General features: G+C 36.4%; 1 protein-coding gene, 1 long non-coding RNA gene and 3 pseudogenes across 3 annotated transcripts; 3 read left to right on the top strand and 2 right to left on the bottom strand.

Annotated features, from left to right (window-relative positions):
• Nucleotides 1-17,202: 17,202 nt before the first annotated feature.
• LOC132271662 (protein phosphatase 2C 51-like) lies at nt 17,203-21,408 on the bottom strand. The gene is made up of 4 exons (XM_059773096.1): nt 20,549-21,408; nt 19,692-19,797; nt 17,923-18,259; nt 17,203-17,708 (listed from the first exon to the last, which is right to left on the bottom strand). The coding sequence occupies exons 1-4, from the start codon at nt 21,296-21,298 to the stop codon at nt 17,696-17,698; spliced, it is 1,206 nt and encodes a 401-aa protein (XP_059629079.1). The 5' UTR covers nt 21,299-21,408; the 3' UTR covers nt 17,203-17,695.
• A 2,111-nt stretch (nt 21,409-23,519) lies between these two features.
• Nucleotides 23,520-33,725, bottom strand: LOC132271661 (pentatricopeptide repeat-containing protein At3g49170, chloroplastic-like; annotated as a pseudogene).
• A 6,268-nt stretch (nt 33,726-39,993) lies between these two features.
• Nucleotides 39,994-42,831, top strand: LOC132271657 (rust resistance kinase Lr10-like; annotated as a pseudogene).
• A 2,063-nt stretch (nt 42,832-44,894) lies between these two features.
• On the top strand, nt 44,895-49,097 carry LOC132271660 (uncharacterized). Of its 2 annotated transcripts, none has more exons than XR_009469763.1 (3): nt 44,895-45,265; nt 45,969-46,288; nt 47,553-49,097. It is a non-coding gene; the product is annotated as an uncharacterized LOC132271660 (long non-coding RNA). The 2 variants fall into 2 exon arrangements; XR_009469762.1 differs by having other exon boundaries at nt 45,969-46,046; nt 47,553-47,965.
• Nucleotides 49,098-56,991: 7,894 nt separating this feature from the next.
• Nucleotides 56,992-58,523, top strand: LOC132271659 (rust resistance kinase Lr10-like; annotated as a pseudogene).
• The last annotated feature ends 13,566 nt before the right edge of the window (nt 58,524-72,089 follow it).

Below are 72,089 nucleotides of genomic sequence, written 5' to 3'. Positions count from 1 at the left end.
AAAACGGATTCGAACAAATATTATAACAAGTCTTTTATGTATATATGAATTTTTAGTTTGATCTCGTTGAATTAACTGGTTTGCATAAATCTGTGATGTACTGTTTTTTTTAGTTGCTCTCGTTGTTTACGTATAAGCTTTGTTTAATAGAGATTAATAATGGATTATATGCCTTGAACCTAATCTAAAACTGAGTTTGAACCCTATATAAATCTGTTGTAAGTTGCTTAAACTTTCTAACAGAGGTTCTGTAATCATGGCTTTAAAACTTGTGTTCCTTTACATCTTAGGATTGGATTTTAGTGGTTTAAATTTATCTAGGACTAAGATTGAACCTAGAATAAGAATTAGAACACATTATAAAAGTTCTGGAAATCACTGGGAATGGAGAAGACGATGCAGGAACAGACTACGGCATCTAAAGAGAGAAGAGCAGGTTTCAAATGAGGAGGAGCCACCTCTTCCTACCCTTAGAGCCGGCTCCCTAAGGTGTGGAGCCGGCTTTACCTTGCTAGGAGCAGGCTCCTAAGGTATTGGAGTCAGCTCTTGTTGAAAAAGAGCAGGCTCTTCATTTTGGAAGAGCCTACTCTCACCCGGAAGCTTACAGTTGGGTTGTTTAGGGGCTGTTTGGGCTGTACAGTGTTTACTAGAACTGTTTAAAGGCTACTACATGGTGTAATTAAGTGTTATGGACTTATATAAATATTGGAAACACTTATTACAATAATGGATTAAGGAAAGGAGCAACGAATAGCTCAAGGAATGACTATACGTTGCACTGTTTTGCTAAGAAATTTAAATACCGGAAGATAGCAAATTGTTGATATATGAATTAATTATGTTTAATCATATTTTTCACCATGTCATAAACATAACGGATTATTTGTATATTCAACTGTGATTGGTTTGGAATGAATTGATGCCTTATGGATGATAATTGTGTCGGTTTATGGACTATATGGAGAATTTAAATGCCATGTCTTATTCCAGCTATTTAAATTGTTGGAGCATGATATTTAGGTTCTGTAGTGAATACCTAATATTGATATATATGTATGAATTTATACTGATGCATATACTGGAGGATGGTTGTTGCTTATATAGTGTTGTTTTACTAACTATACTATATAGAGGATTGTATGCACCGGTATGGGACGGTGACATACTAGGTATGGACTAGTTCAAACACTAAGTCCTACCTAATTTGGTTTAAGGTATGGATTAACCATATAGGTTAAGTCCATCACCTACTTGTGTCATGTCAACAAAATAGTTGAACGACTTAATATGATTTCAGGACGGATGATTATATAAATATCAGACCACTACACAGATGGATGGTATTTTGTATTAGGAGGAGTACGGACTTTATATATTTATTATATGGTGTCATGGTATGAGCTTGAGTCTCACGACCATGGTTAGGGCGCATATATCGCCTAGGATGGATAGCTGGACAATAATTGTTGTTCCCTGGTAGGTCTAGGTACACATGACCACGTAATGTGCAATTTGCATGGTATTTCTACTTAGGCTGAGACAGACCTATTGGACTAGTGAGCGTTATATAGTGTGTAATATATACATATATGGACTACTCTAGATATTAGGGGTCTACTAGAAGGATTCCCGAATTGTTAAACTTATGGAGTTTTGGATTATCAGATTTGAATAATTTTATTTTAAGGATTTTCAATTAGCATTCCTTCAGTTTATTATTTTATTTCTTATTTCATTCTATATTCTGTGTTCATTAAAGTATTAATAGTTTGATATTTCTCTCGGGTTTGGGCTTAGGCCTGATCAACCCGTGTCTCGAATCCGAGGGGTATCACATGATGCATATCTGCGAAATTCGATCGATCACAAAAATGTGAGATCGATGCAAGTTCAATCGATCGAGAATAAGTGAGATTGGTCTGTTACAAATCGATCGGAGAAAAAGTTCGATCGATCGAACTATGAGGTGAAACTCGAAAAATCACAGATTTGTGACGTGGATGGCACGGGGGCTTCATAAACATGGTCGTGGGCCCATCTACACAACAAAACATCAACATTGGTCACTTGATTCGGCCTGTGACCCCAGAAATCAAATCAAATTTGGCCTGTGACCCCCGAAATCAAATCAAAAACATATAAAACCATATATATATATATATATATACATGTATTCAAAGAGATTCGAAGCTTCATCAATGGCGATATGCATCATCAAAACAACATAGATCTAACATTTAAAGCATGGATTCCTTAAATCGAAGCTTGAAACACAAGAAGGGTTCGGATCTCACCTATAAATCGAGAGGGAAGTTGAGATGCGAATGAGATCTATGATGGAAGAGAGAGAGGATCGACGCTTGGGATGGTCACCGAAGTCTCGTCGGAGATGAAGAAGATGGGTTGTGTCGCGGCAAAGGGAACGAGGGTTTGAGAAGGTGTAGATCGATCTTTGAATCGATCTACAAACCCTTGACTTTTTATTTTTTTAAAAAAAAACTTCCCGAACCAGTTCGATCGATCGAATTGCAACTTTAGATCGATCGAACTTAGATCGATCTTTCTTCTAAAATTTTTGAGTTTTTTGAAAATTTTTGAAAAATTAAAAATTGAAAATGTTTTTTGGTTTTTTTTTTTGGAAAAATAAAATAAAATAAAATAAAAGAGAATAAAATCTTCTTCTTTTTTTTCTTTTTTTTTTTTTTTTTTTTTGTAGTTTAAAATTTAAAAGTCAAAACAGAGTCAAAGCAATGAATTCCAGAATTGAGATCGATCTGAACTAAATGTTCGATCGATCTGACAGAGAGCAAAAATATGCAGGTTTTTGGGTCCAAATTTTTTTCTAAATGTTGGACACTGCAGATCGATCCAATGGTGAAGTTGGATCGATCGAAGAACTTCAGATCAATCTAGGAAAGTCTTCGATCGATGGGACAGAGAGCTGAAATATACAAGTTTTTCTCGATCGATGGGACAGAGGGTGATTTGGATGCAGGTTTGATGCAGGTAGGAAGTTCGATCGATCGAACTCATTTTGAGATCGATCGAACTTATGCAAAATGCTCAATTTTAACATAAAAGTGCATGCAATCCTAATCACAGTTCCTAGCAATGCATATGAATTCAAAGCCAATATCTAGACTTTACAAGAAATGAAATTAAAGATATAAATGAGGGAGGAATAGGGTTTTGACACCCTACGAAATGCCTTGCTAGTTTTTAATGTCTCTAGCAAGACGTTGGGTTCTTTTAGCTCGGATCAAACATCTTATAATGCATCCCCTCCTTGACGGGGTAATAAGTGCTTTGAACTCCACCCAACAAATGGTTTCCTAGAGAACTTGTTGGATTAGGCTTAAAAGAAATTTTTGGTCCTTGGTCACAATGATCTTTGGCTTCCATGCCCTTTCAAAATAAGATTTTGAAATAACTTTCTTGGACTTCAGGGTTGAAGATGAACTTTTTGGAATGTTGGTTTCGCACAAAGACTCTATTCCTTCACATTCAAGGTTATGATATTTCTCTACAACATTCACTTCTTCATGCTTGTCAAATGAATTGGGGGTCGGATTGAAGATATTCAACTTCACCTTCATGTGGCCAAATGAGATCTTTATTATCCCCGTCTTACAATTAATGTTGACATTCGCGGTTGCCAAGAAAGGATGACCAAGGATAATGGGAATTTGGCTCTTAAGATTCGGGACCGGTTCTGTGTCAATGACAACAAAATCAGCGGGGAAGAATAATTTATCAATCTTAATCAATATGTCCTCAATGATACCCCTAGGCTTTTTAATGGATCGGTCAGCAAGTTGCAAAACCACCGACGTCGGTTTCAAGTCTCCTAAGCCTAATTTGACATATACCGAGTATGGAAGAAGATTAACACTTGCTCCTAAGTCAAGAAGAGCCCGATTAATGATATGATCTCCAATGATGTATGAAGTGGTAGGTAAACCGAGGTCCTTAAACTTTGGAAGAGTGTTATGCTGCAAAATTGAGCTTACTTGCTTGGTTAAGACCACTTTCCTATGTGCTTGACTTTTGTTCTTCCTCTTTTGGGTGCATAAGTCTTTCAGAAACTTGGCATAAGCCGGAATTTGTTTGATTGCATCCAAAAGTGGAATATTGACTTTCATTTGCCTAAACAGATCCATAATTTCATTTGTTTTGGCCTTTTGCTTGTCAATTGAAATGGATCCTTTTAAGGCATCCGGGAATGGAGCTCTTGGCTCAAAAAACTTTTCAGACATTTTCTTTGAAGTCTCTTCAACACAAGAATTTTTGAAATCGTGTTGCAAATTTTTCTTTTCAAAATCACTTTTCAAATCACTTTTCAAGATATTCTCATTTGAAATATCATGCATATGTAATGAAGGAGGAATAGGATGTGAAACGGGACGCGTGTTAACTTGTGGTTGCACCGGTTCACTCTCTTCGTTGGACATACCCACTTGGTTGTCCACAATCTTCCCACTTCTCAAGGTAGTCACCGCATTGACATGCTCTATTGTGTGACCTTCCGATGAGGAATGAGTCTCTACAACACATTGTTACTTTTGTGGGGCATTCAAAGGCATTTTCCCTTTCTCTCTAACATTTAAAGTACTAGTTATTTGCCCTACTTGGGTTTCTAGCTTAGCAATGGATTGAGAATGAAGCAATTGAGTGTTCGCCTCTAGAGTGCCTAGAGCTGTCAAAACTTTCTCTTCAAAAGCGGGACTCCTAGTATTTCCTTGAGAATATGATGTTTGATTAGGAAAATGAGAATTAGCAAATTGATTTACTTGTGATTGAAATGATGATCTAAAACCTTGGGAACCTTAACTTTGCATTGGAGGTGGAACATATTTCCCTTGGAAACCACCTTGGGGAGGGTTTGAGCCTTCCCCTTGGTTTCTCTAAGAGAAATTCGGGTGATTCCTCCAACTAGGATTATAATGATTACCATAAGGATTGTTCCATTGATTAACAAAAGCTGTATTGACTTGTTCATGATGCTCATTTTGCACATGTCCATGGGGACAGTTGGAAGTAGAATGTAAATTACTTGAACAGGTCATACATGTCTCATTGGATGCATGATGGGAATGGTTAGGGACGAAAGATACTTGATTTGCCGAGTTTTGGTTGATCAAGAATTGATCAAACCTTTGAGATAAGGATTTCGTCTTGACGGCTATTTCGTTGGAATGGTCAACTTGATGTAAGTCAACACTCTTCCTTCCACTTGAATTCCTACCATTCTTGGAAGATAAAGTTCGATGTAAGGAATTTTCACTCATGCTCTCATAAAGACGCCACACGTCATCCTCATGCCTATCAATATAAGAGCCACCCATGTAAGCATCAACCATGCCCTTATAATTGTCCGATAAGCTCTCAAAGAAATATTGAACTAATTGTCATTCGGGCATGTCATGATGTGGACACTTCCTAAGCAATTTATTGAATCTTTCCCATGCCTCATGGAACGTTTCCCCATCCCAGTGTGAAAACTCTCGAATTGAAGTTCTCATGACATTGGTCTTAGAAACCGGATAGTACTTCTTTAAGAACTCTTGTTGCATTTCTGCCCAAGAAGTTATTGAAAAAGGCCTAAGATTGTTAAACCAATATTTTACCTTGTCTTTAAGGGTGAATGGAAAAAGTTTAAGCCTTAAGACCTCTTCCGGCATGTCCGTGTATCTCACGGTGGAGCATACTTCAAGAAACTCATCCAAATGCTTGTAAGGTTCTTCACTTGGAAGTCCATGATAGTTAGGAAGCATTTGAATGGTTTGTGGTTTGATCTCATAGTGGTGTGCTCTAAATGGCGGCAATTGAATGCATGTGGGTGCATTGTATTCATTAGGCACATAGTGATCTCTTAAAGCAAGAAGAGGATTAGCAATTGGAGGTGCAACATGGGCACCTCGATTACCTTAAATGATGGGAGGTGGTGGAGCATAGATTGGCCTTGGCATTCCCAATGGAACTTGGCCTTGTTGTCGTGGTGGGTGAATGAATGGCCTCGGCGTGCTTAATGGTACTTGCATGTTATTATGATGCACATTTGGGTGGAGGATGCCTTGTTGGTCTATGTGACTAAGGTCCTCCACATGGTCCTCATTGTGTCCTTCCATTGATGAAATGGATTGACTATAACTTCCTCTTCCCTTAGGGTTTCGAACAACGGATTCAAGATGAAAATTAAGAGGGACAAGAGTAGGTTTCAATGATCTATGACCATGCATGCACAACAAAACACAACAAGCAACAAGTAATGAACAAACACTTTACCTTCGCAACAATTCAACAATCAACAAACTTCCTCCATATACAATGATCCCATACTCCCATGCTATCAACAATATGCAAAGAAAAGTAATTGCCACCACGTGAACTCACGTTTTATTTAAGAATTGAAATACAAGCCTCCACGCGGGCCGACGATTTAACTAGAGATTAAGTTAAGAAAGAGCTCACAAAGGGTCCTTTAGCACTTCAATTTATTTTTTAGTTTTTAGCCTTGCAAATTTTTAGAATTTTGCTTTTTTCCTTTGCTTTACTTAGCTCCTTGTTTGAAATATTCCTTTGCTCACCTTCTTTTCAATGCACCTAGTCAAACAAGAACCAACACAATAAGTAACCAAAATGAAAACAAAGTAAAGACACGATCAAAAGAGTACTAATTCCTAATTGATTCCACAAATACGACGTTGCCTTCAATCAATCATCGGCAACGGCGCCAAAAACTTGGTGGTTACTTAGGGTGTCACACCCCAAAATCCAAAGTTTGAGCACCAAAAGATAATGGTGTAGAGTTATGATGAATATGGCCAAGTTTTACATTTAGAAATTGCCACTACTACCTTTCACTAAAAATATAGTTAGGGCAAGTAGGGATCGTCCCAAGGGATTGGTGGGTCGTATTAAGTTGTGGAATTGAGATTAGGGTTAGTAGGTCGAGTGATCAAAAGATTGGTTGGTGGTTGAATTATACTAAGATGCAAGTGAAACTAAAGTAGGCAATTAAATGTAATTGAGAGAAAATAAGAGAGAGATCTTAGGGTTTAGAGATCACCACTAAGCATAACATTTCTACACCCTTAATGAATGATTAATGAAGGGAAAAAAAACATGTATTGCAACATAGTGTATGTGTGTGGTTGTTTCAACAAGCATGGATGACAAATTAAGCATATATTGTTTAAGCAACATGGTGGATAGCACAATATATCAAATTAAGCCATTAATCATTTCTTTAAGCTCACAATCCAAACACATCACAAGGTTAGAGACATATGTTACTTGTTTTCATAAGTATGGAATATCAAACAGCAAGTATGGATTGTCCTCCCATTTAGCACCTAAACTATAACTACATTACAATTAAGCTAATGACATGAAAATAAACTAATTAAACTAAGGGAGAGGCACAATCCATCAAGAAATGAGTATGAACCATTAAACAAACCACAAGAACATTCCATTAAGTACTAAGTCTTGACAATCTCTAGATCTATAACATTAATATACATAGACATGCATCAATAACACAAGAAATAGAGATAAACACATGAACATCTATTATAGCATACATAGACATATGGAAAGAATGAAATGATCAATTGGAAGCATTAAATCACACAAATCATTGAATAAACAGGATCTATATATATAAATGTGTCAAAACATGTATCACAATACAAATTCCCTCAAAAATACATAAATCAAGATGTAGAAAGCATGCTTAGGGCTAACTCCATGGTAGAGATAGCTCCTCTTCTTGGTTGATGGAAGAACTCCAAACTTGTGTCTCTAGCCTCCTCATTTATTTTCTTCTTCACTAAGAATATGGAAATTGTGTCTCTATCTACTCTCAAGTATATCCTCTCAAAAAGTGGCTCATATTCTTTATATAGGTAGGTTAAATATCACCCCAAATGAGTTGGGCTCGTACACCAATATTCTTTTTAATGATTGGATATGAGACAACTTTTAATGAGCTGGAAATTGGATTTTCTCGGGATTTGGGAAGTTCGATCGATCGAACTTGTGGTGAGATCTATTGAACATGGCTGAGATATATCGAATTTAAGCTGGATCGATCCTCTATGGCGGCGCCTTTTTGGATAAAAACAAATCTGAGATATTTTGAAAATATTTTTGGGAAAGAGACAAATGTGGTAGGTAGGGTGGTACAAGTGGATAAGATGAAATCTTTTCGATCGATCGGAATAAAGTTGGATCGATTGAACTTTGTGGGATCTTTGGATAAAGACAAAAGAGCTTGGATCCATCTTGGAATGTTGAGATCGATAAACTTTTGATCGATCGAATATTTGATAAGATCGATCGAACTTGCTGAATTTCCACCACTTGCTTCCTTTTGCTCCCACTTTGCTCATTTCTTTGATTCATCTCAAGATTGCTTCAATTATGCTCTTATTTAGCTGAGTTAGCTTATTTTGGGGATAAGTACCTGAAAATGAAAATAATACAAAATCAATCTAAAGCGGGAAAATAAGATAGATAAAGGTTCTAGAATACCTAAGCTTAAGGGGTTTAAATGCGAACTTTTCAGCGCTCATCACTAAGTATTGGTTTGTTTCCTTGAATAGTTCCATGATGATAGCCTTCGTGAGATTCTCTATAATTTGCTATGGTTGTTGATTTAGTTCCCTTAACAACACATACACGCAAAACACAATATTATGGTTCACCCAACTCTAGGGCTACGTTCATGGGGAGAGATTTCATTATCATGTATTAAGGAAGAGAATATATAACCAAATTTCAAAACCCCCTCACTTACTCATCATCTCTTTTGAGGCTAGCTACATCTCTACATTTGGGAATTACATATAGTCTCCCATCTCATCGTAACACTCAATCTTAAATTCCTTACATTTTTCCTGTCTCTCTCTCTCTCTTAACCAGCCAACTCCACCTCTATTTATAAAGTTTTCAAACCCAATTCCCCGTTGAGCAAGAACTTCACAGCTTACCTACAAGAAGTAACCATATCAATAACAACTCTAAAATAGCATCTTGATATGCCACAATTTCCTTCCCAAATCTTCTGTTTTGCTCCAAAAGTCATTGGGCCTCCAAAACAGAATTGGAAATTACGTTTTGCACAAATCAACAATGTGTGACTGATCCGCAATAATGTGGCCGACCGGTCTCACTTCTCAGAACTCCCTAGCTGAGAAAGTGTGACTAGTCCACAATAGTCGGACCAATCCAACTTCTTCAGAATACCAATCTTCAAAAATTTGAGTACAAATCTAGCCGTTTTATTACTCAAACTACCTTTGATATCGATACATACATATATACATATACATATATATACATAAACTACCTTTGATATATATAAAATAAACTTCGAATCTTGTTAAAGTCACGTTCTAGAAATTTTTTTGGTAATTGCACGCATTTTATGTGTTTAGCGATAAATTATGTGATATTCTAAAAGTCTCAATACCACTATCATCGCCAATACACACACACACACACACACATAAATAATGAACTTTTGAACTTGTTTATACATTATATATTTGACATTGAATCTCATTACCATCAAATATGGACGATGGGTAATCTTATCAATGAATTGAACTTTAATTAAAACCAATCCCATTACCAAAATATTATAGCAAGAGGGTTAAATAATCTCATAATGATATGAATGTTAGGAATTGTGTCTCAAACTCTATCGTAATCAGGTTTATATTTTGGAGTATATTTTATAAGGTAATAAATTGTAATCCTTATCCAACAAGGATTGCAATTTAGAATAGATACCTATATATATATATATATATATATATATATATATATATATATATGTATATGTATATATTTTTAAGAGGGATGAGTTGAGAAAGATGTAACCTCGTGAGGGTTGGAGTTGATGGACAAAGATGTAGTTACATGTTGAGTAGAGTGAACATTGATGGCGGGAGGGAGTCTCGTGGAGTACATGGAGAACTCAGTCGAGAGTTTGTGTGCATGGTTCGGTATTTTTACATATATAGTGACTCTTTTCTCATCCATGGATGTAGCTCTGATTTTGGATGAACCATGTTTGTTGTGTGATTGCTTTTTTTATTCTTTTTCTTCGCTATGCTCCAACAATGAACTCGATTGTCATTATATATATATTTTGTCCACAAAAGGTATTGTAAACCCTTATAAAGCATCTCATAATTCACTGCCAGTCACATGTAGTCTTTAAAATATATATATGTATATATCTCTCTCAGGGGATGGCCCTAAAGAAGGACTTTTCACAAGTTTTGAAGTGACAACGTTATTGTTAAGGGAACTAAATCAACAACCACTGAAGATTATGGAGAATCTCATGAAGGCTATGATCGTGGAACTATTTAAAGAAACAAATCAATACTTAGTCAACCATAGTTGTCACACGTTTTCTTATTCCTTTAATAATTCCTACAATCATGTAATTACAATTATAATTGATTACTACTATATGTGTATATAATAATTATATAAACACTCGGGTTACGTTTGGTGTACAGGAGTGCTATGGAATGCAACTTGGAATGGAATGAAATGAGTATTCTCTTTCCATGTTTGTTGTGACACAGTGAATCATTATGGAATGGAATGATTATTACTATTCTATTGTTTGGTTGACCATTATTAAGTCTGGAATGGAATGATTTTTGTCAAAAATACCCTTTTCATTGGCTTACATTATTTTTTTAATAAAATCAATCTAATTAGTATTCTGGAATGTTATAAGATGCCCAATACTGCCATAGAAAAAAAATAAAGAAAACCTTTAAAATAAAATAAAATAAAGGGATAATTTCACTGACACCCCCAGTAGTTTGGCCAAATATCAGTCTACAACATCTTTCGAAAATAACTATCACTCACATTACAAACGTTTGCTCTATTTTTCACTCACACCCCAAAAGTTAGTTTACAGATGTGTCAGACCACTTTTTACATGTAAAAAGACATTTTTACCCTTTGACTTTAGTTTGACCCTGACTTTGGTAAACCCTCATTTTTTTAATTTATTTTTTTACAAAATATCAGTATTAAAAGACAATATGGCCCCTCAAAAATTTGTAAATTTACAAATTATATTATATATACAGGCAGACATATATATACTCCTATATACACACACAGACATGTACACACACACACACACACACACACACACAAGCACAACACCACCACCAAATACAGCGGCGGAGTTGTCGTCGAATCCGACAACGACCGCTCATTCGCCGTCAAAGTCGACTCTCCCACCTTCCAAACCGATGTCTTCTTCGCCACGACCTCATCTGCAAGGTCGCTCGGATCCTCCAATCCTCATCATCGGACCCTTTCCTCGACCTCTCCGACTACCTCCAAGACCCGGATCTGTCTCGCTGGATCTCCAAGACCCAGTCATCTCCCTCTTCACAGAGCTCGTCTCCGCTGGATCTGCCGCCACCGGATCTGTCTCGCCGACGCCATCAACATTCTCACAGCCGTCTTTGCTCTCCATCTCCAAGCTCGCCGTTGCCGCTACTCCACCGCCGAGCCGAGCTCTTCACTGCCGAATTGGAGTTGTCAACTCTCCTGCTAATCCACTCGCTACCAAGTCCCGCGAATCGTCCTCCAGTTGCCCCTCGCCGGTTCTCTCAAACCCATATAATTAGTATATATATAGTTCTCACTGCCGATTCAATCCACCGAGCTCGGCTGTGGCCGACGAGCAAAGGTCTTCAGACGGCGGCCGGCGAGCAAAAGAAGCTTAGCTCGCTCTCTCTCTCTCGGCGACAAGCACTCGTCCTCGCCGTCGCCGCCTTAAACCATGTTGCCACTTCTGTCGCCTGAAGTTTCCCACAGTCGTCGGCGGCACCACCACCACCATCACCCTATCATCACTGACCACCAACCACCAATCTCTCTATACACTTTCTCTCTCTTCTGCAACACACCACCCACCACCAAAAAAGCCTTAACTTTTGGAACCACCACCCACCACCACTACCACGACGGCCAACAGTTCCATCTACCCAATTGTCGGGATATAATTGTCTTTTAACTAATCTGATATTTTGAAATAAATGTTATTAAAAAAATAGGGGCAAAGTAGTCTTTTCACATGTTTTTAATGGAGGCTGTAACGGAAAATAAAAAATGGACCTAAGTGATAGTTATTTTCGAAAGATGTTTTAGACTGATATTTGGTCAAATTACTGGGGGTGTCAGTGAAATTATTTCTAAAATAAAATATTATTTTTGACTCTAGACAATTGTTAATTTTTATTTTATATTATCATTGCTTCTTATATAAATGTTCGAAGAGAGAAAGATGGAGAAATCATACAAACGTTTCAACACAAAGATACGAAAAAAAAAAGAAGAAAAAAAAGAAAAGAAAAGAAAAAAGTGATATACTCAGAAGATAAAAGATTAATACTTGCAATTTGGTTGAATGTCCTGTAACTTTTTGTCAATGGTAGCCCTGTGTATATTCAGAAGAGAGGGAAGATGAAAGACCTTTACCACGTCTAATAAAGAAGCTCGAGAAACGTGAAAAATGGAATGTGAAAGATTTTTTTGTTTATGCGAAAGATTTCTACCGTATTGAAATATGATGAAGGGTTTAATGGAAATATTACAAAAATATTTAATTTTATTGTGGAATGGACTGATCATTCTATAGGTTTAGTAATGGAATGAATTTTCATTCCAATAGAATAGTCATTCCATTCCATTTCTGCACACCAAATATAGCATCAATAAAAAAATGTGCTTCCACAATATTCATTTTCTTCATTTCCCGGGCTTGTTTAGTTCACATGTTCAGTAAGACAAATAAATAATTATACAAATTATTACTTTGGATAGCATGAGAAGAGATAAGGAAGAAACTATGAGCTTCTTTTTATTTTTTTCCCTTTTTATTTTTTTTATTTTTCAATTTCCGATTATATTTGAAACTTTGTAGTTTCTTATCTCATTTAAATGAGATAGAAAATAAAACTAAAATTACTTTCACTTTTTGCCCTTTTCTTTTATTAATCCTAAATCATGTGAACCAAATGAAACCAAAGAAGGAAAAGAAGATATGGATTAAATAAACTTCTGTCAAAGAGTTTGGTGAAGACTGAAGACTTTCTTGAAATCACTTGTTTCATCTGTGGCAGTTAGTTGTTGAAATAAAATTGCACTTTGTAAGAATTCAATATAAGATTTTTTTGGTAGCAATTGAAGTCCCTCCAGCTGCGTCATTGACTCATATGTGGCCCCTTCAATCGAAAGACTATGCGTTCATTTTTTTTTCCTAGAATATGACTTTTCAATGTTGGGCATCTAGAGGAAAATGAACAAAGTGCTACTGTATTTGGTTTGCCACTGAATTTTACGGTTGAGAACATTAAAAAATTGTATAATTAATTTTTTTTTAAAAATAAAAAATCTGAGGCGTTGTATCTATGTTAGTATATACCTATTTAATTTTTCATCCAAATCTAATATAGTGCACTTGTAACATTCTCTCTCACCCCATCTTGCAACATTCTCATTGTGGTTGGGCCACCTGTCTAGTCAGGATAGGGATCCGGACGCCTCAGGGTTGTACGCTTAACATGACATCGGACATAAATTAGGTTTGATTTTGATACCAATTATAACGGATAGAGTGCTTGTAAAGGAATTTACAGTATTATTTTAGAGGATAGAAGGAAATATGGAGGGATGGTTGGAGTTCCCTACGTTCGGCAGAGGAAAGGAAAGAAAAAAAGGGGCATTTTTTTTTTGTAACAGTAATTGATCAATGAATTATATTAATGGGAAAATGGGGGCATCACATTCTCATCTTCTTCTTTTTGCTTTTTCTTCTTTCTTGCCTACAACTTTGTTCTGACAACATTATAATAATTGAAGAACATTATAATAATTAACGGTTTTAGCTAAGTCGGTAGGCGACTAGTGCAGAATTAATTTAAATCATGTAAAATAAGAGTGAGAACAAAAGCGCATACACGTAGCGTGAGAGTAACACCCTAACTTAGTTCTTTAAATAATAATGAAGTGTTTCTTGTAAAGTTAAAAAGTAAAACAACAAATAAAATATAAATGATACCTCTTCCATTTTTCATCCTTCTAATATATATATATTTAAAGTATTAATACTAGCAATTTTTCTTTTTTAAAATTATATACCTATGAAATTTTAATATTACCCCTTAAAAAAAAAAAAAAAAATCACTTTTGTTCCCCCTCCCAATATCGCGAGTCCCTCTTTGATTATATCAAACTAAATTTTTTTTTTAAATATTTATTTATTTATTATTATTATTATTTTCAAAAAAGAAAAAACCTTCATACAAGTCTCCATTCTTGTTTTGGGGTGGGAAATACTTTTGGATAAAAGAAAGAACAATAATGCATTGGGTAATTATGAACATTAAGCACCCACTTAACCAAAAAGTTATGGGAATACATGTAAAGAACAAAGTTGAGGAAAGATGTGCAAATTAAAAAGAGACCACACATTAAGCACATGAAGGTTTCTGTAGCATGACCTTGACTGCTAAGCAAGTTCTAAAAAGAGGCCACTAGTTCCATACAACTTAGCTTTTCAAGACAAAGTAGGTTTTGAAATTCAATTCAAGCTTGTGATATGTTTTGGAATAACATCAATTATAAATGTAGGGTTGGTAAGCTTTAGTTGGTACTGATCATTACCTTTAATCAAAGTAGATGCCAACTGATGTTGGCCTCACAATGTGTTGATATTGACCAATACATGCACAGTAGTTTTGTCCTTAAAAAGGAAATATCAAATCCCATACCAACAAGCCAAACCCTAGCACCGCCGCCACCACCACAAATTAGAGGTGGGTGGAGAGATAATTATATCAAAGTTGAACTAAATTCATCTACGATGAGTAGCAATGATAGACAGACCAGCATTTCGATTGAATTGACAACATTACAATCACATGCTGCAATCAAATAGGATGCATGTGATTCACGTTGCCGACCCAACATTTCGGCTGAAATGTCAGAACTAATTAACAATCATTTAACATTTACAATTTGACGGGTAATCATGTGATTGTTGCTTCCCAACAAAATCTAATAGTTGAGACGAGCATTACATAAATTAACCCTTTTCCCGTATGGGTATTTGATATTAATGGAGGAATCGAACTCCAACGACGAATCCGTGTGTCTAAATGTAGGCCCTTCAATTTGATCCATATATATTAGTAACTTATTTCCCATAGTAAGCTTAATATAATCTAAGATTACTATGTTTGAGAGTACCAAATTAATCAACACTTTGAATTAAGGGCCTAACATGCTCGTTGCCTCGTTGGTCATACTTCCGAGTGAGTTAAATTCTGATATCATTTGTAACGACACAATTCCACTAAATGGTATGAGGCTTTTTGGAATAAAATTCAAGAGCAAAATTGTAAAGGCTCAGACTTAAAAGTAGACAATTTTATACCATGTGGTGGAGTAACCGAGTCCAATCCAAAACATTGATTCGATGTTCTAAACGCAACAAAAGTGCTAACCATGATTCGCCGTATAAGTCGATATGCGACATATGGGTCGATTCGTAATTCTTTTTCAAGGTTCGGATACCGTTACATATCTTTATGAATCGATCGATTCGACCAGTTTACATCAATATTCGTCTGAATTCGTCACACTGCGACCACAGACTAACTAGATTCAACCAAATATCACCCTAACCCATTGCAATCCCACCACACATACAAAAGGATAAAAGAAAAAAATGGAAAAGGACCAAGTGCCAGAAATAAATGACACCATATATTCACATGGACAGATTAGAAACAGATATTTCAGGGCCAGTGTGACAGATTTGTCTCTTGGGTGATACCCAAAATACCTAATAATTTCTTGCATAATAGACCACTCACTGTCAGTGGTATGGCAAGTTCCTATCACCAGACATAAAAGACACACTGATCCGAAGCACAAAATTTTTTTTTTTTTTTTAATTTTTGTTTCTATTATAGGTGAGGCCTTTTACTAGTTAGTCGTTTGAAAAAAATTCATTTTGGATCTGGATTTCAAAAGACTAGTGACTAGTCCTTTGTCTGTGTGTCAGTTGATGCACACCACAATTGAAGGGACCTGCTTTTAGGTGTGTCACATTCAGGTGGAAGGTCCTAGTCGTTCTATTATAACACGTGTTACCAAGGGCATTTTTTTATTTGCATTTGGTATATTTGAATAATGCTATTTAGACCGACATTTCCGAGTCTATGTTTTCAGTCAGAAGGTTTTAATCGGTGCGAGTTCTATCTATCACATTAAAGAAATAAAATTTTTTTTCACTAAACACAAAAATTTGAGAAATCAGTTTTAATCAGTTTAATACTTAATAGTAAAATTAATGAAGTGCACAAGTAGTATTGCAACTCGAATGTGTTGGACAATGTACAATTCAGGATTAACTTAACAAGTAAAATGTTCAAATCCAACTTGTTCTTAAATGTTTAAATTCAAGTTTACAACTGGAGGTGAAATTCTGAATTAGAAAGTCGGTTAATTCAGATTGCCTATATAGTTAATCTGTATATTAAAAATTTAATTTGATCTTGATTTAATTTTAATTGATTACTCCTAAGTATAATTTTTTTAACAAAACTTAGTACAGATTTCTAAAAAATTAAAAACAAATTATTAGAAAATTAATTATTCATAGTGTTAACATACAAAAATATTAATTAAGATTTGAACAAAGAAAGTTAAAACAAAAAATGTGATCATATATATAATATTTAAAGTATAAATATGTATAAAAATTGAATTAGAATTCAGGTTGAGATCAGGCCCACTAACCCGGCCCAATCCTAAGATTTTCAACCCAAAACCAACCCAACTCTAATTGTAAAAATACTTGTCCAGAGGTCATGAAAATGAGTTGACCCACCCAAATTACACCCCTATTGCAAACAATCCGAGCTGTCTCGGGCTTTCTCAGCTCAAGCTTGAACTTGAATTTCAAACTTACTTGATAAACAAACCCAGCCCAACCCATTTGAATTGCACAGAATGCACCACAAAGCATAATGCTAGATTGAAAAATGTAAAACCACAACTTGAACTGTGACTACTTGAAACTAATAATGGCAGATTCGACAAAGAAACATTTGTGAAGCTCATACACACTACCACTCAAGAAAGACTTCCTGCACTATTAATACTTCGTTATCTGTGCCATCAACCATGTCATTACTACAACCGGCACAATTAAATTTTTCTCCTACTACACGTGCATATGCCTATCTTCTGCAGGTACAAATGTGCAGGTGTGTAAGCACAAGAATGCTTGATCAAGAAAAGCAAACAAAGAAACAGATACAGAATATGAAGGGTAAGGAAGTAGAGCCAAAGACCCCCAATTGAAGACTTTCAGACTCCGATACAAAGCCCTCAACCATGCTGTTGCAAGTTGCATACCAATTAAGGAAATTTCCGCTCGGCCTTCTAAAGCATATAACAGCATCATATGAGTTGGTGTCATGTAAACTCCATCGAGCTCGAGCACACGAGAAGTAGACAGTAGACTCCAAGTTTGTTTGATGGATCCGAGGTGTGGAACATACCCCATCATCTCTGTTTATGCAATGAACTCCCATCAGCTTTTGCCCATGACAGATGCCATTGCCTAGCCTTTTGGCCTATCAAAGATCCAACAAAAAGAAGCCACTAATGGTTAGATACAAGTAGTTCGAAAGCGCACGGTAGAATCAGATCAATCAACTCTTTTCGCTATCCAAATTTCAAAAAACATTTTCCATGCATTCCTTTTCTGAGAAAACAATATTGACAAAGAGGTAAAACCATCAGTTGCTAAGAGAAACCGAACGAATTTTATTTTTTTGACTCCATTACATTGTTGTGCATCTACCAGGTTTCTTCAATTCTACCACTATGACACTGATGTTGTCATTGCTACCACGAGACACAGCCAATTTAGCTAGTGCTTGTGCTCCTTCGGCAGAAGGGCTTTTCCTAACAGTCGCACTGGATTCCCTTCTGCTAACAGTTTCTTGGGTTCTCCTCTTCATTTGGCCATTGAGACACCTCCTCACGACCTGGCATGCAACGTCATTAGAAACAACATCCCATAGGCCGTCACTAGCGAGTATCAAGAATTCATCTGCATCAGTTCTCTTGCAAACTCTAACTTCTGGCTCCGATATCACAAATGGTTTGAGACAGTCATCCCCTGTAATAAAGTTTGAAAACTTTGTAAGGTAACATTATAAAAAAAAAAAAAGAAAAAGAAGATTACAACCATCAAGATTGTGTTTTCAATTTTATTATTATTTTTTTGTTAGGTAAGCAACAAATCCACACAATAATCCCTTTCGGGACTCGAACTCTCACCTTGCATGTAAAACTTGAGAAGTTATAGCACACGGCTTAATGGGCCACTGGTTAGATTTATTTCTCACATAAATTGCTAAGCTCCGTTCGGTAGGAAGGAAAAAAAATTGAATAGAAGGGAGAGAAGAAAGGATGATTGAGATATCCTAAAAATTTTGTTTAGTTGGATGGAAGAGTAAAAAAAATTGATTATGAAAGTTGATGTAGTAATTTAAAACTTCTATAATAGGCTCACTTGTTTCTTATCTTTCGTCCATATTTGAGCGGATGAAAATTTGTAAAGTAGGAAGGATGACTCATCCTTCTTATTAACCTTTCTTTTCATATATCAGCTCTACCAAACTAAAGAAATTTGTTCCTTCCTTTCTTTCTATTTTTCTTCCACCCCTCTTCTTTCCTTCCTAACGAACATAATAACATAAATAGTGGATGAGATCAATGTTGTTTGCCATGCACAGCTGCGGGATGACTTATCACAATCCAACTATCTCCAACCTCAACTACTCGTAGAGTAACTATGCTGAGATCTTCGGTAAGCACAATACAAGAAACAATTGAGGTTGATGAGTTTAGGTTCAATTCAAGCTTATTGGTGGGTCAAGCTTATTGGTGGATGATGGGTTGAATATAGGGGTTGTGTTCTTCATCGCTAGTAATAAACTCAAATTGTCAATCAATACTAAAGTAGCCGACTTAATTTTGTCTACAGGAAAAATGTTCTGTAACAGTATGTAACAAGGGCACAGGTTACACGGATGCAAAATGCTTGAAATGATGTCCTATAGAAAATTTGGATATTTAACACCTCAGGACTCTGACATAGGTTTGAATTTAATATTCAAGGAATCAAACAAAACCAATCAAAAAGCCAATTCAACTTCACTAGCACAGACCATTCTATTACAGTATTTGTTTATGTTTCATCAACAACCGATTTAGAGTAGTTAGCATATCCGGAGAAACCAATCCAGAGATAAGAATCAATTGTGCCTTGGATTTTAATATCTATGAGAGACTTATCTGCATGCTGAGAATCATGGAATTGCTCAGAGTATATATTTCGAGGAAAATTTACGAATAAACAGACTATACATCCCCATTAATACATAGTGTTAATCTTAATGGATCACAACAAAAGCCATTCTGAACAACAAATTAGAGCCAGACATTCACAATTTATTTGCTATCGAATTCTGCAGAGTACTGAGATCAATCAGAGCTTCATAATTGTTAGGAAATGATACGAAAGAATATCATAATTTTCTACATACCTATAGATCTGGAAGTAGCAAGAACTCCTGAAACCCGTTGGCCATACCAATTTATTACCCTTCCACCAGCGGCTTCAATTCTCTCCAATTCATCAGGTCTGTCAGGCTGTGAACATAGAGGACGTCCACACGATAATCAATATAAGATATTAACATAACAGCATAAAATAATACGGAAGTAAAACCCCTCACAACCTATACAATGATCTTCCGATCAACGAGAGATCAGAGCAGCAAGATAAAGCATTCAATTCAATTTTAATTATCTTAATTCAATTCGAATCATAACCTAAGAAGCAAACTATTAAAATTTTCTATCAAACAACAAATATTCAATTTTTCGCCAAAATTCCTTACAATTTTCCCATGCAATTTGGAAGATACGTGAATAGTCAATTTTAATTTTTATTTATTGCCAAAAATGATCAAGCAATAAAAGAAATAGTAAATCACACCCACATAGAAACAACAAATTAATGTGGTTCAGCACTAGAACCAGAGTTTTGAGTTTTCACTATAAGCGAAAATGAGATGTACAAGTCTCAAACCCCAACTCCAATACACCCCATTTCAGTCTCTCTAATTTGGATTTTCAGAGTTCTCTATCAAACAAGAGAAACTAAGATCTGGGTCAAAAATCGAGTTACAAACGGCCACAACTCAACATCATGCAGCATTCTAACTCCAGACTTCAACTTGGTCAATGGAGATGGTTAACTTATTCAGGAACTCTGTAAGTTAACTCATACTATCGCTCTATATATATATATATATATATATATTCTGCTTATTGTTGCGCAAGAGGTTATATACACACATGCATATTTATAGAAACATCAAAACGGTCCAAAAAATACCTTATGATCAGTAGACATGGGAAGCGCAACACCTCCTCGAGACAGCACAGCCCTAGAGTCGCCGCAATTCGCAACCACCAGCTCCTCCTCTCCCACCACCGCCACCACCGCCGTTGAGCCACTCTCCGACCCAAACACCTCCTCGTCCATCTTCCCGAAACTCGCAATCATCACCTTCTCCCAATCCACCTCCATCGCGGACACAGCTTCTCCTCCTTCTATCTCCGCTAACACCAACTGGTGCAACCGGTCACGGCAACCGCGCGCGACGCCTGACCCTCCGTGGCCGTCGTACACACCGTAAAAGTCGTAATTTCTCGAATCCATGGTTAGAAATCCTAGCTCCGATCGCACAGCGTCCTCCATTTCTCTTCTTCCGCCAATTATAGATACTGATCCATTGGATACGCACGTGACTCTCCGCGAACTCTCTCGGTCACTGGAACTCGAAGCCCCGCCGGGAATAGCGTCACTCTCCGGCGAGTGATCCGACGAAGACGCCGACGAGGACGAGAACGATAATGACATCACCAACGCTTGCATCTCCAAAGGATCTCCTCTTTTTACCTCATCTGACTCAACACCTTCGTCGTGAAACCGTCTCTTCTCGAAACACCGATCGTCGCCGGGAACATTTCCCGGATCGCCGGCGACGGCGAAGTCTGGATTTGTCGAAGATTTCAGTCGCCGGACTTTGAATCTTCTCCGGCGAGCATTCATCGCTCTTCTCACACCGAGTTGCTTCGTCATGCCGGAATGTGACAACACAATATTAATCGCCGGAGACAAACTAGTCGTTGTTAAGTAGTGAAAAGAAAGCTGAACAGACTGAAACACATGGCATGACGAAGCAGTAAATATCAGGCGTTTAATATATTTAATGTGGACACGTGGAGGTTGAGCACGCGAAACAGCAGATTGAGTTTTTTGAGGGGGAAAACGTGTACGGCTGAGATTAGTTAGAGTCGACGCGTGGCACTGAGATAGTTGAAAAAATTATTTTGGTTTGGCGGAAGATAGTTAGAGTCGACGCGTGGCACCGAATCGCTGGATCTCTGTACGTGGCGTTTCGTGTGGTGAAAAACTATGTTTTTTCTTTGGGCTTTTGGTGGACAAGATTGTTGACTCATCAGATTTGGAGCGAAGATCGATGCGTACGTGTCTAACCAGCCGGGTTTGCGTATCGGACTTGGGGCCTCGTGTTTTATTACTTTTGTGATTTTATATAAAAATAATAAGATATGTTTTTTAATTAGTTTTGTGAGATATTTTTGAGGAAGCCATATCCAACTTCAGTTTTGTAACATCGAGATAAATAAGGATAAGTGTCTCTCTCTCTCTTCTCTTTTTATTTTTTATTTTATTTTTTTACGAGTATAGGAATTGGGCACTTTTCAACTAAATTAAAGTGTAATACCGAAATGAGGACAAGTTTTACAATGGAATTGATTTGTAAATAGAGAACTTTTGAACGACATTAACGAATTTCAAAATAACATTAAAAATAAAAAGTAAAAAATATCTCTCTAAATATGGGCTTGCCTCCCGGACTTGAACATTCCTGAGATTTCCAGAAAATTTAACATTGCATCCCAACTTCTTTATAACATGCATTAACAATGAAAAATACGTTACATTTCATATATTTTTTCTTAACATATAACAAATATGAAAATTTTAAGATTTGAAAATAAGTAACTTTTTTATTTTTTATTTTTTTGTTTAATAATCAAGGTGTTTAGTACTTTGTCCCGACTAATCTACGAGACTAAAGTTTGAATTATATTCGCGATCTTAACTTCTAAAAAATTAATCAAATTTGAGAGAATAAAATAAGTAACTAGCTTGGATGACATTAACAAATTTCACGATAACGGGCCACATCTATCAATCGCCACATCTATCAATCATGGACTATATGCCACATGCCAAATATTTTTATTATGGTGGTAAATTTGATATTCTAAGAGTGAGAAGTTGGTTACTATATTGTGTTGGGAGGGTTGGACTAGGCCACTAGTAATACCCACTAAATCTGATATGTTAGTTACTATATTGGTTGAAATAACATAAAAGCCATGGTTGAATTTTTTTTCAAAACATTTCACCAAGTGATAATCAATTCAATACAAGATATTGCATTAGAAACAATCCAAGCAACCTTTACATCCACCTAAAAAATAAAACCATCTCGTTCTCACACCAAATCAAATATTGAACACAAAAGTTCTAAATTTTCATTTGAGATCAGAAACAAATTTCAAACAATTTTAACATCTCCTTGTGTTTAAACTACAAATTAAGACCCTCTATAAAGCCTAGTTTGGAATTGCGTTTTCAGCATTCAAATTGCGTTTTCAGCATTCAAAAGCACGTTGAATTTAAAAAATAATGTTTAGTGGTTTTTGGTGAAGAAAAAAAGGTAGAGGTTGGAGCTTTTGATGAAGCTAAAAATTGTAGCTTCTGAAATTACGTTATGCTAGAGGTTAGTATCTAACTTTTGTTGGACAATCTAATCCCTCTTTAAGTCTTATAATTACATGTTGATCTAAGTTAAAAACGTTGTTCGCCATTGACCATAGTTCTACACGTATGTCTCTATGATCTCGTTAAATATTATATGAGCTTGATCCTAAAGTTACTGGATTTATTTTATGTTATACATACATATATATATATTTATTTATTTATGAAGCATGCTACTTTTCACGAGTTTAATGCTGGTTTGAAGGTAACCATATACTTACCTTCTTGACACATTAACTATATTGTTTCACAGTATCATGTCCGTTGAACATTTGATTATTTCATTTTAAGTTTTTCTATAACTCATGAAAGCAAGATGGGAGTCAAATTTCAAATATACTCAAGTCGCACATGTTTATTAACCTTACATGTTTTTTTTAGTGACATCACTTCTATAATACTGATAAAAGAGCTTTTTACCATTACAACAACAACGCCAAACGCGGGCTCTAAGTGGATTCTTATCATTGAGATATGAAACAAAAGTTTACAAGGTATTATTTGTACACAGCTGCTCGGATTGCGGCATCTCGACAGAATTATTTTGCCCTGATTGAGTTTTTCTGGACCACAAAGGACTGGACTGATCTTGCTCAGAGGTTGAGTAAAAGAACTGTCTTTGGTTCACCAGTCAAAAAGCTTGAAAAGAACTTCAATGTCATCACTTCTTCTAGCAAAAAGCTCCTTCCTTGCAAAAGACCACAATACATTGGCAGGATCACATTAGGAAGTTTCACCGTTATACAACTATTACAACATTAGGAATCGAATATGTTTTAAAACTCGCTTTAGACTGTAAATTTTCTGATCAAATCCAATCAGGCATTTCATATCTAGAAACTATCAGTAATCTCTATCAGTTAATCACCCAATATCTAAACGCCATAGTTGAAACTGAGAATATCACAAAGGGCACATATAACACGTCCATTTTCTCTTCAAATTTAAACTCAGATTGCAAGTTGAGAAATTAACAAAAATAAAGGAAAAATTCTAAGAATTTAGCAAATCTGGTAGACGGGTGTAGCAAGAAGCCGAGAACAACAAAAATCTACAGGTAACAAGTATCCATCATTCCTAGCCAAAAAAAAGGAAAAAAAAAATCAATTTGGTTGTCATGATATAATCACTAAGAGAAGACTCGAGAATAAATTCAAGTGAGAACTGTATGCCACCATTCTTGTTTTGAAAAGGAAAGCTTCAAAATTCATGAATATCATGCTTAAAAAAGGAAACTAAGAAAGATTAAATGAGAGAGAGTGTGTGCTGAAGCTGGAGGGGAGTTGCCAAAGATATAAATTTTAAAAATAAAAAATGCATCAATATATCAATTACAAGTTTACAACTATTAACAAAAAATTACATGAAGCAAGAATAAAATAATTTTCAAAAAACTAGCTTCTAGAGCCACTAGAATTTAAGTAGAACAGATCATACGATATTAAGGAGAAAGTTGAAAAGCCAAAATGGATTCATGAAATTTGTGTCGTTTTCAAGAAGGAAAAAAAAAAAAATCTGCCGCTCTTTGAACCATAAATAATAGCTACTCAAAAAACTCCTTGTAAAGCTATATGTTACATCCTATGGAAGAAGCAAAGTTATCAACTAGGGTTAATATTTTATTTTCCTTTTTTTTTTTCCCACTATTTTTAAAATTTATTTTATCATCAGAGTGATACCTAGACACAGCTAATCTAAATTAATAGCCCTAGATAATCATAATCCTGCCAATAGTAATCATAACATCACTTGTTAAATTATCTCACCAAGTATGTACTTTCTTTAAGTAATGAATGAATTTCAATAACCATGTAATTGAATTATAAACAGACCTTGCAGTGGTTTTGTCTAGCAGATGAACAGCACATTCTGCACCAAGAAGCCAAACAAATTGAATCAGATATTCACTAGCTACTTGTAGTCATGGTATTGAAACCGATGTGCACAAGAGACAGCTTAAATTAGTCTCAATCATTTTGTTACAAGAAAAATTGGTCCTTTGATGATATATTAATGCACCGCATACCACATTGTAGGCAAACCCTAGACCATTAATGTTGACCTTAAGGATTTCATCCAAGGGCAATCTAGTAATTTTGATGATTACAAACTATTAATGGTGTTTGAGGACTAATGTTTACAATGAGTGTTATAGATGATTCATACTCAAAGAATGCCCTCAATGAAATAATAAAGATCATTCCAAGTATTCCATTATTCAAGACCACATCAATGGTAAGCAATGGATACAAAGAGACACGAAGTTGCAAGGAACCAAATGCAAGTCCACTCAAAGATAGCTTGGACTACAATGAACAAGCAAGCAACTCAAATGAAGAAAACAAGAATACCTTAAAGCCTAAATGACCATGGACAAAGCTTGAAGAAAGGGGTAGATAGGTTGGCGAGTGTTTAGGATTCAATGTTAAAATATTTACGAATCCATTTGAAGCTCATCTCTATTGGATCATGCATATCATTATATCATTCATGAGTTCTTATAACCATTAGCAATTTACTATGAACTTCATTACATATAAAATTCATATATGAAGTCGTTACTAAGAATGAGTCAGTTCAAGCTTTCATAAACATTGAAAGAACTCAACACTTGAGCTAGAAATACTAGGACCATGTACTTTAATCATATGATTTATATTGGTCTCCAGAAATTAGATTTTAAGGCTTTAAACTTATTATTCAATTCTAAGGCCTTTGTCACATTGAGTTGGTTTAAGACTCTAGAATCCAACACACTTGATGAACATCATTTTAAATGGTCCCTAGACCCTTAGAAATAGGACTTGAACTTAATTAAACCATTCATCAATGCACTAGGTGCTAGAGAGTTGGCTATCTCATAAGAAGCAATTTTCAGCACAAAAATTTCCTGACCAGGTTGCACTAAAACTGCCATAATTGTTTTTGTACTTGGAGTTTTTGAGTTAAGTAGGTGCCATTAGAAAGCCGACTTCAAGACGTTTAATTTGAACATGACCTAATTTGGACTTAAATTGACTGAGATATGGCCATTTGAATTTGGCACAGAGGGTCAGACGACTGCCAACCGGAGGTTCATGCGACATTAATTCCAAATGAAAAACATTATGAAGCAGGTTTGACTTTTTAGCTGTTAAACCGAAGCAATTCTGAAAAGCAATCTACCAAATAATTCCAAATGGGAATATATTAATGCAACATGACATCTGCCATACACATTGAGGGAGCACGTTCCCTGTTTAATCACTTCCTTGTGTTGCATGTGGGACGAGTTCGGTCAATATTGGAACTAGATATTATAATCTCATGACAAGTTATGTATTCATGTTGGATGATAGCAGAGTATTAGACATGAGTAGATAAATAATCGAAGGGTATGCACCAACATTAATCAACATTTTGAATCACAACAAGGTGGTTGATTATTGGACAGAAGTATTGCCATGAAACAGATACTCTAAAAGGATCTAGCAAAAAGGTTCAACACTTAAAGACACACATCTGTATCCGATACACTTACCCGAGTGACATAGATAGAATCACAATAAAAACACGAAAGACATTCTGCCAGATGGAGTGTGTTATGAATTAGGAGGTAGAAATGCGAAGAATTCGAGGATGACATGCTCATGTTCTTACCAAGGAAAAAGGATTACAAGGTCAAGTCAAATTTAAAAGATCATTTTGAGAGTTCTCACTCAACCTTCTTGCATGAATACATGACTCAACATGGCCTGCAATCATTGTGGCATTTACACACTTAGTTAAGGAAAAAAGAAAAGAAGGGTTTTGTTTCATTTCTCCTTTATTAGTCTAAAGAAGAAAAAGGAAGAAGGAAAAAAGAAAAAATAAAAAAGAAAAAGAAAGTAACATGAAATACCTGCAACCTCCATGATAAAACCAAGGCCAATGTCCTGTTTAGATGCACATCATCTGTCAAAGTCACGAGAAATTCAAGTATGTCACGTCAAACTCACGTCCTCTAGTTTAGATAATTAGCCAAGGAAACTAGGGAAGGAAAGGAAAGAAATTGATAATTTTAACCTCTTCATCTTGTTCATGAAAGATGGTGGAGAGAAAAAAAAAAGAAAAGAAAAGAAAAGAAAAGAAGAAGAAGATAAATGCTTTAGTAAAAATACAAAGCAATAATCATTAATTCCCTAATCCTTTCCCACCATTTCCCCCCACTTTTTGGAGGAGAGCAAAAAGATTGTTCAAGGGGTTACAAGCCCCTCCTTCTCCCTCCTCCTTTACTTCACCTCCACATTTTAAAACTAAACATGAGATGATTCCATCCTTTTTCTTTTCACTTCCTTTCCTACTAACTTCCTCAATCCAAAGTCCAAACACACTTTAGGATCAGTATTTAGGTGGAAAGTCTGATTCACCTAATCACCAAAATAGTTATCCTCCAATAAAGTATATATTGTGAGAAGAACACTGTTTGAATGTTCAAAATTTTTTTATTTTTATTTTCGTTGTGTCTTTCTTGCAGGCTACTAATTTTATTTTCTATATTCTTGTGATATTGAAGGGGTCTCTAGGTGAAATGGTAAAAATTCAAACCGACGATGGGGATTTAAGTGTCAGAGCAATTATCTAATAATAAAGGTTAGGTTTAACTTTAAACTTACCCTTTAATGGTCTTCAGAAAGTTTAAGGTAAGTTCGTTGTTAAGCCCATTTCAGACAACTTTTACAAATTCTAAAATTGTATAATTAAAACTAACATGTTAACCAAACTATGATCTCAGTCCATTTATTGATATTTGCAATTACATTTCATCTAGCATAGTACAGACACCTAAACTATATGAGAGTCAATATATAGAGAGTAGAATCACTTAAAAATTTCTAGAGCCCTAAATAGAGCAGTAAATGTGGAAATGTGTATTCATTTACTTAATTACAATATACAGGTAGAAAGGAATTTCCATAAGGGGAAGGTAAAACAATTAGATCAATCATGTAAAAATAATTTCACAATTTTTATTTTCTGTACAACATTATGGCCACAACACTAGCTGATAAAAATTTAACAGTTAGCCATGAGATTCCTATAAAGATTTCTCGGCACAAAACAACATGAAAATTACAGGTAAACAAGCTTCGTTGAATAAACAGATGGAATAAAATCACCTTAACCCAAAGTACAAGCAGTTGGATAAGGCTTAGCCAATACTGATGACAAGAAGTAAGCACACAATATAGCAAAACGCAGTTTCAAACCATACAAACAATACATTGATGCACATTCAGAAAGAAAAAAGAAATTGCTACACGAGATAAATCATATGATTCAATTCCCATTTAAAACCTAAATAAAACTAACAGAAAACACAAACTCAAACAAAACACCAAAAAAGGTCTCCATACTTTACCAAAATTGCAGAACAAGTCAGTTAAAAGGATCAAAACATCAAACTTTCTAAAAAAACAACAAATCCAACAATATAAAGCAACTAGAAAATGACGCAATAACATGCAAACATGTACCCAGTGCACAAACTCAAGCTCAAGAACCATAAAATCTCTAAATCAATAATAGAAACTAGAGTTCATAATTAAAAAATGAAAAGAATTAAAAAAAGCCCCAAATCAAGCTAGGGCTTTTAGGAGTTGAGTTACTATTCAGTCGCCAGAATCTGAACGGTCGAATCTCCGATCACTTCCTTCGTTTCTTCCTCAGACTCGGAAGCGTGAAAATCCACTCATCGGCTGATATAATCTCCACATCATCAAATGAGAATCACAACCCTGGCAAATGGGGACATAAACAGACTCCGCACAAAATTTTTCTTTTCTCTTTTCAGAAGAAACTTAAGTTGAAAAGATAGATAAATGTATATATATACATATGTATGTATAGCCCTCCTTTGGTATTTCTATGATAAGCTATTCTGGAAGGGATAAATATCCTCTCCACTTAGAAATTGCAAAAAGAAACCATTAGTGTATGTATGTACATATTTATGTATATAGAAATAACATTGGGTATGGCACCTCTGGAGTGCTTCTAGGGTAGCGAACGGACCTGGAAATAATAAGAATCCTTCTTTTTCCATTAATGAGGATGGCTCTGTCGTCATAAGACACAGAGAGGTAACCAAAGAACAAACCCATTATACCGACTCAGATTTTAGACAAAGATCTAAACAGAGATTGAAGAATAGAACCCTAAATCAGATGTTTGGTTATTTTTCTGTTCTACAAAACCCTAAATCAGAGCTTAGTTATGGGAAATCATAGATGGGTTATGATTGGCTCTGTATATGATAGTAATTAGATAAAACATAGCATAAATCCAAAACTTTGAAATACACAATATTTTGAATAGGTGGGATTTGGGGATATTTGGTTTTGGTGGTTTTTTGGAAGGGATCGAATTTGGGTTGGGGGAAATGGTATGTAACATTAATGAGTGATGGGACTGGTCTGGAACTTTTGGTGGGAGAAACAGGGCAAGAGTGTGTGGTCAAGGGGCATGATGGGCGATGGGTCATCATTTGGCAGGTTAACTTGGATACTTTTTTTTCCTGGTAACTCAGTATGGGAAAAGTTTATCTGAAATGAAAATGCAAGGTGGGATAAAACTGAATTTTAAGAACCCCAAATTTTGTGTACCTGAGCTCTCTAGCTGGGAAATTCAGCTCCTTATTTACAATCTTCTAGAAAACCTCTCCAGACCCACTTGCTTGGAATTCAAAATAGTTCTTTGTAGCAATCCGAAAACTAGTTGCCGAGATGTGGGCTATGAACCAGCTGATGGAGTTCTTCGAGCGTATATGTGCATCTGCTAGGGCCTTCTTGACACTTCCCAACTCTGCAACCTTACTCGCTGCCCCGTTCCCTGTGAGTATTCACCTATAGAGAGAGAATTTGAATCCATATGACCTAAATGCACGCTCAAAAGCTCAAGAATTGCAAGCTAAACAGACTCTTGTTAACTAGCCTACTCTCCACGAAGCTTGTACCGAATTGCCCTAGAGAAATAACCGTATGCTTCTAGTTGAGCTTTCAAGCTGGAGATGGATTTCTCCAGCTCCACTTCTTCAATCAAGTCAGCCTTTGATGAGTCCATTACAGAGGCTCCATTCCTTCAGGGAGGAACCTCACGAAATCATGGAAAAAAAAACACAGAGTTGGTCCAGTGGTAGTGGGATTGAACGGGTGGGTTGTTCTGGCATTTTGTGTAGGCTGAGGGTGACAGGAAGCTTTGGTGAGTTTTGAGGGGATAAGAATCAGGAGGAGGGGTGGTGAATTGATTGGTTAGCAAGGAAGGATGTGGTTCATAGTGACGGATTGCAGGAAGGTTGAAAGAAGGGGAGCTGGAAGAGAGGAGAGGGAGGAGAAGACTCATGATTTTTCTCTTATTCTTGTTGTTTAACCAAAAAAAATTCGAAGTTCACTGAAGCAGTGCTTTAATGACAGAAGAAGAAATGGTAAAATGGGAGCAGGATATTGAAGTTACTTATCTGAGATATATATATAGATATCCTTGTCTCAACAGCAATGCAGCAAAATGAACAGCACAGCTAACAATTCCTAATTTAGCCTGGGGATTTCAAACTACAAAAAAAAAAAAAAAAAAAAAATGACATCAGTTTTACTTGCCAATATAAAAATATATTGCAGCTTGTACATGTACATCTAACAATGACGGAAGCTTTCACCCTCTTCTGAGTCCTGAACTGTGCTGAGAGCAAGTTCATATCCTTCCACCCATTGAAGATGGATCCTGAAGGGTAAAATCAGATGCAAGTTGTCAGAACGAGTCAGTGGAGAACCCTTCTAATGCTTGCAACTTACATGGCAAGCAATCCATCATATTAATTCGGACTTACTGATTCCTTTGGATTTTTCCTTAACCAATCCCCACTACTGCAGATCAGAAAAATTGTAAGACAGGCACTAGAAGGTAAGCTTAAATAGATTTTTCCACTGAATACAGAACTCCCATCTCAATGTGATCATCACTTCCATTCATTTCAAAACAATATAACATAATCACCAGTAGTCGTTGCAGGAACACACACCATTTTTCATATGATGAAACCGGTTTGAATCCCTTACTATTATTTCTCTCCCTGTTGCCATCGATATGTATTTGATTGCGGTATGGCAATCTCCACAGACACGAAGATTCTTAAAAACCCTTATGGGTTTTGACTTGGATGTGCTTATAAGACCAAATGCCACTACTATTTTCTCACTGTGTTGAAACAAATACTGTTCCTTCTGTTCCTCCTCCACATCATGAAGAACATAATCTGTGTTAGGGACATAACCCATCTCCTTTATTCTGAGAGCCAAATTATCTAGTTCTTCATATATCTCCTGTGCTTGGGGATGAGAGGTGTCCCCCACGTAAAACTTGTGTACCTTGTTTTCTGTCTCTATCCAGCTACAGCCTGCTTCCTTAACCAAATTTCTCTCTTTCATGCCTTTTCTGATCGCCACTACATCTTCCCATTGACCAGTTGAAGCATACAGGTTTGATAATAAAATGTATGCTGCTGGATCATTTGGGTTTTGCTCAAGAATCATTTTTGCAGCATGTTTCCCAAGCTCTGTGTTACCATGAACTCGGCAAGCTCCAAGCAAGGTGCGCCAGACCAAAGCATCAGCCTTGAAAGGCATTGAGTCAATGAACTGAACAGCCTTTTCGAGGAAGCCACATCGTCCAAATAAATCAACCATGCATGCATAATGTTCCATCCTTGGGCTTATTCTATGTTCTTTGAACATTGAGTTAAAGAGTTTCCATCCCTCATTAATCATACCGACATGGCTACAAGCTGATAAAACAGCAAGATATGTAATCTCATTCGGCTTTACACCTGCCTCAAGCATTTGGTAGAACATTTCCAAAGCTCTTCTTGCAAATCCATGTTTTGCAAACCCAGTGATTATTGAAGTCCACGATATTACATTCCGATCTTCCATTTCATTAAAAACTTGAAAAGCAGCTTCTATGTTCCCACATCTAGAGTACATAGAGACCAAAGCATTACAAACGGATTGGTTTGACTCGAACGTGGCTTTAATTAAGCGAGCATGGATTTGCTCGCCCTTACTCACGGCACCTATACTTGCAGCTCCACTCAATAGACTGGCGAATGTGAAAGCATCAAACATGATTCCAGCATCCTTTATTTGATGGAAAAGCTCAAAGGCTTCATCAGCATTCAAATTCTTGGCATAGCCATCAAAAATAGTGTTGTAGGAAACCAAAATTTTCTCAAATAGAACATCAAAAGCTCTCCGTGCATCTTCCATCCTACCAGATCGAGCATACATGCTAGTAAGAGAATTTCCCACGCAATCAGCTGAAGCAAGACCCAGTTTAACTGCATGGGTATAAACTTGTTCACCCATACCTGAAACAGCAAGATTTCCACATGCCTTGAGAATGCTGGAAAATGTGAAATGATTGGGTAAAACTTGACCCTGAATCATCTTGCCGTATAGTTCAATAGCTTCCTTATCGCGACCTCCGCTTTGCACATACCCGGTGATAATTGCAGTCCAAGACATGACATTATGATCAGGCATCCGATCAAATACCTTCCTTGAATCATTCACAGATCCATCACCTACACACTTTGCATACATGTCCACCAAACTGCACCCAACACAAACATCCATAGCCAAGCCAGACTTAATCACCTGAGAATGCAATTGCTGCCCAATTGATAACAATTCTAATTCTGCACAACTGGAAATGACACTGCTATAAGTAAAGCGGTCCGGTTTAAATCCACTCAATACCATATCCAGAAACAAGTCAATGGCATATCTTGCATGACCCAGCTTGGGAATATCTAGTTAGCATCAAAGTCCACGTAACTTCATTCTTCTCAGGCATTTTATCAAACACCTTCTTTGCAGAGTTCAAGTCACTACAACCCTTTGCAAACATATCAATCAATGCACACCCCACACACACATCAGACTCAAAATACCCAGTTTTTATTACAGACCCAAAAATTACTTTCCCAATCGAAGCATTTTTAACGTCCGAACAAGCTTGTATCACAGCCGAAAAACAAAATTGATTTGGGTTCTCTCCAAATTCAAGCATTTCAAAGAATGTAGATATTGCTTTTGAATTCATACCATTATGTGCAAAGCATGAGATCATTGCACTCCATGAAACCAAGTCTCTACTCTCATCCATTATCTCAAAGATAGAATTAGCAGTTACCGAATCCCCACATTTAGAATACAAGCTGATCAGTGAATTAAGCACAACAGAGTCAAGTTCGAGTCCTGACTCGGACAATTTGCTGTGAACAAGCTTTCCAAGTTCAAAGTTTCGTGTTCTGATGCAGGATTTGAGGAGGACCGAGTAGGTGATGAGGTCTGGGGCGAGTTCATGTTGGGTCATGAGATCAAGGGTGGAGGTTGCTTGGTGGAGGTGCCCACATTGGCCAGACGAATCAGTCGGTTCTTGAGAGGTTCGAAGTTGGGGTTCTTCAAGGATTGGATGGACGATAATTTTTGGCGGGAAGGGTTTATGGGTTTGAGCGATGACGGGATCAATTTGGCGGAAGAGGGAAGAGAGAGACTGATCATCCTCTCAACGGCTATTTTGATGTGCAATCAAAATGTCTATTGAATAAGGGTTTGGTGGTTTTAATAAACTGAAATCTTTGATATTTCTATTTCTTTTTTATTGGAAAAATGCACTTGGCAAACCATACAACTCCTCAATCGTGGTACACAAGAAATTCATGCAACCATTAAGACTTGAATGCTTACTGCGAGGAAATGTTACTAAGCTATAATCGTTATTTTTTATTATTGTTATTTGAAAATGTTAATGTATTATTATGATAATCCCAACATAATATTAAATTTCTACGTTTTATTTGAAAATTTGAAAAAAAAATTATATGCATAAAAAAGAAATTATTATTATGGTTGAAAAATTATTTTACTAGTAAAGTCTTATGGCCTATTGGTATCTCCTCTACCTTCCGAAATGAATGATTGGAGTTCGAGTTTCTAAAGAAACAAAATGAGTGTGTAAATTTCTTATCAATAAAAAAAAAAAAAAATTTTTTTATTTCACTATTTATCTTCGTTATACTTTCAGTACGATTACAAAAATAGTTTTAGAGGGGTATTTATTCTAAACGGTTTCATATAAACACTACTCATTGGCTAAGTTGGTGTAGGGATCACAACACAATCGGGTGAGTTGGGGTCTGACATGTTTTTTTCTTTCATATATGCACACATGATTTTATTAATCTATATTAATAAGATCATTATTTTCATATGTTATAGTTCAGGACAGATCTTCGACTAAAGTTGGGGGAGGGCATGTTTCTTTGTCCCAATAACACTAAAATTTGTGTGCTAATACCGTATGCATAGAAGCAAAAAAGAAAAATTTAAGTACGCAAGGGGTATTCCCAGGATGGGGCGGATGGGCCATGTGCCCCTTTGTCAAAGCAAAAGCGAAAGAAAAGAAAATGAGTCCAAAGAAAGATAAAAAAAAAATAAAAAGCAGTCCAAGTTCATATTGTCCAAAATATTGGCCCAGTGTGAATACCATAAAACTCAAAGCCCAGTCCATAATCATGGGCGGGAATTCATTAACATGCTTCTCAAAATGTCTTTGTTCTGGGTGGGCGTTTGGCCATGGCAATGGCTGTGGTGGTTGCAGTTGGGGTGTGGGCAGGGTTTGTGGAAATGAGAAGAAGAGGTTCGAATGGGATGGTTCATAGAATGAGCTAGGAAGATTCCAATTCTTTGCAATTTCTCAGCATACGGGTATGAGCACTTTTTGATGGAGAATAACTTATACCTCACCGAATTGAAAATTACACTGAAGGTCTTTGATGATGGTATTGTTGGACTTAGAATATTCTATAATTCAATATTGGGCACATGCATGTACAGAACAATTACCGAAAACATTCGGTGTAGTCCGACATTTTATTTTATATTTTTTTTCCATTTCATATTAAGTGCATACAATTTTATTAATCTAAATTAATTAGTTTCATTTTTTCAATATTCAACTGAACTAAGGGGAGGGAATGTTTCACTTGTGTGCGTGTGTCAACGTTGGTGCTATTTGTCCTTGAGCATCTCATAATTTACTATCGGGCACATGAAATTGCCTAGTCTCTCATGCACACGACAATTACCTAAAAAATTCGGTGGGGTCTGGCATTTTATTTTTTTCCATTTCATATTATTTTATTAATCTAATTTAATTAGTTTCATTATTTCCATATATTATCGTTAGAAAAGATCTTCAACTGAAGTTGGGGAGGGGGTGTTTCTCCAACAACTCAATCCAATTTTGTGTGTGTCGAAGATGTGCTGTCGGGCCTCTTAAAGCATCCCATAATTCATTACCGGACATGCACATGTAGTCCACTAGTTCCATTCATCCCACATGCACCGGGCAACTATTGAAAAAATTCAGTAGGTCCTTGTCCCACGTTACTAAATTACCAAAAAAAATTTAGTGGAGGTGAGGAATTCGATAGACGACCTTTTTTTTCCCATTAGGCTCTCTAGTTAGTGTCGGCTATATGTCTCTCAGTTTTGAACTGCGCAATGACTACAACTTGGCCCAGCAGGTTGCTAATGTCTTTATAAATCACTCCCAAAACAGCTTCTATAACCATCATCTTCATCGCAATCTAGCAGTCACCCTCCACCATAACCTTTGCATATCCCAAAATGGAAGCAACTTCTAAGCTTCAAGTAAAACTAGTGCTTGAATGTTACATCCTGTTAATACTCCACCATTTTCATCCCTTAAGATAATTCTGCACCCAGTGTCGGATCCATTTTTTTTTTTTTGAGGGGCCTGTTGAAGAATGAAAAAAATTGAAGATTTTTTATTTTTATTTTTTTATATAAAAAAATAATAAATATAAGAATTTAATTTTTTATGACTTGTCCAACACGCCGAGCTGTGTCCAATATGTGTGGGTGTGTGAGACTTAGATTCTTTCACCTTTTAGTTCAATATGTGTCGGTGTGAAACTCATATTTGCCGTTTTAACGGTGACTATTCTTTCTAAATTAAATGGATGTGAGATAGTAGAAACCAAAAAGTGAAGAAATAAGAGTCTTAACTTTAATTTCTTTGGGACCAAAAAATAATGTGGGTATTTTCAAAAACTGAATGAAAATATGAACGTGGGTGAGAGAGAATTGATCACCATGAATGTGAAGGGACGGTAAAGAGTAAAAAAAGATGATTATCTTTTGGATTTAAAAAATCAACGGGGGCAAAAAAAGTGAAGTGAAATATTTTTACAAATTGAATGATGGCATTTTTCAAAATTTAACAAAAAAATTTAAGTAATAATATAAATTAAAAAAATTTCAGTAGAAGCATCCTGCCATTGGGTCTTAATCAGGTCCGTGCCTGTCTACACCCACACTCTTTAATCAAGGCATTGTAACAGCATCAAAATTCAACTTAACTATATCCCTAAGAGGGTTTAATCAGTAAGAGGGAACTATTTGCAAAATAATTCCTACACTCCTTGTTAGAGTTAACGTTGGTCAGTTCACTTAACTCAATATGTAAAAGTATCGTTTTACCCTTACTCAAAATCTTATTGGCTTATATGTATGTTGACATAACCCTTTTACCCTTATGAAAAATCTTATTGGCTTACATGTATGTTGACAGATATAATCTTATTGGCTTATGATCTTACTGAGAACCCTAGCTACTCTCTTTCTCTCTCTCTCTTACCTGAAACTTTACCAAATCACTACAAACCCTAACTCCCCTTACTCTCAAAGAGCACCACGAACCACAAAATTGATGTAAAAACCTTTTTTTTTTGGGTTTTATGCTTTTAGGACTTGTGATGTTGTGTCCTGAATTTGGATGTCGGGTCACGTTGCAACCTACTTTCGCATTGCTTGTCGTGGACTCTAATTAATACTCTCTTGTAATCCAATATATAAGAGCGTTTATAGTTTAGAGTGGGAAGGGATAAACACTAAAAAAAGTAAATAAAGATAGTGAGGGACTGAAACTTGTAATATATGATTTTATACATATTGAGGACTTTTGCCGGATCTTCACCATGAACGTAGAGTATTCTTTGTGTGTGGTATGTTTATTTTTCTGTCATGTTTCGTAATTGTTGCTTGAGTTTGTTGCGTTTATCGTAACAAGACTAAATATAAGATTGGAAAAAAAAAAAAATCTGTAAAAAAAAAAATCAATAGTGAAGGATATTAAAGAACAGTGGATCAAAAAATATAGACAAACAAAGTAAAGATTAAGTTCTAGAACAAGAGGAAGGTCAGGGTCTTCTTCTATGAAATCAAAAGATGCAAAGTTTGCACAAAAAAAGAAAAAAACAGAAATAGAGGTCGAATACTGCGGGTAACTTAATTGATACTGAGAAAATAGAGATTTTTTAAAAAAAAAATATGTGATGATAATCGGTTGGGAGATAGAAACAAGGAGAAGGGTCTAAGAGAAATAAGTTGATTAGACCGATAGATAATGTGTGTGAGAGAGAAAATATTTTATATAACCAGAATGAGAGATGGAAGGAAAAAATAGGGAGAGAGAAAGAAAAGGATAGTGTGAGAGTGATAAACTCATTAGGGTAATTTTGTGTGTGTAATGGACTTAATCTTGATTGAAGTCCGAGGTGATTAGAGTAATTTTGGACAAACCTAAAGGGAGGTTGACCATATTTTTCACGTGATTTCATTTACGGATAATTTGGAAATTTTTTAAAAGAAGTTAGAGTAATTTACCTATGGAAAATGATAAGGGGCCGAAGGATAACTTCCAAAAAAACGATCGAATCTAATGTGACCAAGCCACGTCAGATTCTCTAAAACTTCGTGTGAAGAGTAAAAGAGCCATCACGTGCTTAGCTTATCTCCAAAAATAAAAAATAAAAAATTGTTTGAGAAGAAGAGGAAGGTAATGGAGTCATAGACACTGTGAAGATGACCGGAAGAAGATGGGTATATTCTATACAAATAGAAATATATATATACACACACACACACACAATTACATATATGTTGGTAATAGATCATAAATATTAAAGATTTTTTTTTACAAATTTCTCAATAGATTTAGGTATTACTCAATGATTTGATTTTAAGAAATATATAATCATATTGTATTCGAATCACGCAAAAAAATTCGAAAGTATTCACAATGATTTGGGATTGGCTCTCTCTCTATCTAGGGTTTTGAATTAGTTTTCTTCTCCACCAGTAATTCAATAGGTACAGTGATTTAATTTGATGTATTTAATCCGTGTAAATTATAAAATATATCAATTATGAAAAAAAAAATTCTAAAATATACTACATAACAAGATAAAGATAAGTCAATTCCTGAAAAAAAGAATAAAGATAAGTCGATTCCTAAAAAAAGGATAGAGATAAGTTCTCTATAATTTTGGAGACTTTTGAGTTTTCTGGTATTTCTTTTCACGATATACAATCACCTTACCACCTTCCTTTTTTTTTATTTCTTTTACCTGCAAGTGATGGGCTCTTTTGCTAGGGGTGAGAATCTGACGTGGCCAAGCCACGTCAAGTTCGGTGATCAATTCGTGGGATACCTTTTGATTTCTGTATCACTACTTTGTACCTATATACACACACAAAAAATTATAGTTTAGTAATACTTTCTTATCTTTTAAAGGCAAATAGGTGAATCTGTATACTGTCAATGTTTAAAAAAAAAAAAAAAATTGTAAAATGATTTTTGAGATGTTAAGGCCAGGACTCGGAAACATGAGGCGTGGGCTAAACAAACCCATATTGTACCATATCTAACTAATGAATTAGGCCCATTAGGCCCAAGCCACTACTATTACATTTACATCCAATCTCTTGTGCTTATAATTCTATTTGTCCATTTATTATTACATCTAAAACTAGTAGCCCATGTTGTATCTCATGGAATAACCTTTCAATCTTTGCCTGTTGACTGATCTATCTTTCTAATTAGAAAGAAGTCAATTTGGCCTGTATCTGATCGAATTTTAAAGTTATTAAATGTCTTTTTAAATAGATGTTTTCAATTATAAGGTTATATGTCATTGTAAAATCTAACACTAACTTGTAAGACTTTGACAAAATATGAATGTAACACTAGTCTTTCATAAATCATACGAGTAATATTATAAAAAGAAAAAAAGAAAAGTTAGCGAAAATTGGTTTAACCTAGTTTTTTTGAAAATTGATAAAACTAAATTTCCTCTATTATGAAAAGAAGCATTTAGCCCAATGGTATAACCTCCTTATCTTCAAAGAAGAGGGAAGGGGTTCGAATCCCGGCGTAGGCAAAAAAAGTGTGTGTGTGTTTGCTTTACCATAAAAAAAAAAAAAAGGCCTAATTTTTATGAATATATATTTTTCTCTCTAATTGATATAACACATCCTCTTTCAAAAAATTATTTGCACTCAAGATTAATCGAATCTTATTTCTATATTTTTTGAGTCACAGGTCCAAATTCTCATATACCCGAACTTTTACGAAGAATTTAATACGCAGTATATAAACAATGGTGAACTAATATAAATAAGCCTCCTTTTTATGAATTTTGCTCCACCATTCGTAATCACTTTTACACATTGAATACTCTTTTCTTACAAATTTGGTTTTTCAATACAAACATTTTTAGTGCCCCTAGAATAAAAGAGAGTGTTTAATAAAGCGTGAAAGAAAAGATGGATGATGCATCCTGAGTTACAAATGTCAAACTTTATTATTATTATTTTTTTTGTCAAACAAGAAGAAAATTAAAAGGGAAAGAAAATAATGCTTGCGACTTTTCTATAGCTGCCAATTAACGAACCCCTCAATCTTTTTCCTTCTCTTTCTTCTCACATGTCATGAGTAGGCCCTCTATTAATTTTAAGTCGTCCCCTCATCTGTCGAATGAATGGTTTTGATTTTTCAGAAAACTTTATATTATTAGGCCTAAATGAATATCCAGTTATAGAGTATGCACAACAATAAAATAAATCCGTGTTTATGCTTCTCAAAATTTTCCACATTCCCTATATTTTTTCTTTTGCTTCTACCTCTCCTCCCTCTGTTTCTTCGCATCTTCAAATTAATCGAACTCGCTTGCAGTCTTTCAAATCTCTCTCTTTAATCCATACGCACAAATACTCGCAAGCAAGAATTTAGAAATGATGCCAAGAGCATTATTAAGATTTAGTAGTAGTAGTATAGTTGGGGTTATGGGTCTTGTTGTACTTACTCTGTTTCCTGAAGCTTATATTGCTCACAAGCAGTGCTCCCTTTCTTACGGAAACATCGGTAACATCAGCTACCCCTTTCACTTGAGAGGCCATCCTCGTAGCTGCGGCGACGGTCACCACCGACTGGATTGTGAGAACAATCGCACCACTGTGGAGTTGGCTGGAGTCAAATACTATGTACAAGAGATCTCTTATAGATACCAAATAATAACATTAGTGGATGTCAATATAAACGAAGATTACTGCTCCTTTCCTCGCAATTCCTTCCCATTCAATTACCCAGAAATGTATATGACATTGGGATCTCCTATGATATATCTTGTGAGTTGTGCAAGCCCAGTGAATTCTTCAAACTACGTAGATTTCTCTTCTTGCGTCAACAGAAGCAGCAATTCTTCCTCCTCCAAAACAAAGTCATCATATTTTGTCCTTAATGTTTCGAGTTCATTCGATTTCCATGACTCCTGTACCATCAACCTTGAGTATCCGTTCATTGAGGTACTCCAATTGGACCTCACTATTTCTCAAATTCATCAGGAGTTGCTTCGAGGGTTTGAGCTTTACTTTTACCTTCCTTCGGTTTCAAATTTACAGCAGAGGTATGTACTGTGGAGGTATCAAATGAACATAATCACACCAAAAAACAAATTCTATTTTAGGGAGCACCGAATTGATTTGGTGTTAAAAGGAAATTTAGTTAAAATTTTGAACTAAATTTTCTCTAATCTCAAACCCAACAAAAATGTATTCTTATTTCTTAGTGAGTTTTATGCCAGTGTTTGTGTATAGGCTTTTGCTTTTGCGGATAATACTAATTTCACCCCACTCCATTGGCTGAATGCAGGTTACAGCAATTTTGGTTTGATAATCAAAGTAAGGATATGCCATTCGGTCAATTTCTTTTCTATACTTAAATTTAATTTTCTTGTATACCTCATTTTGATATTGTCACTTTTTTTTCTTTCTTTCTGGATGATTCGTTTATCAGAGCAACTAATCATCACGATAAGTAACATAGGTGAGTTCATCTCTTGCTCTCTCGCATGTTAGCTTGACTAATTAAGTAAACATGCATGTACTAATATCTAATCTCTATCCATCCATCTGTCTTTTAGGAGCGTATATCATATTAAGGATTTCAATTGGGGGGTTGTGCTTAATTATATTGTTGTGCTTGATCATTCTCTTGTCTTATAATTGAACTACATGTACTAATATTTATATTCTCTCATTCTCTCAGGAGTGTACATCGTGTTGAAGGTTTCAATTGGCTTGTTATGCTTGATTATATTGCTGGCAAATAGATTTCGCCGAAGACACTTGTCCATCGATGATACCATTGAAAATTTTCTCCAGAGTCAAAATAACTTCATGCCAATTAGGTACTCCTATTCAGATATAAAGAAGATGACGAAAAGTTTCAGGGATAAGTTGGGTCAAGGTGGATATGGGTCGGTGTTCAAAGGCAAGCTCCGAAGTGGTGATCTTGTGGCAGTAAAAGTATTAAACATGTCGAAAGGTAAAGGGCAAGATTTCATCAGTGAAGTGGCCACAATCGGAAGGATTCATCATATTAATGTGGTGCGAATGATTGGATTTTGTGCAGAGAGATCTAAAAGAGCTCTCGTATATGACTTCATGCCTAACGGATCTCTTGATAAGTTTATTTTCTCAGGAGCAGAGAAGAATCTACCCCACATCAGTTGGGAGAATTGCAGTTGGAGTGGCTCGAGGGATTGAATATTTGCACCGAGGCTGTGACATGCAAATTTTACATTTTGATATCAAGCCTCATAACATTCTTCTTGACGAAGACTTCGTCCCAAAAGTTTCAGACTTTGGCCTTGCAAAATTGTACCCCACAGATGATAGTATCGTCTCTCTCACTGCAGCAAGGGGTACGCTTGGATATATTGCTCCAGAGTTGTTCTATAAGAACATTGGAGGTGTGTCATATAAGGCTGACGTGTATAGCTTTGGTATGCTGTTGATGGAAATGGTCGGGAAACGGAAAAATGTAAATCCACATGCAGAGCACACAAGTCAAATATACTTTCCATATTGGCTTTATGACCAAATCAATCAAGGTGAGGACTTGCAGTTGGGAGATGATGCCAATGAAGAAGAAAAAAGTTGTGCAAGGAAGATGATCATAGCTGCATTGTGGTGCATACAACTAAAGCCCGTGGATCGCCCCTCGATGAGTGAAGTCCTGCAAATGCTAGAAGGGGAGGAGGAGCTACTGCAAGTGCCTCCCAAACCTTTCCTTCATTCCAATGATATGTCAGTGGAGGATCAAGCCGACAACCACCCAACAGGCATACCAACTTCATCCCATGCTGTTATGAGCATAACCATGGATGACATGTTAAGATAGTATTGTTTCATATTTTTCGATATAATCACTTTGTTATGTTGAATTGGTAACCTTTTGGATTAAGCATGTCAAATTTTGTAGGTAAATTCTGTTCATCTTATGAATAATAAAAGGACAATACTTCTCTTCTAGTCACTCCTAATTTGGCTCAATTATACATAAACATGTCTTCTTTTATTGTAAATTAATAAAAAAAGTAAATACATAGAATGACTTTTGGGTAAAACAGTCCAGCGCCAACTGGCCTCCAAGCTTTTACGCCCTCTTAGCTTTCCTTCTCCCTTTGCCGCTCCAATGCACATCACCACCAACCACCATGGCTGCCATACCCTCCACACTCTTGCACTCTTTTTTGTTTTCTTTCCCTTTATAAAATGATAATTTGTTTCCCTTGAAAAAACAATAGTAGTCTTATTTATTGTAATATAATATACTATTATAATAAAGACATTATTGAATTTTTATACCAAAGTCACCTTCCAATACCTACCGAACAAATTTAGGGGATATTAAATTAGTATTTATAATGTATGGTGATTTGCTAACCCTCCAAAAATGTCACTGTAATTAACACTTTAATTTATCTTCCTTTGCTTGACTTTGATTTTTCAAAATACTTCCAACTTTTTTTTTATTTTTTTTTAATTTTTAGTTAGCACCAAGAACTCACCTAGGCAGGCCCCTTCGAGACCCACCTTAGGCTACAAACCAGGGTGTGGAGAGCCTCGTCCCAAAGATACATCAGGTAAAAATTGGAAAACTTGGTAGGAAAATACTTCCAACTTGCTATCATACTTTCCATACTATTTTTTTTTTTTTTTTTTGTTTTGGCTTATTTCTTTCCTTCGATTCTTCACATTCCCTAAATTGACCAAAAATAAATAAGGGGTGCATGACTGATTCTTTTCCTTTTTTTTTTTTTACTTGGCAAGTCCCGCGTTCAAAATTCCTCTTGACTTTTCCAAATTCAATAGACATTTTAGGTGAATATTAAACGGTTACAAGAAGCACACATTAGCTTTTCTTTCCTTATTGTTAAGATAATAACCTTTTTTTCTAAACTTTCTTTGGTCAAATCAAGTCTTACAATTGTTTATAGAAATAGTACAATGATATTTGTCAAAGTGGGAGACTTCAAATTTAAGCTCTTGAAACTTAAATAAATTAAAGTAGAATAATATATATCTATATAATGAAGAGGGTAAAAAAAAAAAAAAAAAAAAAAAAACAAAAAAAAAAAAGAAAAAAAGAAAAAAAGAAACAGACCAAATATACACACGAGATACACATCTTGTTTCAACACATGGTAGGTGTAAATTAATTTCAATTGGTAAGAGTTTTGGCCACTTTTAATATACAAAATTAAAATAATAAATTATTATATTAAAAATTTTAATTTTTTATATTAAATATCCATAACTCAAATATTGCAACCTAAGAGTAATTCTTTGAGAAGTAAGACCAATCTTAATTATTCTTGTCACCAAATAATTTGTTATTGAATCTCAATTGTACGGTTTGTTAGCTAATGAAGAGTATTAACCATTATATATATAATTTTTATTTTTTTACTAAAGGTACTATTTCGTAATTTAAACCAATCAATACACTTTAACAAGTCAGGATTCACCAGAAAATTAGGTAAGGAGAACAATAGTGAAGGAGGGACATTGCTTTTGCTCACATTTATATTAAATTGCTAACTCCGGCAGAACAAGGTCACAAAACAGCAATATTTGTTTTGCTTGAAGGCTCAGCCTTGGCCAATCTAAACACAAATTTAAGACTTTAAACCATAACATGTGAGTAGTTAAGAAGTTTGAATATTAGTAAATATATATATATATATATATATATATAATAATCACAGGTCTTTCTTCATCCACAGTAAGATAAACAGTTTTTTATTACATACTTTCTACCACAGTTATCTTTCTATTTCTACCACAGTTATCTTTCTATTACGGTTATTTTAAAACCGTGATAGAAAAGAATTACTATCACAGTTTTTCATTAAAATAATCGTGATAAAAAGTGAATTTATTTCATTCGAATTTAGGTGAGTTTTATTATCGCTCTTTTTACCATGGTTAGTGAAAAATTGTGATAAAAAGTGAATTATTTAAAATATATATATATATATATATATATATATATATACGAAAATATATATACTCACACACGCACAGACCACACACGTACAATTTTAGGGCAAATCATTTCAGCCTCCCCCAATCGCCTCAATCTCTGTTCTCGTTCTCAACTCTGGACTTGCCCTCTCTCTTTCTCTGCCACTGCAAACTACAAAATCTACAAGAATCAGAAGTTCAAAACCCATATAATTCAGTTTATCTATCTGTCTGCAAGAATCAAAATTTCAAAACCTATTACCTATATAAAAACCCATATCGGCATATCATTTCAGATTGTTCAAAAAATCAAAACCCATATCCTTCAGTTTCCATCGCCGGCCGCTGTTCTAGTTCGGGTTCGCCTTTCGCAAGCTTCAGCCGCTGGCCCGCTGTCTGTCAACTCTCAAGCCCCTCTCTCTGCAACTGCTTACTGGTAAGTCATTTCTTCAATTATTCAATATAAATATTTTTAAGGAAAATCATTTCAGCCTCCCCAATCGCCTCCATCTCTATTCTCGTTCTCGACTCTGAACATGCCCTCTCTCTCTCTTTCTCTGCAACTGCAAACTACAAAATCTACAAGAATCAGAAGTTCAAAACCCATGTATTTCAGTTTATCTATCTGTCTTCAAGAATCAAAATTTCAAAACCTATTACCTATATCAAAACCCATATCGGCATATCATTTCAGATTGTTCAAAAAATCAAACTCCCCAATCGCCTCCATCTTTTTTATTTATTTTTTTGTTGTCAATTATGTCTACAAGAAAATTTGAATCTGGGCATGAAAAAAGAAAAAAATGGTTACATGAATGAGGACATTTTCGTACTTCAGAAATGGAGATTAGATTATATGCTTACATGAATGTGGTTCCCAATTTTGTTGCTCAGCAAATGGAGGAAAACAAATTAAACAAAAATTCAGAATGTTATTTGGACAAATTAACTGAAAGAAAATTGAGTTGTTGTATTGGCCAGTGGACTAAGTTTGTGGAGTTCATTGTTCTATGAGGTCTTGAATGATTAACAAATTAAGTTCTAAAATTTTATTTTATTTTATTTTTTTGTCACTATATTTTCGGAGCTCGTTAATGGATTATTGTGGTGCAAGAGAAGTAATTCTTGGATTTTTGCAGGAGGAAATTCATGAGTTGCTTCTGAGTTTTGCTGAAGCTGGAGCCATAGTTGTGAGACTTAAAGGAGGTGATCCACTGGTGAGTTTTCATGTGAAAACTGTTAGAACAAAAACTTCTTAGCAAGAAACTTAAACAAGCAGGATTAAAAAAATATATATAGAAACTTCAACAAGCTGTACCTTAGAAATGTCAACTTTGTTTTTTTATAATAAAAATTAGTTTTTTTGTCCTGAATTTCTGTGGGTGTATCGGGTGTTTGGGAGGTGGGGAGGAGATGGATTTCTTGCAACAACAGGGGATTGAAGTGCAAGTCATTCCAGGTACGATTGTTTGACAGAGTACTAGTCCATCATTAGAATTAAACTCTTTAGGCTTTGTTTTTCCAATTTTAATTCGACAATGAAATTTCCTCATAATATATTTAGTCTTCATTGCAATGGGATGATTTTAAGGTCCTTTGATTGGCATTGTTTGGAAGAGATCGAGTGATGGAATACCTTGATTTCCTTTATCACATAGAAAATTTACTGTTCATGAAGCAGACTAAAAGGGCGAAAGAAAATAAAATGGGCAGAAAAACAAACAAATATGAAAGAGTCACATTAATATATAGGAACGACTTCATTAAAGTGAAAAATGTTGTGACCGATGATCAAATATACTATGCAAACATATCCACATACGCTTTTCTCAAGATGCCTTGAGATTTTCGTTCTCTATGTTCTCATGTACAAAACAATCCGTGCATTGTTCTTTGACAAGTAGCATCATGTTGCCATCAATAGAAAAATGAGAGACAAGACAAATCATGTTATCCAAAGTGAAGAGAGTACAAGAAAAAAGAAGTATATGGAAGTTGATACTCTTTGTAAATGCCATCACACAACATGCATGACATTTTTTACTATGAAATATATAAGGGTGGACTCTCCATACGACCCCAATGTCACCATACGAGGATGGAGAAGATGGATGAAACTATATCCTACCCAAAACATTTTTCAGTATGGCCTTCCTATTTGTCCTAATGCCGTTGTTGTTTCTTCTGGCTGATTTTGTGTTGTTTCTTTTGTTAAATTACTTTTCTTATTTACATGGAATCTCTTGTACCTTTCATTGTACCTGTGTGACTACGATTTTGCACATGTATGGATATGGCCATAGAACATGTGTTGACACAATGTCCAATTAGACAGGGGATGCCCTTCTCTTAACTTTTATGTGTGGTGATGTAAGAAGAAAAAACTCAAATTTGATGTGGGAGAATGTTTGATATTTTTGGGATAAATGGAATTCCCTTTCTTCATCTGTATTCATCCATTTAAGTTTTAACTAAGTTTATCCTTAAAGAACATAATATATTATAGTATTACATAATATATAATTTATTCAAATATTTAGGATGTCTTTATGCAATGGTACCCAACTTTGCAACACATTTAGAGCCAAGTCCTTGTATTGTGAGATTTAGTATTGAGGAGGTTTGACACTTAGATACACATCCACACTCGATACACATACCTGATTCCATGTGGTTAGCCTTGGGGAGGTATTTATATAATTCATATCCTCAATGCTTTGCAGGTATCACTGCCACTTCAGGAATAACAGCTGAACTGGGGATCCCTTTAACCCACCGTGGTGTTGCAAATAGTGTTGGATTTCTCACGGGCCACTCAAGAAATGGAGGAACAGACCCCCTGTTTGTTGCAGAAAATGTAGCGGACCCTGATTCAACTTTGGTTGTTTATATGGGTTTGTCAACTCTCCCTTCCCTTGCACAAAAGTTGATACACCACGGTTTGCCACCCAATACACCAGCTGCTGCAGTTGAGCAAGGGACCACGCCTGAACAACACATTGTAAGCAAACATAATCCTCAACCTATGTTAATTTTTCTGTGTTTAATGCTAAATTTTTATATTTTTTTCACCAAGTGTCGCAGATTTCAACTTTTTTGTCTTTCATTTTAATTTCATAGCTGAGTGCATAGTCAATGTATCTGGTGCAAGTCTAACTCTTAAAAACACAAGTCTATGGGATTATGGTCTCCATGGTTGAGAAAAAACTGAGAAAGCCTAGTTTGAGTTAAAGGGAGTGATAATGGTACAATTTGAGGAAAATAAATAGCTGCATTCATAAGCTTGCTATAATATGCTGCCAATAAACATTGGTCAATTTCTAGCAAACTATGAGAGGACCAAAAAGCTTATGATCACCAATTACCAAGACAGTGAGTAACAAGTGATGATTTAAAAAAAAAAAATACACACTAGCATATGATATATCAGTTTAACATCCAAAGTCATAGAAAGGGAAGGGTGTGACAGATTATCCAAAAACAAAACCAACCTTTGATTTTGTTAACCAACCACTTGCTTCCTCCTTCAATACTATTTGACAAGGACTATTCATTGAAAGAAAAAGGTCAGTAGTAAAATGTTGCATAACGCATGCAAAACAAAGCAGTGCAGGCATAGCAAAATATCAATGAGCTGCCACATGTTCACATGCATTGACACATTAAATATGAGAACCGAATAAATAAGGGGTTCATGAGAACTGCCGAGGACGTGAAACGATTCCATAGTTTTTTATTACATGTGACTTCAACTTCAATTAAATTGATACAATTTTCAAGAATACTTCAAGTGATGCAACTATTCTTATCAATAATTCTTATCAAAATTGAGTTTTTGGGTGAGTTGTGGCCACATTATGATTTGGATTTGTGGTTTCTTTAGGTGCGGACATATTTCACTAAGTTGTGTTCTTATAAAATTAAAATCGTGTGCACACATACATAATTTTAGCAACTTTACAACTTGCTTTACGTTCTCTTACTTCAACTATTACATTTTGTAAGTCAAAGCTAGGATTGAGGGATTGTGGTTCCCAATACTTTTTTTGTTACCATTATATTTTTTGTATGGCTCAATAGAAGTTGCATATATTGAAGAGAGAGACTAAAACAGAGTAAGATGATATGAAGAATTTTTGTTTTATTTTGGTTAAGTAAAGGTATAAGGTATGGATCATGTATTACTTTGAAATTTGTATATATTTTTGTATAAAAACATGATTTGGAATTTGTTATATAAATATGATGTTATTGGCAGTTGTAAGTTATTTTGGTTATGATGTTATTTTTTATTTATAGGGTTTGCTTCAGGAGTCCTTGCAAGGCTAGTAGTAGGGCAAAAAAAAGGCCTCATAGGGGGCTGTACGCTATTTTAAAAAAAAAATTATATAATACTTTTAATCACGGTTCTGCACCATGGTAAAAAGCGTTTTACACCGTGATAAAAAAAACTGTTTTTCTTGTAGTGATTATTGTGGTATAGTATCTAGCTGAGGAATGAACAAAGATTGAATCAAATGGGTCCCACATTTCTTGACTCTTCATCCTCGAGGCTTTAAGAATTAGGTAAGGGGATAACCATCCATACATGGAATCAATAGAAGAATATTACACTATCATGAAGTCAAAATCATGAAACAACAAAAAAATAAGACGACTGTACAAACTATTTCTAAAAAATAAACTTACTTTTTACTTTGGACCACACAATAATTTATATTACTGTAATGACCCAAAACACTATTATTGTAACATAAAAACTTTAAAGCATGAAGTAAATCTAATATATGGAAAGACCCTTAAATTAAAATTATTATTATTTTACAGTAGATTAATATAGACTTATAGACTTCTTTAGACAAGAGATCTTATATAAATTTCATTTAACGAAATAGTATAGCTCTGATGCCAAAAATAAATCGAATTCATACCAAGCTAGAAGCATGCAATAATCATAGAAATAAATTCAACAATTAAATCACATAAATGACTCCTGAACTTAATAATGCAATAATCATAGAAATGATTTTTGAGTCCCAAAACAGGTACGATTGTTCCTCTCTTTCCAAATAAAATAAATTGTGGTAGAGAAGCAAAGTTTGATTATAATGGCCTCAATCGATTTACACTCCGCATTCCAAACTGTTCCGATCCATTGGCCCATGAACAGAAAGCTGCGATCACCACAATACACACCATATTTGTGCTGAACATAATACCAAATAGATGAAGAGAAGCCGCACTTAAAGAATAAGTGCTCATGGGTCTCAACCTCATTCCTACAAAGAGAGCATAGGTTATGATTATCCATGTTCACCTAGAATGCCTTATCTCTAGTATAAAGTCTGCAATTCAGAGCACCTAGGGATATGTTTGGGGAACCATATAATATGGTTCCATATAGGCGGGTGTAGGTGGTAGGAGAGCATTGTAAGTGTGCTTCAGATTGAATTTGCCTGTAAGAGAAAGTGTCCACACTGCCCTGTCCTTGTTTCCAACATTTATAGGAGGGATGGTTTCAGTAACACCAATAATGATCGTGAAATGGTTTGAGATTCTCCATTGTCCATGTCTGATCAAACAGCTGACCTTGGATTTGATATCCCATTGGTGGTTAGAGATGATTGTAGAATCAACTCTATTCTCAATAGGTCCAGAAGGTAACCAGTAGTCATCCCTTAAGGAAGTGTCAATACCATTCCCTATATGGTGTTTGATAAAAGGTCTGGCCATGCCCCTAAGCTTGAGAAACCGTTTCCAATTACAAGAGCTAAGTTGGCTGGCTTTAATCTTCCATAAGCTTCCACCTTTGATTGAGTTATAGTGGACCCAATCATACCAGAGGGATTGGCCATTATCATTAAAGAGATTCCAAATGTGCTTAAGGATAGAAATCCTATTAAGGGTAGCAATGTTAGGGAGGCCAAGACCACCATAATTTTTAGGCTTGCACACTGCATACCAATTAATCTTTGTTTTAGTGTCCTTCATCTCCTGGCCAGTTCATAGGAAGTTCTTCAAAACACAATTAATTTGCTTGGTCACTTGAAAGAGGTAATACAATGAGATTGCCCCAATAGACATGAATGTTGATCTAGAATTGATCTAATAAGCTGTAATCTTCCATTCTCTATTTCCAATGGGATGCCAACTGTGAAGATGTTGCTCTTGTTCAGGTTAGGCTTGAGTCCAGACATAATGGAAAACTTGTTGATACTGTTAAGCAACACCTCAAGGGAGCACCATTACAAAAAAGCATAAGGTCATCAACAAAACATAAGTTAGAAATTTGATTACTCTTGCATCTCCAATGGTACTTGAAATGGGGTCCTCAGTAATTGCTTTATTGATAATTGATGAGAAAACAACCATCACAATCACAAAAAAGAAGGGTGAAAAGGGATCTCCCTGTCTAAGTCCTTTAGATCCTGTGAAGAAACCTTCAAGTTCTCCATTGATAGAGACTGAGTTTTCTTCTAGTCGTTTAAGGGAAGAGTAAATAGTATTAAATTCTATCCTATTCGTAAAACTATTTAAAACCTTTGTTGCTTAACTTCTAAAATATTTTCAAAAAATATGCAATCAAACAAAAGATAGATTTTACAATTTTTGATAAGATAGATTTTACAATTTTTGATGAACTTTGGGGTCTTCTTACAAATCTTTCTTATAAAAGGAGTTCAATTAGAAAGTCTCCATTATTAGTTCATGATATAATAAATACAAAAACTTTTCTCATGACTTTGTAAAAGATGTTTGCTATCACCACTTATATGTAAAAATTCCTTAGGTATAAGATGTGTTTGAATATTAGTAATATTGACTAGTGCGCGTGTTACTCTTTTGTTTGATTAGAAAGCTTTTCTTGGAAATTCATATAATTAAGCAAACGGTTTAAAATGTTTCATCGATCATGCCATGTTGTGCACGTAGTGCATGTTGTATACATGTAAGCCTTATGTTTAATTACTTATAAAGGCAACGCGTGTGTCTCTGCGTCTGTGTGTGTGTGTGTGTGTGTGTGTATATCATCTCAATCTTTTGAGTTTTGACTAGGTGCTAACATAATTGTGTTTGACAACACATGCTCGAATATATATATATATATATATATATATATATATATATATCTAACAATATGTTGAATAAAAATACTGAGGAACTTGTCAAATACATGAATAAACTCCACTTTAAACATAAAATTAAGACTTTAAATCATTTGATACGTTTTCATAAAAAGACCTAATTACCCTTGAGGCCCTTTATTGAACCAAACTTATTTGTACAGAGAGGTGAAGATATTTATGTGACGGCTCAAGTTTTGTAAACCCGGTGCGTCAGTGATGACCAAAAGATGACTCGATAATGGATCCGAAATGCGGAAGCGAAAGGTGAAACAACGGTATCTAGAGATACAATGTGTCTCTAAGACACCAATGTGACCCTCAATGAGGTCACGGAACCCAAAGGAAATAAATGTAGAAGTGTCGTTTCAAAAACGGACAAAAAGAACCTAGGGGCAAAATGGTCATTTTGCAAAAAGTGGATTCAGGTGCTATCGAGCACATCGCTGGAAAGAAAATGACAAATTAGTCAAGCTAAAAAAAAAGTTTACTCAATTTGGAGTCCGGACGGGGGAGAAAAACAAAAATGATGTTGTGGCGGGCCCGACGAGGACAACCTACCACTGCTGCAACTGAGAGTAAAAACGGGCATCTAAACGGACTTTTTTGGAAAAACTCAAAGAAGAAACCCCCCCTAAAATCAAGTTTCCAAACCCGATTGTGGACGGAAACAAAAAAAATGCATTGTAAAATGCTCAGAATACTCCCAAGAAAATCAGGTCAAGAGGAAAAAAACTAATTTGAGCTACTGCCCAAGTTTTGGAAATAGGGCTTCGGGAGGTTTTTAAATTGCCTAAATTAAAAATGCAATCTTAAAATGCATCCACAAGACCTCCGGAAGTTTCAGATCGGTCGTGACGATTTTAAAAAAAAAAGTCAATGAATAGTACCAACTACATTTGTATTAAAAATTTGCAAAACCTGGCAGCAAGGATTTTTTGGAACAATATTGATTTTTGAGGGCCAAGATGATGTTTTCTGGAAAAAAACACAAAGAAGAAACCCCCTCCCCTCAAAATCAAGTTTTCTATGTGATTCGCGAGGAAAAATAAAAAAAACTCATTTTGAAATACCCGAAATGCCCCTGTAACAGAATAGGGTCAAACAAAAAAATATGCAACTTTAGGTTTTTGTTTCATCAAGGAAGGTATTGTTTGCCAAAGTGAGCATGTAAGTGTATGTAATATGATAAAATAGATGTGCTACAATGGCCTATGGCCTCATTACAATACATTTACAACATTTGACATGTTAAACCTCCAAGTTAGAAAAATTACATTTCATAGACAAATCATGAACATGCTAACACTTGCATATGAACAATAATGCTTCTAAAGAAGCTCAACTCAGCAAATCACCCAAGCAATTGCAATTTCCAATCTTGTATCCTGTACCTGAAATATGCTCCAGTATCGTAGGGGTGAGTAACATAAAGCCACTCGTAGGAAATGAGCATGCATCGACCTAAAGTTTTACAAGTTGCATAATTTAATTATTGTGGTTCATTCCACCTAACGTCTATGTCAAGGTGAGACTCAGGGAGCATCCTAGCTACCTAAGATCATTTCTAGCATCAATCACCTCATTCATGCAATTTTAACAACATAGGATCTTGCTTACACAAAGTAACAACATAGGAGCATGCTTACACAAAGCAACAATATAGTGGTTCTCAAGGTTATCAACTTGAAGTCTAAAATGCAACATCAACTAAATATAACAATTTAGCATAATTAGAATATCTAATACCACATATCAATACATAGATTCTCTAAGTTATCAACTAGAAATCTAAAAGTGTGAAATCAACTAAATATAACAATTTAGTATAGATGTACTTAATAACATCAAATCGTCGATAGCCAAAATCACAAGTCATAATATAAACATGATTGCAAACTTGGAATTGAATGCGAAAATAAATAGTGGAAGACTTAGATATCACGTCTCAGACTAAACCAAGAACAAATTGGTTATTCCGGGCATTAACCCGCTGGGAAAACCACCCTAGTGTGCACTATCTCAATTGGGGAGAACTCATACCTCTCGCACTAAAGCCGAACTTTAGCCATATCACAGTAACAATGTCCCAAGACTCCAAAATAATTAATTTAACAACTTATATACGTATTAAACAGTACACGAAACTACCTTCATGCACAAGTAGGTTGTAACCACACAACACATGCTTTAAATCCACAACTACTATAGGATGACAATGTCGAATCTTTAGAGCGCGATTCGTTACGCACTATAATAACATCACATGTCGAATCTTCAGTGTGCGATTCGTTACACGCTATAACAATATAATTCAATATTGGAACATAAACTCATAATTCCATTATAAGCCTAAAATCATGCCTTAAACATATTATCAATGTCAATTACATGATTCAATCAATGGTGCAACAAGGTAGAATTTAATTATATCATGATAATTAAATCTCTCAATTCTAAAACAACTCTAAATGGTCCCAAATTAACATATGCTAGTACATAAGTCATAGTTATCACAAATATCAAGCTAAACACTCAATTAGGCCAACGGAACCCTTAATTAGATTTTAATTAATCATTTTAATTAAAATTTCTAGATTTTCATATTTGTCCAAATGCTCTCAAATTAAAGTATGTTAAACAACATGCCAAAACCTAATTTAGAAGCATACTACAACTTAATTTCATGCAAGGTACGGCCATGCACTTTAATCTTTCACAAAAGATAAATATTAATTAAAAAGAGCAATTCTTATTTAATTAATCCCAATTTAATATATGTTAACAAACATATTAAAACTAAATTTTCTAGCATGTCACAATTCAAATCAAAGTTATATATCATCATGAATTTTAAATCTTATACAAAGAAATAAAAATTAATAACTTTCAAGATTTGATACAAGGCATATATATAAGTTGTATAATCATGATAAACATTTAATACAACACACACAAAAGCTTAAAACATTCCCTACCTCAATTTGAGATGAAAATCTCAAAAGCCATCAAAATGGAACGGCTCCGAATCCGATGAAACTACTAGGTTTTGTCAGGGACAACGCCGTGAACATAACCCCCATGAAAGCCCCATCAAAATCATAACTTGACCTCAAAACCAAACTCAAGAAATGGTCAAAACTGAATTCTAATAAGGGGGAAAGGTAGAGCACGGCGAGGGAAACAACAAACGTTAAGGCCGAAGACTTTCCATCAAGGAAAAGTGAACCAAAAGAAGAGAGAGAAGATGGCAGCACCCCTTGGGCTGCCATGGTAGCTCCAGGTCGTGCATGAAGAGGGGAGAAGATGAAAAATGAAATATCTCACCCCCCTTTTATAGAAATCTCAAAAAGTGACCCGAACGGGCCCCGCCGGGTCCGAAAAAGTAAAATTTGAGCAGACGCGCTCAAATGGCAAAACTTTGTGAACGAAAAAGATTTAAAATAATAAATTATGAATAACGGAAGAAACAACGTCAAAAACTGAGTCCTGAGCAGAAAGTTATGCCCAAAACAAGTTTGGCGCAAATCGGGGCTAGAAACCCTGAAACTGGAAAACAATGAGCAGAAGGAATTTCTAAGAGTACACGACTCGACGAAAATTGAAAATGAATCCCATACGAGGATCCAGGCTCAAAACAAGGCATTTAGCAATAACTTTCATTAATTGCACAATGGCCCCTCAAAAAAGTGAAAATTGCATTAACGGCCCAGAAGGAAAATATCTTCCAAAAATATTTTCTTAAAAACCCCTGAAATAAAATATCTTCAGAAGATATTTACGAAAAACACCCAAAGAAAAGAAAATAATTTCAAAGAACTTTGCATCCATACTCCTATGGACACCGGGAACAACCATAGTACTTTCTTGCAAAAGTAAAGATATGTATTTCGTGAAAATCACTCAAGATGGAGATACATGAAGTCAAAAATCAACTCCGAACACAAGAAGTGTGGTTACGCTAACAAAGTGTCAAACGGGGAAAAGACAAAATAGGGAAAAGGACGAAAAGTGAATAGTGTCGAAAAACGAAAAATGTGAAAACGACTCGGTCCTCAAAGGAAGTTGTCAATCCATAGAAAAGAGTCTCGGAAATCACTTCAGAGCACTCGAGATGACACTAAGCGAAGAGAAACTGAACTCAGAAAGGAAAGACAACGGAAAAAAAATATTCGTGAAAATCCGGATCATTACAATTTAAGATGTAAACAGACCTACAAAAACGGTTTAGATAGAGAGAACGAATACCTATCAAAAACAGTTTAGATAGAGAAGGGCAGTGGTTACTTTGAAATGGCCAAATTTGCCTTGCTCTTGTTGTTTTTGATACTATTTGCAAGGCAAGGAGAAGGCCACGATGAGTGCAAGGTTTCGAGGTGTATGGAGAAGGGTCCACCCATCCGTTTCCCCTTCTGGCTTAAAAACGGCAGCTAGCCGGTGTCCCTGCTCCACTGTTATCCCGAGTTTGAGCTAACGTGCGACAAGAGAAATCAAACCGTGCTGGAGCTCCCAAATTCAGTACATCTGTTTGTCAAGAAGATTAATTACACGTCACAATCCATTGAGCTGTATGACGGGGAAGGCTGCCTTCCCAGACAGCTTATAAACCTCACTTTATCTACCTCTTCTTTTAACTTTACTGAATATGATCATGAAATTATTATGTATGACTGTGCTTTGTACAATTGTACTCATGAATCACATAGATATTTATATTACCACATCTTTTGCCTTGATATTGTTCCGGAATATCAAATTTATGCTGTCCCTTCCTCGCACCCTTATTCCCTGACTTCCTGAATAAAGATTCGCAACTTCACTTCATCACTTCCTTATAATATATTTGACTTTGACAATGATCTTGTATTATATTGGTTGGAACCAAATTCTCGGATATGCGATCCACAAAGCAAGAATCATTCTGCGGTACATGATGATATTCAACGTTTACACATGCCTAAAACAGCTAAAGGTACTTCTTTATCATAATGTCATTAGGAAAATTGAAACAAATATATATATATATATATACTAGTCATATGTTCTTATCTTAGAAGCATATACGGCAAACTAATACTTGGATCCTAATTTACAGGTCCATCAAGAAAACTAGTTGTGATAGGGAAAGTTGTCTAGTGATCACCTTTCGTTAGTTTCTTATTATCAGGGACTAGAAAAGGGTTTTTTTTTTATTATTCTATTTTTCTGTTTTGATTATTATTCACCTTTCGTTAGTTTATTATCAGGGACTAGAAAAGGGTTTTTTGATTTTTTTGTTTTTCGGTTGACTTTGTTTGTTTTATTGTAGCTACCGTGATCTCACTTCTCTTAATTCTTGCTCTAGTACTTCTTATGCTCTATCGTGTCTATAGCTCAAACAAAATGTTGAAAGAAGATGAAGTAAAGATTGAAAAGTTTTTGGATGCAGAGCACTCAAGCCCTCAAGATACTCTTATGCTGATATAAAAAAGATCACAAATCAATTCAAGGACAAACTGGGGGAAGGCGGTTATGGGACAATTTTCAAAGGAAAACTTTCCAATGAGATTTTTGTAGCTGTTAAGGTCCTCAACGATTGAATAGGAAGTGGAGAAGAGTTCATCAATGAAGTGGGAACAATGGGCAGAATCCACCATGTGAATGTGGTTCGCTTGGTTGGATTCTGTGCTGATGGATTTAGACGAGCTCTTGTTTACGAGTTTTGCCCAAATGATTCTTTAGAAAAGTTCATCTTTTCAGAAGATCACAAGAACCATTTCCTCAGTTGGGAGAAGCTGCAAGATATCGCTCTAGGCATAGCCAAAGGAATCGAATATCTTCATCAAGGGTGTGATCAAAGAATCCTTCATTTTGATATTAAACCTTATAATATATTGTTGGACCACAATTTCAATCCAAAGGTCTCTGATTTTGGCCTAGCAAAGTTGTGTTCCGAGGAACAAAGTGCTGTCTCTATAACTGTTGCAAGAGGTACCATGGGGTACATTGCCCCAAAAGTCTTTTCTAGGAATTTCGGGAATGTGTCGTATAAATCAGATGTATATAGCTTTGGAATGTTGTTGCTTGAAATAGTTGGTGGGAGGAAAAATATTGATGTTAAAGAAGAGAACACTAGCCAAACATACTTCCCAGAATGGATTTATAATCATTTAAATCAAGGAGAAGAGTTAGGTATGATCAACATTGAGAAAGAGGAACATGCTAAGGTAGTAGAGAAACTAGCTATTGTTGGGCTTCGGTGCATTCAGTGGTACCCTGTGGATCGGCCTTCCATGAAAGCTGTGGTTCAAATGCTGGAAAAAGAAGGAAACAACCTGACCATGCCACCAAATCCTTTTGCTTCAGCAACAGAAACGAACACAAGTTCAATCAAGCCTACAAGAGCTTTCAATAGAGAGTTGGCAGTTATTTTAGAATGAAATTAAGAGTCCATTTTTTATTTATTTATTATTATTATCTTTCTTGCTGGTTAATGTTAGGTGCACAATATGTTTTACTCATCAAAAAGTACGGTATTTTGTAACAATCCAGGGGATCTTTAATAATTCTTCTTTTTCTTTTTCATTCTTGCGTCAGTTTTCATAGCTTGCAATGTTTAATTTAAGAATAATGATAGGGGGACAGAAGAATTAATCCCGAATAAGCACCGAATCTGGCATGTTTTTGTCCACCTCATCTACTTAAACAATTTCCAAAAAATAATTGTCTAACAAATGATAATTATGGCCAACCACGTCAAATTTGGTGATAATTCGGAGATTCCTTTTCGGTTCTCCTATCATTACTCTTAATTTAATGTTGTTAGAAGAAATATCTTAAATTTTGTATCAAACCTTAAAAATCTGGCCACAATGCCATTTGGTTAGACTTGCGAATATGGTCGTGAAACAACTAGTGAAGACTTGCAAACTTGCCTCGTTTGATTTATAAATTAAAATCAATATATCGCCTTGTCAGTTTTATATGGAGCTCTAGTTGAGCTTCAGCTTAGCCTTGAAATTGGGTAGGCTTACCGAACGAGTTGAGTTGAAGCTTGAAATATGCTTTCTTAATAGTTCAGATGAACATAACCAACAAACCTCATTAAGTACATTACCCTTTTTTTTTAATGAAAAATACAAATTAATCTGAGAATGAGTACTTAGAATCACTTGTTCGTGGGGGTAAATAATAAATATGAATAAAGATGTAAAAAACATAAGAGAAATGTAATTGTCATGTAACAAAATTATTGCAGGACCACACGCAGTTGTGTGAGGATAATTCACTAGCTATTTTGTTTGGCCTTGTGGCTTAACCAACTCTTGTTAGCGGGGTTGTTGATGAACAATGGGAGGATGGCAAGATGGAGTCCATTCGCACCTGGATTTGAGGTGGTGAGAATGTAGAGGATTGGACCTGCATTCATATGGTGGTCTCAGGTAGGGGTGGCAATTCGTGTTGGCGTGTCGTGTTCGTGTCGACACGATTATGACACGGACACGATTAAGGTTGACACGAATACAACACGATTATTAATCGTGTCTAAGATCCTTGACACGAACACGACACAATTATTATACGTGTAACACGACACGACACGTATAACCTGTATAATAAATGGGTTAAGACTTGACACGACATGAAAAGACACATTTAAGTCATTTTTGACACGAATACGATATATTTATTCTACACGTTTTGCTAAATGGGTCATTTTTGATACGAACATGACGCGTTTATCTGACACGTTTAGTTAATCGGGTTAATCGTGTTTACAGGGTCAAACATGAACACGACACGTTTAGTTAGCGGGTCAATCCGTGTCGACGTGATTATGACACGAACACGATTAACCTAAACCCAAACTCGCTTATCTCGTGTCGTGTTTGTGTTGTGTTAGCGTGTCGTGTCAAATATTGTTACCCCTAGTCTCAGGTACAGGGGGATGATGTTCGTTCCTTTGTTTTGTCGTGATGTTGTTATTCGGAATTTTCACTATTCTTGACTTGCCGTTTATTCAGGTGGTATGAAGATGTATCACAATTTGAGACGACAGTTTTGGTGGAAAATGTAACGACCTGAATCTGTGGATCCGGACCGTTACCCGGGTCCTTACTCGAACCTGAGGTCAACTAAATCAAACCACTACTCCTCTAAGTCTACACCTATCATACAGGTCCAGCCAAGGATTCTAAATTGTACTAAGACACACCCTTTCATGAAGATCCAACACACAATGGTTAAAGAGGGGCAGTCAGCCAGCTGATAGCCCATGGTCGGTCGGCTGACAAGGCAGGACCGGTCGACCGACAAGGTAGGATCGGTAGGCCGAAACGGTGGGGAGAATTATGTGCTCTCGGGACTTTCACTGTATACGTTTCGGTCGGCTGACGATGGGAGTTCGGTCGGCCGAACCTAAACTTTCGGTCGGCTAATGGAGAGGATCAGCCAGCCGAAACATGCAATCCTGGGATGAAGCTCACTGGGAGCGCATACAGACTATGCATAATGCATAATAATCCCACAATGAACTTATTAAGTGCTGAAGTTCCGAATTCACGGCAAAGACTCATCATTATACAAGAATATATGTCATTAAATTTGCAAATGATATATTATCGTTCTCCTATTCAACATAGCAATTACATGATTTCCATTTTACATCAAAATATAGTCAAATGTCTTAATTAAATTACATGGCTATGATTTACAAAAGAGTGGAAAATATACAAAAGGTATAAGATAAACTCCTAGTCATCCTCATGCTTGTGGAAGGTCCGCATCTACTACATCTTTTCCGGTTCCTGAAAAATATTAAATAATGGGGTGAGCGTAAAGCTCAGTAGGTAGTGCCTAAGGCACACCCCTTGCAGCCCCGTGAATCCAAACAAAGAACGGAATAATAGGAATAGGGATCATACTAAATCGGAAAATACAATGTCAATTCCAAATTCAAATAAACAAATATTGTGCCATGAATGCTATGTCATCTATGTCACTCTCCATTTTTTTTTTTTTTTTCAAAAATCTTCCATCACTTGGCAATTGTTAATATAACCCGCCCTTTGGTGACCCCGCAGTGACACGAGAGAAGGATTGGCTATTGTCCCTGACCCTTGGTACCCCCGCGGCGTCATTTTGGGCCCAACTAGCTTAACCACGTTAGGGCAATCTCCCTAATTCCCTCTAGGCTATATTAACACTCCGGCCCTTTGGTACCCCCGCGGTGACCGGGTTTTCTCAAAAACATTTTCTCAAAATGTTTTCCCAAAATCCCCCTTTTTGTTCCTTCCAAAAACTACTTCACCCATTTTTCATGCCCAATGCATTGAATGCATATACATGCTTTGACAATATTATAAAATAGGGAATTTAACGTCACAAAATTATTATGCTTGCTCACAACATCATCTAGCAATTTTAATAAACACAATAAGCACAATTAATCAACAATTGAGCATGATCTCCATGTAAATCAACAAGTACACATAGATACATTCTTCATATGCACAATTGAATCATTTAAACAAGCAATCAACTTAAATTAAACATGCTTAGCCATAAATATAGGAAAATAACTCACTAAAGTGCAAGAAAGGTGTGAATTAGAGACCCCTACTTCTAATTGGATGAAAAACCCCAAATTCTCTCACAAATCCTAAAATTAGAGATCTTCCAAATGGAAGCCAAATGGAGATTGACCCTGATCAACTTGAAGCCCTCGACGCGCTCTTCAATTTGTCGCAAACGGCACATAAAAACACAAAATATAGAGAGAGGGATATAAACTTACAATTGAAACCAAAAAGGAAAAGAAAAAGAAGCTTGAGAGGTGAGAGAGAGAAACCCACGAAGAGAGGAAAGAGGATGAGAGAGTGAGACCAAAATTGTGGTATTGGTCCATTTTCTAAAAGCTTGTGGGCCCTACCTATTTTTCTTTTCTTTTCTCTTTTTCTTTTGTCTCCATTTTACACCACATACCCTTATAAATGCATATTAAACTTGCAATCACTTAAAACAAAATAAATAAAAATGAACATGATGCAAATGGGCCCAATTAAAATCCCTGTATGCCATAATTTCGGTAACAACTGCCACACGGAACCGTCCGGCCCGAAAAATGACAAATCAGATAAAATTGGAAACGTCACAATCTCCCCAACTTAAAAGGATTTCGTCCTCGAAATTAGGTCATACCTGGGGATGGAAACAACTCTGGGTACCTGGAGCGAACCTGTTGTTCAAGCTCCCAAGTTGCCTCTTCAACTCCGTGGTGTCTCCAAAGAACTTTTACTAACTGTACTGTTTTACCCCTCAACACCTTCTGCCGTATGTCAAGGATCTGTATTGGTCCCTCTTCATAGGAGACATCTTCATCAATGCCCACGTCTACCCAATCCAAAACATGAGATGGATCTGGTTCGTACTTCCGTAGCATCGACACATGAAAAACATTATGAACCCTGTCCATCTGTGGTGGCAAAATAAGTCTATAGGCAACTTCTCCTACACGGTCCAGAATCTCAAATAGTCCAATGAATCGTGGCGATAACTTGCCACTCTTCTCGAATCTCATCAAACCCTTCCGTAGAGAAACCCACAGAAAAACATAGTCCCCCACCTCAAAGGATAACAGCCGCCTCCGCTTATCCGCATAGCTCTTCTGTCGGCTTTAAGTTGTGAGCAATCTCTGTCTAATCAATTTAATCTTCTCAGTGGTCTCGAGTACAATGTCGGGTCCTAAGGTGGCTGTCTCGCCCACCTCAGTCCAACAAACTGGAGACCTACAAGGTCTGCCGTACAACGCCTCAAATGGAGCCATCTCAATGCTCGCCTGGTAACTGTTGTTGTAGGCAAACTCAATAAGCGGTAGATGATCTTCCCAACTACCACCCAAGTCAAGCATATATGCCCGAAGCATATTCTCCAAGATCTGGATAGTACGCTCCGATTGGCTGTCTGTCTGTGGATGGAATGCCGTACTAAGATGCAACGCTGAACCAAATGCTGCTTGAAGTCCTTCCCAAAACTTCGAAGTGAACTTGGCATACCTATCTGAGACAATGGTTACTGGGACTCCATGTAACCTTACAATCTCCTTCACTTAAAGAATACCAAGTGCCTTTGCATCATCTGTTGCCTTAATAGGCAAAAAGTGAGCCGTCTTGGTCAGTCTATCGATGATGACCCATACGGCCTCGTTGCCTCTTCGTGACCTTGGAAGACCTGTCACAAAATTCATAGTAATATGTTCCCATTTCCATTACGCTACAGGCAATGGTTGCAACAACCCAGCCGGTTTCTGATGTTCGGCATTCACCTGTTAACAGGTAAGGCATCTAGCCACAAACTGTGCAACATCCTTCTTCATCCCGTTCCACCAATACTGACGCCTCAGATTGTGATACATCTTAGTACCACCAGGATGAACTACAAAGCGGGAAGTGTGAAACTCCCGTAAGACGTCCTCTTGACAAACTGTGGGAACCACCAACAAACCCCTGAACCGTAGACCCCCATCTGCATGCAAGGTCCAATCTTTCACTGTTTCACCACCGGAGATTAAAGCGAATGACATCTAAATCCGAGTCCTGTCGCTGTGACTCAATCACTCTTACAACAAGAGTAGGCTGAGCCACAAGACTAAACAAGAATGCCGATTCACCGCAACCATCGCCGTCAACACAATACAATCCCATCTCTACCAGATCATTAAGCATCTTCCATTTCCGAATAGCTAATCCGGCCAAAGTTCCACGAGATTTCTGGCTTAAGGCATCTACTACCACATTTGCCTTGCCCGGATGATACTGCAAATCAAAATTGCAATCTTCCAAAAATTCAACCCATCGTCTCTGTCTGTTATTCAAGTCCTTTTGGGAGAAAAAGTACTTGAGACTTTTGTGATCCGAGAATACCTCGAATCTCTCACTATACAAATAGTGTCTCCAACACTTCAAAGCAAACACGACTGCCGCCAACTCTAGATTATGAGTAGGGTAGTTGTACTCATGAGTTTTTAACTATCGAGACCCATAAGCCACTACTCTACCATCCTGCATCAACACACATCCCAACCTATCACGTGAAGCATCACAAAAGATCACATACCCCAAGCCACGCTCAGGTATCACCAACACTGGAGCTGTAGTCAATCTTGTCTTCAGCTCTTGAAAAGATGACTCACAAGTTTCATTCTACACAAACTTGATTCCTTTTCGGGTCAATCGAGTCATAGATGCTGCCAAATGGGAGAAATCTTTTACGAATCTCCGATAGTAACCCGCTAGACCGAGGAAACTCCAGATCTCAAAAATATTCTTGGGTTGTTCCCAATTCAAAACTGCCTCAACCTTTGATGGATCTATTGACACTCCTCCTTCCGAAACAACATGCCCCAAAAAATTTGCCTCTTATAGTCAAAACTCACGTTTCTCATATTTGGCATACAATCGATGTTCCCGTAAAATCTGCAATACAATGCTCAAATGGACCTCGTGCTCCTCCCGAGTACGTGAGTACACAAGAATGTCATCAACGAAAACTACCACAAACTGGTCTAAGTAATTGTGAAAGACGCGGTTCATTAAGTCTATGAATGCTGCTGGCGTATTAGTCAAGCCAAAAGGCATAACAAGGATCCCATAGTGTCCATATCGCGTACGGAACGCTGTCTTAGGAATATCCTTATCCTTAACCCACAACTGATAATAGCCAGATCTCAAGTCAATCTTCAAGAAACAACTGGCTCCCCTCAACTATCAAATAAATCATCTATCCTTGGCAAATGATACTTGTTCTTGATGGTAGCATGATTCAATTTCTAGTAATCAATGCACAACCTCAAAGAATCATCTTTCTTCTTAGCGAATAAGACCGGTGCGCCCCACGGCGACACATTCAGTCGGATGAAACCTTTCATCCTCAAATCATTAAGCTGTTTCTTCAACTCTTCTAACTCAACTGATGCCATACAATACAGTGCCATAGAAATCGGCGTGGTACCAGGCATCAAGTCAATAATAAACTCCACTTCTCTGTGTGGAGGCAACTCTGTCAAATCCTTTGGAAACACATCTAGAAAATCACAAATTACCTCCGGATAGTCTTTTCCCATAACATCATCTTCTTCGGTTAGAAGACTAGCGAAGAAATAATCTCCATGACTTCGTTCTCGAATTCCATACAATGATGAAGGCTAGGAATCACTCCGACCTCCCATGAAAAGGAAACAATCTCCCTCAGGAGTACAAACTGTAACTCTACCTCTGAAACAATCAATCGTGGCATGAAAGAAAGTTAGCCAATCCATCCCGAGAATGACATCAAAGCTAGTCATCTCCAGGAGGATAAGGTCAAACACAAAGGTCCATTCGACTATCATAATGGAACAATCCTGAACAACTCGACTCAAAGACACTGAAACCCCAACTGGCGTATCAACACATAACGCCTGATCCATGGAACTAACCTCTAATCCCGATGCAAGTGCAAATGATGATGATATGAAGGAATGAGATACACCAGAGTAAAAAAGAATACGAGCCCAAGAACCAAACACTAGAAAGATACCTCAAAGAACTGACGGTCCAGAAGATGCATCAGCGATGCAAGTGCAAGGACACGTCCCTACGGTGCTTGTACCTGAGAACTGCCACCCTATATACCGGACTACTGCGCTGGCACAGTAGGAGCATCCCTCCTAATAGATCGTGAACCTTGAGAAGACATAGTAGGCTATGGTGGTGGCGGTGGTTTAAAACCTGACCGAACTGTAGCCGACTGTGACGGCCTCTGTCGTGACCCTCTGCCACTACCGGTGCCTGCTCCCTGACTAGGATAGTCTCGAATCAAGTGACCCTACTGGCCACACCCATAGCAAGCCTTTAGAGCTGAAGAAACTGAAGACGATCTCATAGGACAACTGGACTTGTAATGCCCAGGCTGCTGACACTGAAAACAAACAATTCCACTTCTGTCAGGCCCAGCTGGTATAGGAGTGGTAGGAGCAGATCATGCGGATTGCTGCCCCTGAGATTGAAACGAACCACCCTTGTTCTTCTTCCAAGAAGATCCTTCTGAAGATGGCCATGCACCTCTCTTTTGCTTTCACTGTTCCTTTCTTGCATCCTTATCTTTGATGTTAGCCTCAAGCATCAAAGCCCTCTTTACTGCTTCAGAATAAACCTTGATGAATTATGCCGTTATCAACGGCCTCATTCTGTCATGAAGACCGAAAACAAACTTCCGAGTCTTGTCAACTTCATCTCTCACCATTTCTAGAGCAAAGCGAGAAAGTGAAGTGAATTTGTTCTCATACTCCCCCACTGACATGTTACCTTAGATAAGGCCAAGAAACTGGTCTTTTAACTCCCATTTTTGCAAATCGGAAAATACTTCTCGTAAAGTAGCTCCTTGAACTTGTCCCAACTCATCTCTTCCACCTTAATGCCGATTCGTAACTGACTTCCACCAAAGCTTACGTCCTTAGCAAACTTTTAAGTTGCTATGATGATCTTCAAGTGATCCTCTGTCACATCCATTGAGGTCAACTGAGTTTCAACTTGATCCATGTAGTTGTCTGCTACTATTGGATCCGCACCGCCCTTAAACATAATCGGCATCAACTGAGAAAACCCCTTAATGATTTTAAGACGCTTCTGAGCTGGCGTCTCCTTTGCCTGGACTATATGTTGTGGTACCAGCTACGGCTGGGCAACAACTGTTGCCCTCACGGCACTTTGCAACAAACGATCCAACTCCTGTGCCGCAGAACTTTCACTCACTTCTACGGGTGCTTCAACATTATCCCTCCTTATAGGGACATTTCTCAGGGGAATCAAGTCCCTAAGAAGTGTGTCCTCTTTGATCGGTTGATCAACTATACATCAACCTTCGCAATAGCACGAATCATTGTAAAATAGGGCTATTGGTCGGGTAAGTCGAACCACTGGGACTGCGCTAATCTATGGCAACCTAAGCGTCTAGAGTCATTTTAGAGTGATAAGGGGTGTTCATAGAGGGTTTGTTTTGTTTGTCACTAAACTACAAATTCAGAATGCATAAAACAATAAATTGAAGGAGATTAAAAGAGAAGATTTAGAGAAGGAAGTCTAGGGAAGTGAATCCACTCCAAACCTCTACACAAGCTAATTATATGATTGATTTGGGGAATTAATGTAGAAATGACCTTGATATATAATAATACATGACTACTATAATATCTTCAAGAAATTCAATTAATTAAAGAGTAAGAACAACCTATCAAAGCTTCACATGGTTGAGTTACCTAAACTAAGATGCAACCCTAGACATGCTCACTAAGCTAGAGATTGTCAAACAATTAATCAATTGGTGGAATCACATGATATCAAGTCACAAGATTAACTCATCAAAAGAAATTCTTAAGCTATGGATTAACAAACTACTCAAAACCATGCCATTAAAACCGTTCCATAATCTTAGTTCCATTGTCACTATGAAACTATAAGCCATACAACTATGAGATTAAATAATCTAAGACAAGAGTATGTAAATCAACATAGTTATTCAAACATTCAAAATCTTCATTACAATTTGTAACATGCTCTAGACCATGGAACTAACCAAATATACATTTCATTCCCCAAAATAAATCAAAAACTAGACATGCTTACAAGGTAGAGCTTCATCACTTCCCTAGATGGAGGTTTAGTTACCCATTGATGCACTAGAGGAAGGAGGAAGCAAAGCCTTGACCTCCATTTTCGAGCTCCCCTCTTCTAGCTCCAAGAACACACCTTTCTTGCTCTCTTCTCTCTCCTCTATCTTGCAAAAATTCAAGGATAATCCTTTTGTGTGGTCCTTCCTCTCTCTTATCAAGCTCAAGTCAAGGCTCTCTCTCTCCTCCAAGGAACACCTCCAACCACTTCATAAAGAAGGAAGATGGCATTGAGGAAACCAATGTGCAAGTGGCTGAAATTGAGCCATTTCCGAGTGCAATCTGCCTGATTTTTGAGCACTCGAAGAGTGGTCTCGAGCACTCTAAATTAGTGTAATGTGCAACATGCTCTTCTTGTTCAGCACTGACCTACTTTGGTAAAACTACTATAACTTTGTGCCCCGAACTCCGAATGATGATCTGTTTGAAGATTTGGAGAGCTGATTCAGTGCTTTAAAAACTTCATGTTTTGATGAAGACCCAATTCTCAAGTCTGGTTGGTCGAAAATGGGGAGAAAGGCAGTACTTCAGTGCTGCCAGGCAGTTCTGCGCACCTCTGTTAAGAAGATCATAACTCTCTGCTCCGAACTCTGAATGACGAACTGCTTGAAGATTTGGAAAGCTGATTCAAAGCTCTAAATCTTTCATGTTATGATAGAAGTCCAATTTTTGAGTTTGCTAGGTCGAAAATGGCAACAAAAGTCAGGTTCTACTGCTGCCAGAAATTCAGAATTGGCACCCTTTTTGTTCAAAATTCCACAAGGTATCATTTTTACTTCCTTTTTGCACTTTAACCTGAAAATGCACAAAAACATGCAAATGGAGTTAATCTACATAAAATAATCAATTAATGGACTTTGTTAATGTAATTTAGGGCGCTGGAATATACAGTATTCAGCGCTTATCACTCTTCATTTAGCTCATCCGGATTGGAGCTGGAGCTCTCGCCAACATCACCCCTAGTCGGCCTAGGGCCAAGTTCCCTGGGTTCCTCACGTCGTGACATCGTGCTATAAAATGAGAAAACGGTTCAATAACAAGACACTAAGGTTCACTGTGGACAACTCAACGTTAAAGGATGCCGTAACGACACTTGATATGCACAGCTATACAAGAAACACCTTAATATAATCATGTAAGCACATAGACAAATAAGCAGTTAAGCATGGTTATTCAAGTAATAAGATACGTAGCAAGTAATCACATAAACATTGCAAGCAACTTCCCATATAACCCTATGCAGTCCTCTACCTGTCGTCCTAATGGTTTTTGAACCATCGCTTTGATACCAACTTTGTAACGACCCGAATCCGTGGATCCGGACCGTTACCCGGGTCCTTACCCGAACCCCGAGGTCAACTAAATCAAACCACTACTCCTCTAAGTCTACACCTATCATACAGGTCCAGCCAAGGATTCCAAATTATACTAAGACACACGCTTTCATGAAGATCTAACACATAATGGTTAAAGAGGGGCAGTCAACCCGCTGATAGCCCATAGTCGGTCGGCTGACAAGGCAGGACCGGTTGACCAACATGGCAGGATCGGTCGGTCGAAACGGTGAGGAGAATTATGTGCTCTCGGGACTTTCACTGTATACGTTTCGGTCGGCTGACGATGGGAGTTCGATCGGCCGAACCTAGACTTTCGGTCGACTGATGGAGAGGATCAGCTGGCCGAAACATGCAATCCTGGGATGAAACTCATTGGGAGCACATACTGACTATGTATAATGCATAATAATCCCACAATGAACTTATTAAGTGCTGAAGTTCTGAATTCACAGCAAAGACTCATCATTATACAAGAATAGATGTCACTAAATTTGCCAATGATATATTATCGTTCTCCCATTCAACACAGCAATTAAATGATTTCCATTTTACATCAAAATATAGTAAAATGTTTTAATTAAATTACATGGCCATGATTTACAAAAGAGTGGAAAATATACAAAAGGTATGAGATAAACTCCTAGTCATCCTCATGCTTGCTGAAGGTCCGCATTTACTACGTCTTTTTCGGTTCCTGAAAAATATTAAATAATGGGGTGACCGTAAAGCTCAGTAGGTAGTGCCTAAGGCACACCCCTTGCAGCCCCGTGAATTTAAACAAAGAACGGAACAATAGGAATAGGGATCATACTAAATCAAAAAATACAATGTCAATTCCAAATTCAAATAAACAAATATCGTGCCATGAATGCTATGTCATGTATGTCACTCCCCATTTTATTTTTTATTTTCAAAAATCATCCATCACTTGGCAATTGTTAATATAACCCGCGCTTTGGTGACCCCGCAGTGACACAAGAGAAGGATTGGCTAGTGTCCTTGACCCTTGGTACTCCCACGGTGTCATTTTGGGCCCAGTTAGCTTAACCACGCTAGGGCAATCTCCCTAGTTCCTTCTAGGCTATATTAACACTCCGGCCCTTTGGTACCCCTGCGGCGACCGGGTTTTCTCAAAAACATTTTCTCAAAATGTTTTCCCAAATTCCCCTTTTTGTTCCTTTCAAAAACTACTTCATCCATTTTTCATGCCCGATGCATTGAATGCATATACATGCTTTGACAATATTATCAAATGGGGAATTTAACGTCACAAAATTATCATGCTTTCTCACAACATCATCTAGTAATTTTAACAAACACAATATGCATAATTAATCAACAATTGAGTATGATTTCCATGTAAATCAACAAGTACACATAGATACATTCGTCATATGCACAATTAAATCATTTAAACAAGCAATCAACTTAAATTAAGCATGCTTAGCCATAAATATAGGAGAATAACTCACTAAGTGCAAGAAAGGTGTGAATTAGAGACCCTACCTCTAATTGGATGAAAAACCCCAAATTCTCTCACAAACCCTAAAATTAGAGATCCTCCAAATGGAAGCCAAATGGAGATTGGCCTCGATCAACTTGAAGCCCTCGACGCGCTCTTTAATTTGTCGCAAACGACACATAAAAACACAAAATATAGAGAGAGGGATCTAAACTTACAATTGAAACCAAAAAGGAAAAGAAAAAGAAGCTTGAGAGGTGTGCGAGAGAAACCCACAAAGAAAGAGAAAGAGGATAAGAGAGTGAGACCAAAATTGTGGTCTTGGTCCATTTTCTAAAAGCTTGTGGGCCCCACCTATTTTTCTTTTCTTTTCTTTTTTTCTTTTGTCTCCATTTTACACCACATACCCTTATAAATGCAAATTAAACTTGCAATCACTTAAAACAAAATAAATAAAAATGACCATGATGCAAATGGGCTCAATTAAAATCCCTGTATGCCACAATTCCGGTAATGGGTCCCACACAGAACCGTCCGGCCCGAAAAATGACAAATCAAATAAAATTGGAAACGTCACAGAAAAGGTATGAAGCGAGATATTGCTAAATTTGTGGCTAAGTGCCTTACTTGTCAGCAAGTGAAGGCAGAGCATTAAAGACCAGCAGGTTTGTTACAACCATTATCGGTAGTAGAGTGAAAATGGGAGCACATTACCATGGATTTCGTGGCAGGGCTTCTGTGATACCCCTCGATTCTAGAGCCACGGGCGATCAAGTCCGAGCACAGATTTGAGGGATACCAGACAATTAATATATAAATAAACACAGAATAAAAAAGAGTAATAAGAAATAAATAAATAAATACACTAGAAGAATTCTAAAATATAATCCTTAAAATTAAATGATTAAAAACCAATAATCCAAAACCTCCATTAATTACATAACTCGGGAATCCACCTAGTGGACCATTATTAAAATCCCAAACAGAAAGGTAAACAACTGAAATAAACTCTAAAGCTAAACCATGAAGAGAAATCTTACGTCATCGGAAGAGTGAGTGACTGTTTCTGCTCAGCACGAACCAACTCTAAGCCCGGAACTGACGAACACCTGAAAATGATAGTGGGTCAGGCCCACGAGCAAGTTCTATACTACTACAATCCAAACAGAGACCCGATACGCATGTACATCCTAAACAACTCAACAATAGCTATATAGTCCGTACATATATATATCCACACTAAGGGACTCTTGCTGAACTACAAAGGGGGTCTCAACCTGAATAGAGGCAACATGCAAAATGCACCAGAAGTGGGCATGTGTACCTAAGCCTAACAGGGTATACCGCTACCTACCATAGTCAGTTATGCATCCCAATGCATATACACTCCCTAACCATCGATCGTGAGACTCAAGTTCATATCGTGGTACCATAACCATATATATAGAAATCCTATCCTATCCATGCATAAGAAATCCAGTTAGTTATTCAACTTGTTCAGCTGATTTGACTTAAAAAAAAAAAAACAAGTAATCCAGTTAGTCATTCAACTTGTTCAGCTGATCTAACTTAAATATAAGTAGCAAATAATCCAGTTAGTCATTCAACTTATTCAGTTGATCTGACTTAAATATAAGTAGGATTTAATTTTATAA

The sequence above is a fragment of the Cornus florida genome, unplaced genomic scaffold, assembly GCF_030987335.1.
Source record: "Cornus florida cultivar Cherokee Brave unplaced genomic scaffold, ASM3098733v1 CherokeeBrave_3.0.0_Hap2_Chr08, whole genome shotgun sequence".
NCBI lineage: Eukaryota > Viridiplantae > Streptophyta > Magnoliopsida > Cornales > Cornaceae > Cornus > Cornus florida.
Note: the sequence above shows the minus strand (reverse complement) of the source record. Positions and strands in the feature narration are given on the sequence as shown.

What these genes read in the sequence shown, in the direction of transcription:
- LOC132271662 (XM_059773096.1), bottom strand. Translation starts at nt 21,298, where the DNA reads ATGACGAAGCAACTCGGTGTGAGAAGAGCGATGAATGCTCGCCGGAGA. An exon ending in CCATGTCTACTGATCATAAG is followed by an intron (nt 19,798 to 20,548) that starts GTATTTTTTGGA and finishes CTATGTTCACAG; the next exon opens with CCTGACAGACCTGATGAATT. An exon ending in TGCTACTTCCAGATCTATAG is followed by an intron (nt 18,260 to 19,691) that starts GTATGTAGAAAA and finishes ACTTTATTACAG; the next exon opens with GGGATGACTGTCTCAAACCA.